Source organism: Leguminivora glycinivorella, chromosome 22, assembly GCF_023078275.1.
Source record: "Leguminivora glycinivorella isolate SPB_JAAS2020 chromosome 22, LegGlyc_1.1, whole genome shotgun sequence".
In the NCBI taxonomy this organism is placed as follows: domain Eukaryota; kingdom Metazoa; phylum Arthropoda; class Insecta; order Lepidoptera; family Tortricidae; genus Leguminivora; species Leguminivora glycinivorella.
In genome coordinates this window covers 13,311,849-13,383,937 of record NC_062992.1, presented here as the reverse complement: position 1 = coordinate 13,383,937, position 72,089 = coordinate 13,311,849, and the positions used below count along the sequence as shown (strand labels likewise).

The window sequence follows — 72,089 nt, the reverse complement described above, 5'->3', positions numbered from 1 at the left end:
AACTGAATAAACGATCCGGGGTTTCCGATAGGCTTAATTTAGAAGTGGTTATTAAAATACCAACGATATGGGTAGGTAACCTTTTGTAAGCGTAACTGCTAGATTTGGTAACCGTTTCAGATAAAGTTTCCTTCCAGTCATTTGAGTTTTTTACTCTATCCAAAAGTATTCAACAGTTGTAATTCTAAATTCAACTTATTATTGAATAACCACCAGCTGTTAGCATTGTCTCTACGCTACAACCGACGCTTCGAATCCAAATTCAGAAAATGCTTATACTTTCACTAAAATATTACTTTTATGTTAAGGCACTATACCATGACTATACCTTATCCTTTGTTAAGCTTATCTGTTGAGTGGTTGTGGTTGAAAAATACCATGCGTTAACACCGTGATACCTTTGAATCTGCTTATTATGTGTCTGCAGTGTTCGTTGACAAAAACTCTCTAGTTACCCTCTGATTAATAAGATTTAATAGGTAGATAAGGAAATAGGAAGATACACGGTACCATTCAATTATTGATGAACGGAATATGAAATTTGTCAATTTAGTATAAAAATTAAGAATGTAACGATGGGATGACATCCACGGAAACGTAATTTTATCACATACCTAGTTAATAATTATGTTATACATTTTACGCCAACTTAACTGTTATAGCCACCATTTAATTAGGTAATTACGTTATATAGTAATAAGATTGATGGTCGTAAAAAAAGTCTACTTTAAGATTGTTCAAGGCGCAGGATTATCATTTTATTGTTTTAAACTGTTTCAAATTGTTTCAAAAATAATAATTAATATAATAACTAAGCCATTTATTACTGATTGCTTAATAAAGCATTGCTTAATAAAGTGAGCTTCGTTATACTATTTACATGCAATAACTTTAAAATTATTTTTTCATGGTATTTAAACTTAGACCTCTGCTGCTTTCATTTACTTATTATGGATTACACCTATTTAAAAAATTAACTTACTCGTTTGATGTCGTAACAGTAACAGCAGATTTCAAATGAACTGACGTCAAATGCCTCGCGATAGATCCTGTAGTACCATGACGACACGGAAACTCATTGTTTGTCCGATCCTTGCAGAGACTACATAAAGCTGAATCTCCAACTCTGGTGGCATATCTCCACACCAAACCTCTCTTCGTTGTTAAGAGTTTCAAACATTAACAGTAACAATACAAAAACTGAACAAAACAACAACGACAATAACTTTTAAATTCACCGCTAAAGTAAAGTGTCAAGGCCTTCAAGTGTTGGTCAACTGGGATCTTATAAGTGACTAATTGAAATAAACTAAAATTCTAATCAGCCCCATCCAGATTAAATAAAAAAATCCCAAAATGTAAAAATAACACATCGCTCACTTCACTCAGCTTCACGTACAAGAGGCTGCTCGTAAATCTTACTGTCTTTATTACCACGTGGTGGAACTGCACTTATTATTTACAAAATACCACCACAGTAAGATAGCTGAGCTCGTTCGTCAAACAATACAGTGCTTTAAAGGAATATACTATCTAAAAGTATTATTTAATGTACCGTAACTGATAAGAACTGCAGCTGTTATTTTTTTTGTCTTAACTGTGGCCCCGCGCACATGTGTGCATATTTTTTTACCTGGAGTATAATAGTCATCATAGTACGTCTCAAAGATTCACAGAACTTGATCTTTTGTTCATCTACACTGCTGTTTGCCTTGTTTACATTTAAGATTACGTTATATTCTTACATAGTAGCAAGCTTAAATATTAATTAATTAAAGCCACTTGGTAGGTAAATCACTTTTTATAAAAATCTTTTTCATTTTCATACATAATAAATGAAAGAATAAATGTGAAAACCTTAAGAATATCATAATAATGCTTCACCAGAAATATATGGCTAAGCGTCGTGTTGCTGAATTTCATTAGAACTATTGTCCCGGATCCGTAAGTTCACATTTTTGACACATTTGTTTTGATGTATGTTGCGATGTGGCTAAGACGTATCGTTTGCCAAATCTAACGATTAATTTCGAATTGGTTGAATCGATTAGGCCCTACGGACAAGGAGGCGCTTAAACAAATAAACGATTTCTATTATCTTACTGAAATGTCATTTGAATCGTAATTACACTCTGCCACAGCACTAGTTTAAAAATAAAAATTAATGACATAATAAGTAAATCTTGCGTTATAAATTAATATCGTAAAATACTTACTAACGAAAATCCGCAAAAATGTAACATGTTTTAGATTATGTTTAAAGTAAACGAAATATTGTTTTTAAGTACTTGATTTTTTTAACCATTATTACACGATTTTACGTTTTGTGGACGCTGTCATGTGTGAAAAAGAGGTTCTTAAGCTCTGGGACAATATTTACTCCATACTATACTAAACTGTCACCACATACAGTTTTAAGTTAGTGTCGAGTATTTGAGGATTCTGACGGCACATGTCAAAAAATAAACAATATTAGGCCGTAACGTAACACAGCGAATAACGCCATAAATCACTTGATCTTCTCTTATAAAACAAAGTCCCCTGCTGCATCTGTCTGTGTGTTTGTGATAAAGTCAAGAACTACTGAACGGGTTTTCATGCGGTTTTCATTTATGAATAGAGTAATCCTTGAGGAAAGTTTAGGTTTATAATTTGTTAAAGTTTTGTTTGAATTGGTTAAAATATGACGATATTTTCTAATCGAGTTGGACAAAATCCCGCTGGCTGAGAGCTTTAATCGAAAACGCTGCCAAAACCGTTTGAGCTATATCAAAATAATGTATTGGAAAATTGTGTCTCTCTAATAGGTCTACAAAAAAGTCCGCGATGGCATATATCTATCTTTTACGGATATCTTATTATAACAATTTTTATGATAATCCCCGTGCGTAGCCGGGGAGGGCCGCTAGTTATATGTATTGTATAAAAATCGAAGCAAAACATAAATATAAGTTTAATTCATATGTAAAAAAAACTTTCGTCCAGTATTAAGTATAGGTACTAAGTGATAATTCATAGTAGTCATGATTTGGTTTTCTCCCGGGCGTATTGAATCTACAAAACGTACGATAAGTACCCAACGGAACCGCCACCCGAAGCTCTGTACACGAACATAGGTTCGGGCGGCGGCGTGTCACGGACCGCGGCGTGTCACGTGAATCCGGGCGCTAAGGCAAGTACGTACGTACGAGGTACGTACCTTGCCGTGTTCGTGAAATTCGTGATCTTAGTACCGCCGGTGTTAAGGTCACGTAGCTACGGTTCGGCGTGAATCACGTGTATCCAGAGCCCTAGTTATTATGCAGCGTGACGTCAAATTGACGTCATCGGCATGAAAGTTATGGGCCCTGGTTATGACTACCAAAAAATCAGTATTTGACACTAAAATTGTTCAACTTTGATGCCAAAAATCACAGAACCAATGAGCCGTGAAGTAATTATAAGATACTATTTTTGTTTAAAGACGATGCTGTTAACATGATAGGTAACTATCATAATATCAATGGATTCAAATTGAAGGTAACTGGCGCAGGGAAAGCCCTTAAATGCGAGCTAATATTTGGAGTAATGTTATTCTTAAAGTTCGAATCAGTCCGTAAGTAATTAGACGGTGTTCGAATACCTTTTAGCTATTTTAGTTTAAGACCCCGTAGGTTCACTTTCTCGCTAAATTATGTGATCATTTGATATAGGAGGTGTATCTTTGTGGCAGCACAAGCGAGTGTCACCTTGACTAGCCCGGCTGTCCGCGTAACCAACATGACAATCGCTCACGCTCTGTAGCGAATGAAACGTAACTTTCATAAACTCACTAAGGGCTTGCATCAACCACATTTGACAGACAGATCATCGGATCGTCACGCAGCAGCCAGCGTATTATGCTTCCAATTTTATCACTTATCCATGTGGATAAGACATCTGTCACTCTCACACTGACATACTTGCCAAAGCGTGACGGATGCTTTATCCACGTGGATAAGTGATAAAATTGGAATCATAATATGCCGGCAGATGTCTATGGAACTTCCCATGTTCATGCGAACAATAAAAACTCCAAACTTTTAACAATAAGGATTTATTACGTTTGAGGTTAAACACGATAATATGAAAATTTACAAAATATTGCCCCGAGCGGCGTGTACGCGCTTCCGATGTGACTCGCTGACTGATCGGCCGCGGCCGCCCGCGGCCGTGAACTGCCCGGTGTCGCTGCGTCCCGCGCTCCTCGCCCCGTGCGTATGCACAGACTTGAACACCCATACAATCAAAACTTAAGGAACGCTTTAACGGAGACAGAAGGTTTGGTGCAACCGGCCCTTAGAGCCGTTTCTTACTATATCCGATCCAAAATCCGTGAAACTAAGATCCGTCCGATAGTACTTTATTATCATCATCCTCCTTGCGTTATCCCGGCATTTGCCACGGCTCATGGGAGCCTGCGGTCCGCTTTGACAACTAAACCCAAGATTTGGCGTAGGCACTAGTTTTTACGAAAGCGACTGCCATCTGACCTTCCAACCCGAAGGGTAACTACACCTTATTGGAATTAGTCCAGTTTCCTCACGATGTTTTCCTTCACCGAAAAGCGACTCGCAAATATCAAATGACATTTCGCACATAAGTTCCGAAAAACTCATTGGTGCGAGCCGGGGTTCGAACCCGCGACCTCCGGAACGAAAGTCACACGCACTTTATTATATAGTACTCTTTATTATATTATGCCTTAAGGGTAGAAACTTTTTTGTTAATTTCTAATCAAAGTTCTCTTAAATCGAATATTGAATTATTAAACAGTCACAATGGGTAAAGTCTCCAAAGACACGCTTTTTAATTATAAGTTCCAAATTGGATCTTTAATTCATTAGGCAATTTTTAAACCTGGCTTAAATAAATAAGATTTAAAAAGTTATAGATTAATAATATTATAAATACTGTTAGTCCAAACTCGGGGTTTGCCAGAGAGCTATAGAGCGCAGCATATTAGGTGTGAAACTAAGGGATCGAATCCGAAACACCACGCTGCGCTCAAAAACTCGGATAATTGATGTAGCTCGAAAAGCGGCCAAGTTAAAGTGGGACTGGGCTGAACATGTCTGCCGTATGCCGAATGACTTGTGAGCCAAGATAGCCACGGAATGGGAGCCCCATGAGTCGAACAGAGGATCCGGCAGACCTCGCCGGCGATGGCGGGATAACTTGGACTCCTTTTTGACAGACTGGCCAGTTTTAGCTCAAGATCGAGAAGAATGGAGAAAGAAGGGGGAGGCCTTTGCCCAGCAGTGGGACACAATAGGCTCATAATAATAATTTGCCGACGCTGCCATGCTGCTTCAGAGACTATAAACACCGACATGACCAGGTTGCATCCATTATTCACCAATACCTTGCACTTAAACATCATCTTATAGAAAACCGCACCCCGTACTACAAATATACACCACAAGTTATCTTAGAGTCGACTGAATTTAAGCTTTACTGGGACAGGACAATTATTACTGACAAAACCGTACACTATAACAGACCTGACATAACGCTGCACGATAAAGCTGCAAAAACCGTGTACCTCATAGATATAGCTATACCAAATACCCATAATCTTGTATCAACTCACACCGAAAAGTTAAGTAAGTACACAGATCTCTCCATTGAAATAAAAAACCAGTGGCGAGTGAGTACCGTGAGGACCGTACCGATCGTAATTTCGTCCACGGGTGTCATTCCCCGCACTCTACACACCAGCCTTAAAACACTGGACATTCAACCACTCACATACATACTTCTGCAAAAAGCTGCGATCATGAATACATGCCGCATAGTACGTAAGTTTCTTACCCTAGAGCAGTAGGGCCTTACATTATATAACCCACGTCCTTCTATGCTCGTTTGGCCAAAAGCCCGCGAGTTTAGAAGTAAAGCAACCTCCTAAAGGAGAGAAAATAAAATTTTAAACATAAATAATAATAATAAATACTGTTCTGTGTGCGTAGCCGAATGCACAAACGCTTACGAAACGCTCACGATAATATCTCTTTCGTAGCTATCTCTATCGCTCTTTGCGTAGTGGCGCGACAGAGCCAGACTACATTTCTACGGCATTTGACGGTGTTTCGTTTCGCAGAAATGCCATTCGGCTACGGAGTTGGAATCTTGAGCGAGGCGAGGATTTCAAGGCACGTAGGTTAAACAAATTTTGCCACCGAGTGAAACACAACATTTTTTACCACACTAGGCTTGTGTCGTTCACGAACTATGAACTGTTAGGAATAAAATCCCATCAATGACCGAAATGAACTGAATCTTTCCGTGCTCTGAGAATCGGTCTTTGCTCATTTAGTTCAGTATAGGATCGGCGAGCGCGAGCGGTTTGGATCGAGAACGAATGTGTGACTGCGCCGACCGAGAGCGAGAGCTATTTAGCAGAGCAACAAAAAAAATCAAGTTTTCATATTAAACTTCGGTTACTTACAACCTTTCGGCCCGAAATGTTACTATCTGTGGACTATTCGTATCATTTTGACACTATTCGGTCCCATTCGTTCTGATCTTTCCGACCGCAGTGGTCGCTGGTCTGGCTGAACTAAATGAGCAAAAGACCTAAAAGAGCGAACTAGTTCGTGGGAGCGATTGAACGAGATCGGAGCGCTCCGATCAACGAACGAAACGGCACAAGCCTATACCACACCAACAGGAGGAAACTATTAACTGCACTAAATCATCAGACTAAAGAAAATCCATCAATTTATTCAATATCTACTACTTATGATTCAAAATATTCATTGGTTGGTGATTGGAGATTTGTACCAGCCAACTTAAGACATTCGGTTAAAATGTATAAGTAAGTAGGTACTTTGCTATAAATGGTAAAATGTAATTTTGCTATCCATTTTCGAAGGATCAAGAATGGTGAAAAAATAACATTTCACCGGCGAGACTACCAAAATCGTTGCCAAGTTTATTTGATTTGATATAATAATACTTATACATGTTGAATTAATTTTCATTTCCGGCGATGCAATTATGTTTTAAAATACTGTTTAATTCTTTTTTAGTTTAACTTATTTTTAACTCATGCACATGAGTATTTTTAATTTAAAAATAAAACAAGCGCTAAGACAAAAGCGACACCTATCGCCCCTATCGGGAAAAACAATGAAACTTTATCTCCCCCAGGGGTGGCTAAAAAGCATCTCCGATTAGATCTTCGGATCGCCATCGAGCCAGTGTCAATTCGATTTACCTGACAATGCTTTTAAAGCTTAGAGTAATACCCCAGTCAAAAAGGACTACGATCACTGATTTAAGAGGATACGATACCGAATCACGAATTCAAATTTGAGATTTTTAGGTCTTTATCGCCGTCGCGCTGACGGGGGCGGCACCCACAGAGAGGCCCTGTGTGCGTGCGCGTGGCACACGCACACACCCGCGTCCACCGCCGCGCGCCGGCACAAGTGTTTACGCATAATGTTTTGGACTCCGTGAAGATATTAAGTGTACTGATTTGACTAAAATGCAAATTTGTAATGTTTTAAGGAATGGTAGATACAATTCCTTATCTTATACATAATGTGATTATCTTAAAAGATGATTTCTTTTAAGAGTCACATTGTTAGCGAAATAAAGTTATTCGGTATGTAAAAAGCTAAAACCTTTTCGATTTCAAAGAGAAGCCATATTATAGGAGTAGGTACGTACAATCAACCAATTAATCTGAATCCTAGGTCATTGGCCAATCTAGACCCTTTCACAGTAAAAGTAAAACTGACTTCTGTAGCAAATAAATGACGGTGTCAATACGACAGGGTTCTAGAGTGGCCTAGGATTCTACATAATTGGTTGACAGTATCTACCTACCAAAAATGTATGTGAATCTTATTCTTTTTTTTGCACATGTTTGACAGAAGTGACAGCGTAGGAAAATTTAACTAGGTAACAATTTGGTACCTATTATATTACCAGACACCGGATTATGTTCCAAGGTAATTAGAACTTTTTAGCAGAATTCTAACAAAAAATCTGCCAAACAAAATCTTATTGCATATGAAGCATAAGGACCTTTTTCAGATGGAAAGCTACATATGCATCTTATATTTCTAATTTTCTAGGGTTGTGTATACATATTACCTACCTAGCATTAGAAATACAAGGCTTAGCACAGAACAAGACCAACCATAAAAATGCTTAACTAATTTGCCAGCTAAATTTAAACCTAGGTATCGGTACTTAAACGTATAGATACTTTTGATATTTTTATTATTTAAAACTTATTTATACTTACATATCAGCATTTCTGTTACCATAGAATTAAAACGTATATAACACTCATTTCATCTACCAACTAAGGGCATCTGTAATCTACATACAAATAAGGCCCGGTTAAAAGTCTCGAAATGTTATGTACATTTTATAATTAGATAAGTGTAAATGGGTCAAAAATTGGGTCCATGTGCAATTGTGCATTAAGTAGGTGCACTTTTCCCAAATTGCTGCATGTATGAAATAAGGCCCATCAGTAACTTAACAAAAAATAAGGTATTTCTTACATACCGAATTAAGCGTAATTGTGTCGCTTAACTTCAAACCTGGATAAATCCATTCTGCTACAAGGTTAATATATATTTTTAATATATTCAATCTTAAAGCAGAATGGATTTAAGTACCCAAGTTTGAAACTAAGCGACACAATTGATAGTATGTATCTAGGAGATATTTTCTTTACAAAATCGTATTATTCAAGAGCGCTATGATAAACGCACGTCGAAATAAAGTAAAATTGTCAATATTTACCGATGAGATTGTGCTCTGTGTGTAATGGTAAACATTAATAATATGAAAAGTAATTGTATGTTTTCTATTAGTAAGGCGGCGGAATTGAAAAAAGTCGTCTAGTTTTGAAGTTGATGTGACTGGAGAGTATACTACTGACAAGTGGTATCGTTGTGATCGGTAGACTTTACTGAGTACGAAATAATGACTTGTCGCATTCTCAGACTGTGGGGGGGTTAACTATGACGTCACAAAGATCGCGGTCCCGGGTTTCAATTTTTTGCCAATTTGTCTAGAACCCCTTATCCAATTTTGAAAAATGAGGTGTCGATTGAAAGCGTATAACATGCTGATTAAGATTTCTTATATGTGAAAAGTATAGTTTTGTTAGTTATTTTTTAATTAACAATAATGCAAAAAAAACTTTTTTTTTACTCTCGTTTTTGATTTTTGTGACTCAAAAAGGCAATGAAAACGGCCACTTAGCTAAAAAATATGTTATATAAATCATTTAACTACATTATTAAGCTATCTGTTGCTTTTTAAATTTCTACGATCGGATAATAAATAAGCAAACTACAACCACATACCTGTAGGCGGAGAGTACCGCTTGACACGCGTTCCCATACATTCGGCGTCTATCAAATTACACCTCGCGCAAAATTCGTTTCAAGCAGATATACCTCTAATCTTATTCATCGTAACCTATCAATATTGGTATCATTTGAAAGTACAATTAAAGTACTTTAAGAAACAATGTCAATCATTTTCTTAAAATCAATAATCGCCAGTCTGCGGTGGTTACAAAGGAAAAAAGTGGGTATGCAATTTGACTGGTTTCCTAGGTTTGATACCCTAGACGAGTTTAAAAGGGGAGGTAAAGGTGACATATGGGTTGTTCTCTGGCCTAAAAGCTATACAGAGGGTCAGGGAGAAAAAACTAGGGTTTAAGTTTAGTTTTAAGTTATTTTTTCTTTTATTTGTTGATTTTATTGTGTTTAATTTTTTTGTAATTTTATCAAGGATACACGTTGGTTTCTTTTGCTGAAAATTCCCTTTTTTATGAGAAATGCGATATTTCCGATAGAGACTAAAATTAACTTTCAAATAAGGCCACATAGTCATACTGATACATAGTCATACCCTTAATATTATATAAGTAAAAGTATGACTATGTGGCCTACTGATACATAGCCATACCCTTAATATTATATAAGTAAAAGTATGACTATTTGGCCTTATTTGAAAGTTAATTTTAGTCTCTATCGGAAAATGCCATAAAATTCATAACATTTCTCATAAAAAAGGGAACTTTTAGCAAAAGAAACCAACGTGTATCCTTGATAAAATTACAAAAAAATTAAACACAATAAAATCAACAAATAAAGGAAAAAATAACTTAAAACTAAACTTAAACCCTAGTTTTTTTCTCCCCTGACCCTCTGTGTAGCTTTTAGGCCAGAGAAAAACCCATATGTCACCTTTACCTCCCCTTTTAAACTCGTCTAGGGTATCAAACCTAGGAAACCAATCAAATTGCATACCCACTTTTTCCTTTGTAACCACCGCAGACTGGCGATTATTGATTTTAAGAAAATGATTGACATTGTTTCTTAAAGTTTTTAATTGTCCTTTCAAATGATACCAATATTGGTAGGTTACGATGAATAAGATTAGAGGTATATCTGCTTGAAACGAATTTTGCGCGAGGTGTAATTTGATAGACGCCGAATGTATGGGAACGCGTGTCAAGCGGTACTGAAACCCCGCCTACAGGTATGTGGTTGTAGTTTGCTTATTTATTATCCGATCGTAGAAATTTAAAAAGCAACAGATAGTTTAATAATGTAGTTAAATGATTTATATAACATATTTTTTAGCTAAGTGGCCGTTTTCATTGCCTTTTTGAGTCACAAAAATCAAAAAAGAGAGTAAAAAAAAAAAGTATTTTTTGCATTATTGTTAATTAAAAAATAACTAACAAAACTATACTTTTCACATATAAGAAATCTTAATCAGCATGTTATACGCTTTCAATTGACACCTCATTTTTCAAAATTGGATAAGGGGTTCTAGACAAATTGGCAAAAAAATGAAACCCGGGACCGCGATCTTTGTGACGTCATAGTTAACCCCCCACAGTCTGAGAATGCGACAAGTCATTATTTCGTACTCAGTAAAGTCTACCGATCAGAACGATACCACTTGTCAGCAGTATACTCTCCAGTCACATCAACTTTTTCCGAGACCCTCTCGCCGCTCTACTATTGCGCTCGCGATGGTGTCCTGCGCTATATCGTCGCCTAGCACCCATAGTACAAGTACAAGAGGCGGAAGTGAAATACCTTCTCCCCTGTTGTGGTGCAATGGGGTTTAAATATCAAAAAAATATGTAAAAGAAGAAACTGACTGACTGACTGACTGACATATCAACGCACAGCCGAAACTGCTGGTCCTAGAGATTTCAAATTTGGCACATATGTTCCTCATATAGTGTAGAGGAGCATTAAGAAAGGATTTTTCAAAATTCCTCTCCTAAGGGGGTGAAATGGGGGTTCAAATTTTGTATGTGGAAACAAGATTAGTTTGATTATTTATTATTATTATTATTTCCTTTATTTATCTTCTTTCTTAAGTTAGGTTTTGTACAATATGAGTATAAAAGTAAAATAAAAATAACACTTACAAAACAATATAAAACATATAAACACATTATAAAAAACCTAACCTAGGGTGCCGCCAGCAGCGGGGCAGGGCCCAAGCTGCCGGTGGTTAGGGCTGCAGAGAGAGGAACCGTCGGACTATCCGCGCCGTGTCCAAGATCACCGCCTTCTGCATCTGGCCCTTGATCCATCCACCTAGCGAGAGTCTCTTAAGATGGTGGTCGAGACTCTTCGCTATGAGACCGTTCGCTGAAACGACTATCGGAACAATGATCGTTGAATCAACATCCCACATGGCGGTTATCTCGTGAGCCAAGTCTAGGTACTTACTGGACTTGTCCTTCTCGGCTTTCACGAGATTCTCATCATGGGGGATGGTGATGTCAACGAGCACGGTCCGGCGTTGCAGTCGATCTATTATCACAATGTCAGGCTTATTGGCTACAATAGTCCTGTCAGTGATAATAGATCGATCCCAATAGAGCGTGGCACGACCATTTTCGAGAACTGGCGCAGGTAAGTACTTGTAATACGGTACTTCGCGGTCCACAAGCTGTATTGAAGAGCAAGTTGCTGGTGAATAATCCTGGCTACGAGATTATGTCTGTGCAAGTACTCGCCGTTAGCTAGATGAGAACAACCGGAAATGATATGCCTGAGTGACTCTCCGGGACGGCGGCATGCCCGACAAATGTCGACCGTACCGTCCTTCAGGATATATTTCCGGTAGTTGTTCGTCATCATAACTTCGTCCGCAATTGCACAGGCAAAACCCTCGGTTTCTCCGAAGAGGTCCCCAAATCGTAACCAGTTCACCGATGCGAGCAGATCTACATCGGGTCCCGTGAGGGCCTTGTAGAACCGCCCGTGTAGCTGCTTGCTCTCCCATACCGCCTTGCGGTCCGCAGTACTTAGTACCACAGGTTTGCGCCAGTTCTGTTTCGCCAAGGAGAGCGGCGTGAGGTTTCCGTCCACTGCCACCACATCACGATGCATCCCACACTCGTTGTTAAGGAAGTAATTCCTGAGATTGTACACCTCACGGTTGTGGAGATTTTTGGCGTTTAGGAAGCCTCGACCTCCGCACTTCCGTGGGATGTACAATCTCATAACAGACGAACGCGGGTGTAACATACGGTGTGTGGTAAGCAGTGACCGGACCCTCCGATCCAGGGCGTCCAGCTCGGTCTGGGTCCACCTTAGTATGCCAAAGGAGTATGTGAGTAGAGGCATTACCCAGGCGTTAAAGGCGCGCACTTTATTGCCTCCTGACAAAAGACTGTTAAGGACTTTTGTGAGCCGACTGAAAAAGCGCTCCTTCACCGACCGTCTAATGCCAACATCCTCAATACCCAACGACTGTGACATACCAAGGTACTTATAGGTTTCTGATTCAGAGATAGATCTGAACGACATCGTCTCAGAAAGTTGTAAATTTTCTGAATTTACGACCTCCCCCCGCTGAACATGCATAACCGCACACTTATCGACACCAAACTCCATTCTGATGGCGGTACTGAAAACTTCTGTGGTTTTCAATAGCACCATCAGGTCTTGGGTGTTCGGTGCAAATAGTTTGAGATCGTCCATGTACAGAAGGTGAGAGATGACTTCACCCTCTCTCCGAAGCCGGCAACCTAGCCCAGAATCCTTCAGCAGGGTGCTGAGGGGATTCAGAGCTAGGCAGAACCATAATGGACTCAGACTGTCACCCTGGAATATTCCTCGCTCAATCCTTATGAAGTCCTGCGGGCCAGTGGGGTCATCCCTGCCTCCTGGTTGACGAAGGACTGTGGTCCACTGCCTCATACATGCAGTCAGGAAGGATATTAAAGCTGCATCAAGTTTATACAGCTCCAATACCCTTCTCAGCCATGAATGAGGCACCGAATCATAGGCCTTCTTATAGTCAATCCAAGCGGCCGAGATGGCCCCCTTTTTCCGCCGAACTTGTTGGCAAATGGTCATGTCTATGAGGAGGAGCTCTTTAGTACCACGGGACCCAACCCTACATCCATTTTGAGCGGGGGCCAGAATGTTGTTAGCGACAATATGCGCGTTAATTTTTGCTCTCAAAATGGATGTAAGGAGCTTGTAGAGTGTAGGCAAGCACGTGATGGGTCTGTAGTTTTTTGCTTCCGTGGTACTACCGGACTTGTAGAGCAGGAAAGTAACACCAGTTGTTAGGGAAGGTGGGAGAGAACCAAGATCGAGGGCTTGTTGAAATTGCGTTGCCAAACGCGAGTGCGAGCATCGAAACCATTTTAGCCAGAAGTTGTGCAATCCGTCCGGTCCAGGACTTTTCCAGTTCTGGGCCGTACGGGTAGCACAACTTACGTCGTCGGGGCTGATGGTGATAGCCCCCATAGGTTCGATGTTCTCGCACTCGCGTTCGACAACGGTCATCCACTCACCCTCCGTGTGTTCGACGGGCACCGACCAGATGCTACGCCAGAAATCAGACATGGCAGTAGCATCCGGCAGCCGCACGTCAGACACACGAGGGTCGGTTTCCTCCCACCTCCGGTATACTTTCCTTTGCTCGCTTTGAAAAAGACGATTCTGCTGGAATCGGTCCACACGCTTTCTGTAGCGGCGAATACGGCTTGCCCATGCATAGACTTTCTGCTTCAGGAAGTCGATGCGCTCTGTGACATTGGCCAAATAGTCGCGGGGCCTGATGTCCGTCCCCGCGAACGCCTGGTTCACAAAGCGCATTACTCGGGGGCGATTATTACCCCTCTGAAGCAGATCAGCTTTGCAATGAGAGTCCTAAACGAGTTGATACGACGCTCGATCCGTACTTGCCATGCAGGGACACCTCCGACGGTCCTAGTTGCACGGTCAGCGTCCGGAAACTTGACTCGAGCAACACGGCACGCCGCGATGGCTCCGCAGTACATGATCGAGTGTGTATCATCTAGATCTTTACTAGTCCGTATAAATGGCTCTAGTAAAGCGTTTAAGGCTCCCATTAACGCTAGATTGCGTCTATTCATAGGCAGACGTGGTAATCGTGGCCTAGGATTGTTTGTGGAGCGATACTGCGTAATCGCCTCTTCCAAGGACCTCCTCAGTTGCTCATTGGCAGGCTCACTCTCGCTCTGACTCGCGAAGTCCCCGCCGTCGTTACCGGAATCAACCCGCGGCGTCTCCGGTGCCAGGTCAGGTTCGGGCACCGGGTCCGGCGACATGGCGGGCAAATCCCGCCCCGAGGCGGGGTCCGCGCGAGTAACGAGAGCCTCCTGGCGGAGCCGATCAAGTGTGGCGTCATCCAACCGCTTTGACCGCTGAATGACGCGCACCTGATCCGATAGCCGCTGCTCCGACACGGTGATGGATGGCTCGAGTGCCTGGAACAGAGGTAGCATTCTTGAACGGTACGCGGATAGCCGGGTTCCCCCCTCTGTGGCCCCGTAATAGGCGCGCATGACATTCTCGTTTATTTGTCGAGTCCATGTCATGCGACGCACTACACCACCGGCAGCGGGAGCCGTGGGCGGGGCAGGATGTCCCGCAGGCCCCAAGCGTGCCGGCAGCGGTGGCCGCCCTCGTCGCGCAGGTGGTGGCGGCGGCGGCGGCGGCGGCCCGCTCTCGTCGCTGGACCCGTCGGTGTCGGGCGCCGTGGCGAACTCGTCGCCCGACGAGGATGCGGACGGGGAGCTGGACGAGGCGGGCGGGGATGGTGGGCGTGCGTTTCTTTGTGCCGCTCTGGTGCGTGACCTTGTTAACATTTTCACAATGCACTTATCGCCGTTTGACAGTTCATGTTGATAACCGTGTATTTAGATTGTAGATAGTTCGTTGCATGTTCGTTATTATACATGATTTAATGTAGCGTAAGAAATACACAAAAACTGAACCAGAAAAACCAGAACGGCGATAAAAATACTATAAAAATAAATAAAATTGTGAAAATTTATCCAAAGACACGTCCGTCAGTGTCAGCGGTTTTTTTTTTTTTTTTTTTTTTTTTTTTTTTTTTAAATTATTATTATACTCTTTATTTATTTTCTTTCTTAGGCTAGGCTGTTTATAATATGAATATAAAAGTAAAATACAAAAACACATACAAAACAATATAAAACACATATAAACACATTATAAAAAACCTAACCTAGGGTGCCGCCAGCAGCAGGGCAGGGCCCAAGCTGCCGGTGGTTAGGGCTGCAGAGAGAGGAACCGTCGAACTATCCGTGCTGTGTCCAAGATCACCGCCTTCTGCATCTGGCCCTTGATCCAGCCACCTAGCGAGAGTCTCTTAAGATGTTGGTCGAGACTCTTCGCTATGAGACCGTTCGCTGAAACGACTATCGGAACAATGATCGTTGATTCAACAACAATAATAATTATTATTATTATTATTTGTAAAGCAGGCAGGCAGTTGTAGTAACTGATAAAGCCTGTATCCAGTTGTCGGTAGAGGTTTCAGGTGTTATGTGGAATTAGCACTGTGCTTGTCTAACTTATTCTTGAATTCGTTTACATTTTGGGCCGATATTACATCCTCCGGGAGCTGATTCCAAGCTTTTACCACTCTATTACTAAAGAAATGTCTATGAGGATTGTTGTATGACCTGCGAGAGACCAGTTTATACTGATGACCTCTCAGACGGGACGGGACGGGGATTTTATTCGAAACTTCACAGGAAGATTCCCAAAGACATAGATTAAATACATGTTTCAGGATTATTGAAAGTTTAAACCCTAAAAGGGTGAAAAGGGGGTGATAAAGTCAAAAAAAACAATATGGGTATCGTTTTTATGATTAATCGGGTCGCTGATCACGATAAATACAACGCTTTTAAAATCTAACGAGGCGGAAGTGAAATACCTTCTCCCCTGTTGTAGTGCAATGGGGTTTAAATATCAAAAAATATATAAAAGAAGAAACTGACTGACTGACTAACTGACATATCAACACACAGCCGAAACCGCTGGTCCTAGAGATTTCAAATTTGGCACATAGGTTCCTTATATGGCGTAGAGGAGCACTAAGAAAGGATTTTTCAAAATTCTCCTCTTAAAAGGGTGAAATGGGGGTTCAAAGTTTGTATCGGGAAACAAGTTTAGTTTGACTATTTTATTAGAAACTTCACAGGAGGATTCCTAAAGACATGTTTCAGGTTTTTTGAAAATTTGACCCCTAAAGGGGTGCAAAGGGGTAAAGTCAAAAACACAATATGGGTATCGTTTTTATGGTTTATCGGGTCGCTGATCACGATAAATATTTAAAATCGAATGAGGTGGAAAAGAAATTTTCTCCCCTGTTGTTGTGCAATGGGGTTAAAATATCCAAAATAGCCATAAGTATAGGTTTAGTTTTTATCTTTACTTCTGGTTCAAGAGATTTCAAATTGACACGGAAGTTCCTTAGAGGAGCACTAAGAAAGGATTTTTCAAAGTTCACCTCCTAGCATGATAATTTGACAGGGGCAAGGACAGGGACAGGGACAGGGACAGGTACAGGGACAGGGTCAGGGACAGGAACGGGATAGGGTTAGGGTTAGGGATAGGGAAGGGATAGGGGTAGGGGTAGGGGGTAGGGGGTAGGGGTAGGGAAGGGGTAGGGGTAGGGGATTGACACCAACTTTCCTTCAGCTCCTTTCTTAATATGAACAATTTTAAATCTGGGTTTTTCTGGTTGGTTTTAGAACAAGTTGGTATAAAGCATGTTTTGGGATCCTTATATCGTGTTTATGTACTTGTATTCATTATAACAAATAGTGTCCGGAACTTAAAAGCGATGATCGTCCTTATATCAAGCAAAATCAGAAGTCAGGGAGGCAAAACGGATCGTAAACAGTTCAGCAGGATCAGGTCCAGTGTTTAAAAGCAAACGTCTTCGTTAATGCAAGCAGAATCAGGTCTAGAGGTTAATATCAAAGGTCGTCGTTTTAAGCCAGTAAAATCAACGTCCGGGGTTCGAGAGCGAAGGTAGTCGTAGAAGGAGGCAAAATCAGAGGCCAGGGAGAGAAAATGAGTCGAAAACAGTAATAAATAGTTCACCAGATATGGTTATGAATTCTCCGAGAAAAATGTCAAGCTGACAATCAACTGTCAGTGTCTATGGCCAGCACAGATTCAAAATGGAATTTTTTTAAAGACTAAGACAAATCTCATAACTGCCGAAGTGGGTCGTACGCGCAGTCGAGCAACACGTTTTTATTTTTATAAAATGTATGGTGCTACCCAAAAATCTGTAACTTTTTTCTGTAAATAGAAATGCTTATTCCTATCACCAGAAAAAATATCAGGCGATTTTAAAATTTTCAGACATCCCCCATTTAACCCAATATTATGTCTGTTATAATTAATATTATGTCTGTTTTTATTGTGTGTAAATAAGTACATATAATATGACTAATATAACTACTTACCTAATTGGTGTTCGGCAGAATAGTAATAAATAAACAATGATGACCGAATACCAAATTTTCGGCAAAATGGCTGAAAAGACCGAATACCAAATAGTTGCCTAATATTCGTGGAATCTATCGTAAAATACAGCATAACTTTATAATTGTTACTAGTAAACCAATGACGAGAAAAGTTATGCATGTATAAAATAAACCTATACCTGTATGCAATTGTTACGTACCTATACTTATAAAAATATGGACTTAGTATTTCCACAGAATATATAATACAGATTCAAACTTTCACGATTTTTACACATATTTAAAATTGCAAACGGGACTTAATCGCGTATTTACTATGTTTTAAACACTAACCTCCGACGTTTCAAGGACGGCATTGTCCCCGTGGTCTCGGAGCAGACTGGTCTTTTTTGGACCACCAATTTTAAATATGAACATATAATAAGTACGTATTTCTAACTAAAAAGTTCGTCAAACACGGTATGTCGATATTTCGACGTAGTATATCGATAACTTTTCACATCACTAGATTATCGACATTAGATGTCGAGTATTTCCCATCACTTTATTTTAGTGTACGTATATAAAAACTTAGCCCCGCCCCTAAATTTGGTGCGATAGGGACAACTGCAGCTCAGGCGCGAAATCCCGCGTAAAAACTGCAAAAATCGAGGTTCCGCTCTCGACTGTTTCCTCCTCCAAAACTTAACCAATCGTTACGAAATTTGGAAATCAGAATGACAAGGAAATTATCTGTGTCGGACCGTTTCGTTTTTTTGGATAATTGATCTCAGTTTTGAATACCACGCCTTTCTTTCTGGCAAATTCAATTAAGCCGTTTTGGCCAACTTTGAGAGGCTCTAATTCCTTTTAAAACAAAAATATCAAAAAAAGCAAAACGGTCCGACACAGATATTGATAATAAAAGTCTGTGTTGAAAAAACCATTGATCTAGCTTCAAAAACCAGAGAGGAAACAGGCGAGAGCGTTTGTATGGAGAAATGAGGGGTATCGTAGCGTCTTAAACTTTCACGATTTTTACACATACATACATACATACAATCACGCCTGTATCCCATAAAGGGGTAAGCAGAGCACACGAAACTACCAAAGCTTCAGTGCCACTCCTGGCAAATAAGGGGTTGAAAGAAAACAAACCGTTTACATTGCAGTGACAGGTTGCCAGCCTCTCACCTACGCCACAATTTAACGCATATCCCATAATCGCCTTCTACGACACCCACGGGAAGAAAGGGGGTGGTGAAATTCTTAACCCGTCACCACACAGGCTACACATACACATACTTAATATTATAAACGGGACTTAATCTTGAATATAACTCCCTTTTTAAAGAAATATATAACTATATTTTTTTCATACTATACTGAACTGTCACCGCGTCCTCTTGACAATTGTTATAAATTTCTTGTCAGTCTCTAACGTGTGAGACGTTTCAAGGACGGCGCTGTCCCCGTGATCTGGGAGTAAAGATGAAATAAACGTCGGAGGATATTGAAAAACTTGGATATACACGCTTTAGTCTCGTTGAGAATCGTTGTGTTATTATTATTACGTATCGTGTTTGACGACCGGTCTGGCTCAGTCGGTAGTGATCCTGCCTGCTAAACTGCGGTCCTAGGTTCGAATCCCGGTAAGGGCATTTATTTGTGTGATGAGCAAATATTTGTTGCTGAGTCATGGATGTTTTCTATGTATTATAAGCATGTATTTAACTACTTAAGTATGTATATCGTCGCTTAGCACCCATAGTACAAGCTTTGAGCTTTGCTTAGTTTGGGGCTATGTTGATCTGTGTAAGATGTCCCCAATATTTATTTAATTATTTATTTTATTTTATTTGACGTTATTGCAATGTGAAAAAATATGTGCGGTAAATATCTAGAAGAAAAATGTATCCAGTATCACTCAAAATGTCTCCTCATTGATTAAGTTAATCTCAAATGTCTATCCTATCAAATTCCAGTGATGTTGTCACGGCAGTGCAGGCTGGCACTGTCTTCCCGTGTTTCATCAATATTTTTTGTTTCTGCTCCATAATTCTTGATAGGTATATCATTTTAGGGTTCCATGGCCGACATAGAAAAATATGCCTTATCAAAAACCCACATTTTTTTATATTATTATAAATGGGCTTACTCTTGGCCACAGACTAGCCAAAGGCAAAGACGTGGCCTACGACGGAGTGAGCTCGCCCAGATAAATACTTAACCCATTTTTTTGACGACCGGTCTGGCGCAGTCGGTAGTGACCCTGCCTGTTGCGCCGCGGTCCCGGGTTCGAATCCCGGTAAGGGCATTTATTTGTGTGATGAGCACAGATATTTGTTCCTGAGTCATGGATGTGTTCTATGTATATAAGTATTTATATATTATATATATCGTAGTCTGAGTAGTAGTAGTAGTACAACACAAGCCTTCTTGAGCTTACCGTGGGCCTCAGTCAATCTGTGTAAGAATTTCCTATAATATTTATATTTATATATATATTGTTTGGCTCTGGAAGTTGGTAAGCGGAAGCAAAAACTTTTTCGTGTAATAAGACTACAAACACATATTTAACTAAATTTGTTTTTTATCATGCAGAAACGTCTACGAGCGATATTACATATGTTAAGATCTATTCTTACGGGTAGATGTTTGCTATAACGCCACCCTAAGGCGGTTGAGAATTGAGGGAAGGCATGGATAAATTCGCACGCATCCAGCAGGCCTCCGCCGTGGCGCAGTTGGAAAGCGCGATGGCCCCGGCAAGGCCAAAGGTCGCAGGTTCGAGTCCTGCCGGAGGTGTGAATTTTTCCATTTTTGATTTAATTTAAAATATGTAATATCGCTCGCAGACGTTTCTGCATGATAAAAAACAAATTTACTATGGGTTAGCACATTGTTACTGGCGAATTCTCAATGTAAATTGAGACTCCAGTGCCTGTTATTTATTAAACGTCCTAAAAGAACGAACTAGTACACTTCGGAGATCGTACTAGTTGGGAGCGATCTTTTCAGTGAACGAGCAGGCACAACTCTACTAAGCCTTATTGGAATGATATTATCCAACTTATTGAATAGAAATTAGAAGTAAAAAATAACTACTGTCCACGTTTTCTTATAATTATCTAATGTTTTATTTCGTGCATACTTAAAATCTTTATTTCAAAAATCAACATTGAATTTATCTTGACTAAGTTTCTGACCACGGATAATTAAAGCGCAGAACGCCTGACATAAAAACCTAATAAAACCTAGAAAAAATACAGGCAAATATTTCCAAACACTAGATCAGACAGTCCGTTTCCATCGCAAAAACTAATACATGTCATTGCGAAAATAGACAATTTGGAGGCCGGTTCTGTATTTTTTTTTATTTTTACAAGCTTTTTATTATTCAACTTGCCTTGTTAGTAGTTATGTTAGTTTGGGTCAAAACGTAGAAGCTGAATTTGATCCACTTCTCGGTTTCCGATTGAGCTGAAATTTTGCTCACATATGTAAATCACGTGACGATGCAATATTATGGTATCATGGAGCTGATCTGATGATGGAGCAGAAAGGTGGTCACAGGAACACTGTTATGAAACGTCGTATCCCCATCGAGTAAGCGGTTTTTAGAAACGTCTCGGAGAGCAGTAGATGGCTGTTGAAAGGTACAGTCGGTGATAAAAGCTTGTGCCAAAAATGTTTTTTTTGCAAAAAACTTATTATTGCAAATGGGCTAACTCTTGGCCAAAGACCAGTTACATTTGCCCCCCAGTCGAAATTTGCCCTGTTGTACCTTACCTACATTTCAGTGACAGGTTGCTAGCCCAATACAATACCCACACCACAATAGAACCCATATCCCATGGTTCACTTCTGCGATATCCAGGGGCGGGAAGGGGTTGGTGAAATTCTTACCTTTTTATCAGACTGGAGAATAGTTTTATTTGTTATACAAGGGGGCAAAGTTGTATTTACCGCCGAGTGTGGAATTGAAAAACGAGCAAGTGAAACGATTCTATAGTTGGTTCGAGAATAGAATCCTGAACTTGCGAGTTTTTTAACACACGAGATGTAAAATACATTTGCACCCGAGTGTAACACAAAACTTTTCCCCTCACTATAGCGAGGAAACTAAAACGCAAAAAATGCGTTTATCATTGCTTCCAGTAGTTCCACAGGTGGTAAATCATCTTTATTACTAGATTCACCTACTTTTATCAATATCAAATCAGTTAATTTTATTTTATTCAAGGTCAAATTACTTTACCCACTAGTGGATAAAATGCGTTTTTACCCGCTGGTATTAAAGGACAAAACACGTGTTTCCGAGCTAGTGAGGGGAAAATTTAATTGGTACGGTTAAGGTGGAAGAACGTGCTGAATGGAGAGCTTTGGTGCGCAAAATAACGAACTCATGTGGTCCCGACCCTCAGCCATCAGGAACCGAGGAAGAAGAAGAATAGGCTAGTTTCTTATACTTAAAATAAATTATTTTATACAGTGCATGAAATAAAGCACCACATAATTAGAAGAAAAATATGGACAGTAGTTATGTTTAAACATAATCTTATACTTTTAAACGAGCAATTCTTGTATATTTATTTATTTATTTATTTATATATATATTTATTTACACTGACGATCTCGGAAACCGCTCTAACGATTTCGCAGAAATTTGTTATGTGGGGGTTTTTGGGGGTGAAAAATCGGTCTAACTTATCCTTAGGTCCCGGAAAACGCGAATTTTCGAGTTTTCATGCGTTTTTCTTCGCGCGCCATCTCGTGTGCAGTAGTTGTACTGTTAAGACAGAATTCTTTCGGTCGATGTAAGTACTATTTATTGCAAACACTAGATGGCGACACAGGTCAAGGCTAAAACGAATAGAAAATACACTATTTGAGTTTTTGTGGCGAAATGCGCGCCATCTCGTGTGGAGTAGTTGTGTTGTTAAGGCTGAGAATTCTTTCGCTCGATGTAGGTACTATTCATTTTTGAACTAGATGGCGACACATGTCAAGGATATGAAACAGAACCGAGCGAAGCTCGGTTGCCCAGATATTTTATATTTAATAAGTCAAAGAGAAAGGTATAATAGTTACTTCCAGTAGTTCCACAGGTAAATCACCTTTATTACTAGATTCGCCTACTTTTATCAATTTTAAAACAGTTAATTTGACTTAATTCACGGTCAAATTACTTTACCCACTAGTGGATAAAATGCGTTTTTACCCGCTGGTATTAAAGGACAAAACACGTGTTTCCGAGCTAGTGAGGGGAAAAGTAAATTAATTGACCGTGACGTCGCTCCTCAGTATTTCATAGTGATTCCATATTAGCAAATCGTTTTGACAGTTCTTAAAAAGGAGCTGATTTGACTAGTAGGCCTATTGCTAAGGTTAGCATTGAAACTTAAACAGTTTCATGTGTTCTGTCTATCTCTTGTGAGAATAAAGGCGCTTTATACCGGGTGCCCGGTAATTAATGGACAACCTTTTAACCACCAAGAGGGCACCTTATACTGGTCCAGAAAATCGACATTAAGGTTTAGTAAAAGTCGCCAGGTTTTCGAGATTTTCACACTTTTTAAAATTTTAGGTAGTATTAAAAGTCGATTTTCTGGACCAGGTGCCCTCTTGATGGTGAAAAGGTTGTCCATTACTTACTGGGCCCTGTATATGTAGAAACTTATTAAAAAAAAAGGAAAGCATTTTTGAACAAGTTTTGAACGGCGAATCGGCCTTTATTATCAAAAATCGCATTTTTCCTCTCCTCAGTACTGGCGCGGACGCGACGCGGCGCACACGCACCTAAAATAACTCGTGACCGTCACGCTGTGGGAATTAGAACAAGTGTTTACCTTATTTTTGTGCAAATTCAGTTTATTTTTGTTTTCGCAGGCAAGTACTCGTCACGCCCCGTGGCCGAATGGCATTTCTACGACTCGAAACGAAAACGAAACGCCGCTAAAGGTAGTCTGGCTCTGTCGCGCCAATACGCAAGAGCGATAGAGATAGATATCTACCAGCGCTTCGTTTCGTGAGCGTTTGTGCATTCGGCTACGCAGTACTCCTTAAACTCCCCCGCCGTGTGTTGTTCGTTGTTTCACAGACAGACGGACGGACAACAGAGTGATCCTAAAAAGATTCCGTGTTTTCCTTTCGAGATACGCAACCTTAAAAATCACAAATGTGATATACATAGGTATTACAACTTTAAAACGGGACTTTAATTGCGTACTTACTTTTTTCATTAAAGACTAACCTCCAACGTTTCAGGGACGGCGTTGTCCTCGTGGTCTTGGAGAAGTCTGAAAAAAAAGTTGAAAGTTAATATGTAATTAATAATCGTAAAAGTTTAAACCAATGTGATATATTATTGGCTGTAAGAACAGTCAACCAATTATGTCATAGCAAAGACATATATAACTCCGTATAGACAGATAGTTTAAGAAAAAAACGTACCTCAGTACTATACAAAAAAAGGTACGGTGGCCTAGATGGCATTACACCTTTGGGGAACGTTCAGCTAGATGGCGCTAACATTAATATTTGACATTTTTAAAACATATCTAGCTAAGACCATGGGCCAAATTGACAAAACTGAGGTTCAAAAGTTTTAAGCCTGTGTCGAGAGATGGCAGTCTATGCACTGTGATTACCCATTTTACTTACTTCGACAGTATTAACTCTCTATAATACCACAGGGGCGGCTCACTCCGCGATTCTGTCGCCGCGCTACAAGTACATGTTGGCGGCCGCGAGTTCGCGGCCTAATTAGGGGTGGCCCGCGTTTTCACGGAACGCACGTTCGCATTTTCTATTGTTACTTTACGTCGCGAGCTTTTTTTAAGGTTCATATGCGATGTCCGCGTGTGAATGGCTAATAATGCTTAGTTAAATAAACATCATGAATAAAATAGGACAATATTACATAGATCTACTATTGATAAGTCCCACAGATGAATCTTCAATAAGGCTTGTGATGTTGGGACTTGACGGAGGGGTACGAGAAATGAAGGCCGCCTCGTGCATGACAGTACCTATTCCAAGAACTTCATATAGCAGACAGTGTTTTGCAATGTGCATTAAACTGTATAACAAGTTACCAAAAAGCATGAACGAGTTACATGTAAATAAGTTTTAAAAAGTTTTTGTTGGTTATTTATTATATAAAAATTATTATTGCCACGATGATTTTCTCAAAAGAAACATGCAGGAGCAAATTATTTATTAATTAAAAATAGTTATTAAATATTTTGTAAAATTTTGCATGCTAGTATTTTTAAATACATATAGCAGAATAAGCAACAAATTGTCAAAATAACACCTGTAGACACAAACCATGTAATACTTATTTTATGCAAATAAAGCTATTCTATTTTTTTTTTCTATTTTAAGGATTGTTGTATGATCTGCGAGAATCCAGATGATGATGATGATGATGAGATGATAGTTAGTGTTGTTATCTTTTGTCTTAATGAATAATTTATAATTCGTATAACACATACTAGAAGGTTACAATTATTAATAATCTTATATTTTATTTAACATCAAATATTCAACTAAATAAATCTAAAGTTATACTAAAATTAAACTTAAAATAAAAATTAAACTAAATAAATCTAAAATTAAACTAAAATAAATCTAAAAACGGCCCTTGTGGCATGGTACCGAAGACGCTGGCAGCATTTCCTCGCTGGATTGTCAAGCTAATGCGCTGAGCGAGGAAGCTGCCAGCTCTTCGGTCTCCGGTGGCGTCTCTCAGTCTCTTCGACAGGTCCTTGAAGAGACTTAGAGCGCCAGGGCCCCACGGGCCAAGGGTCTCGACGCCGAATGGGATAAAAATATATTCGGCGCCGAGACCGCTGTACTTTCCTACCTTTAGTTTCTCGGCCGCCTCTGCTGCTGATGCTGCCCTCACGAGGATGCAGAAGAGGATGGAGGCACAGATGTCATATATACCATGTCATATGTATCTACTTAGCGTGTCAAATAAACTCAGTAAAATCCACTGAGTTGTCCGTCTTTAAACGCAGCTTACAGCTTTCGGGCGTCAATTTTTGTAAGTTGAAGTCAACAAAAACATTAAAAATGTCTCGTTACGTGATATTTAATTGCAACAACACAAAAATTATGAAGGGCCTGATACGTATTTAAAATTTAAAATCACAGACAAGTAACAACTTCAGTGCAAAATCTGACACGCTCGGCCGCCATACAAAAAGATGAACTTGTTTCTTCTAATATGTTGACGAAATGAAATATTTCTAAAACAAACAATAGCTTACGTTTTATTCTTTTCAAAAGTTAAACTTAATTACATTCTTGAACTATAAAAACATTAATCATTCAAATCAAATTGTACGGCTTTGAAAATAGAATTTTGATTTTAGGCTGATTACTGGTGCCTTTACCCCACGTCTTTGGTTCTAGCATTTATTTTCGAACACATTCGCAGCCATTTTTGCAAATTAACCTAATTCCAAGTGCGACAGATGCAGATTCGTCGCCAGCACGGAATGCCAATGTCAGTCACGAGTCAGATAAACTAAATGCAACTTTGTTGTTATTTTAATGTTTTTTCATATGTTTTTACAAATAGTACATAGAAAAATGAAAATAGGTGACTTTTACAAAGAAATGAAATTGAAATTGTATCTATACAAAATGATTCGGGCCACAATAACTTAAAAACACCTCTAAATTAATAGTTATTTGTTTTACAAGGGGGCAAAGTTGTTGTTTAACCGCACGTGCCAATATTGATACCCGAGCAAACGAAAGATTCCAATATTGAACCGCGAGCGTAGCGATTGGTCCAAAAAGTGGAATCTTGAGCGTTGCGAGGGTTTCAAGGCACGCAGGTTAAACAAACTTTGCCACCGAGTGAAACGCAAAATTTTTCACCACACCACCACGAACAAAATAGGTAATACTGACTATAAAACATCAAACTAAAAAATCCAATCCAGCAATCTATATTTATGATTCAAAATAATTATTTGTAGGTAAATTCTACCAGTCGCATCAAACAGCTCAAGGTATCTGTTAGAACCTACGTAAGTTTATTAACTATGAAGTTCGTATGTGCACCATTATAAACTCTACTGGTTGAATAGAATCGTCTTCTAGACAATGTCACATTATGTAAACATGTCAGTTTGGTTCAGTTCGTTTGCCTGTGCGGTCGGCCGGCCGCACAAATATACATTGGAAAACTATCTAGTATTTTATTTACTGTGTCCACGGATATTTCCAACTTGGTAGCAGATCATGCAGTAAATTTGCTACGATAGTAATAATTTTCCGAAGTGTTCGCGTGAAATTTCATCAAATTATTTTCAAAATTTTCGCAACAAAAACAAAAGATGGCATCTGCCAGTCAGAATGGTTTCATCGAAAAACTGTCTGGAATACAGAATTATTCATCTTGGAAGTTTATGATGCGGATGGTGCTTATCCACGATGATCTGTGGGAATGTATAAGCACGCCTGAAAATAAAAATGAAGACGCGAAGAAGCAGGAGAAGGCGCTCTCTAAAATCGCCTTAAACGTACAGCCTTGTGTGTTTCCACAAATTAGAAATGCCAAGACGGCTCGCGAAGCGTGGAGCAACCTGCAAAAGGCATACGAGGACCGAGGCTTGTCACGACGGCTCGGACTGCTACGCACATTGTTCGCCATCAAACTGAGCGAATGTGGTAGCATGGAGGTTTACGTCAACAAGGTCATGGATATATCGCAACAGCTGAGCGACATCGGGAAGGCATTGGAAGATGACTTCGTGGCCGTGATTTTACTCAGTGGCTTGACAAGCGATTACGACCCGTTGATAATGGCTCTAGAAAATTCGAACACGTCACTGTCAAGTGAAAATGTCAAAGCCAAATTGCTTCTAGAAAATTCAAGACGCAATGAGAAAAGTGAAGATGCTACGGCTTTTGCAACTCGAAAAGCACGCAACCCAATTAAATGCTTCAGGTGCAAAAAGAGTGGACACACCAAGAAGGATTGTCCAGAAAACTCTGACGGCAAGAAGAGTGGCATGAAAAGCCAGACGATGCTTACTGCATTGGCCGCAGGAGCCAACCGTGACGTTTGGTACGTCGACAGTGGTGCGGCACAGCATTTCTGCAACGATCGCAGCTTTTTATCAGATTTTACTACTGATAAACCAAAGAAGGTATACATCGCGAATGGTGAAGCCTTATTGACAGCTGGGAAAGGAACTGCTCAAGCTTTGTTAAAGGACAATAGTGTGAGATCTATAAGTAATGTATACTTAGTACCTAAATTGTCTGCAAATTTATTATCTGTTAGTGCTATGGATAGGAAAGGTTACGAAATTGTGTTTCGTTCTGGCGTGTGTAAAGTTTTTGACAAAGGGCAGGTTTTAGCTACAGCTACCCTAAGAGATGGTATTTATCAACTCGATGCCATCGAAACTCTTTCTGCTTTGTGTAGCGAGCCATCTTCGCAGGCTATGCCTTTGTCTTTAGGTACAGGTGACAGCGTAGCGGTGCCGGCACGTTCTGTTGCTGAGAGCGTGAAGCAAGCGCCACAGTTCCCTGCTACTGGAAGCCAGTCAACGCAACAAGTTTGGCATCGACGTCTATCTCATCTGAACGCCCGCAGTATGGAGTTACTGAGAAAAGGTATGGTCACTGGTATTTCTTATGACAACAATAATTTTGAGTCGTGTGTTTCCTGTATTTTAGGTAAACAGACTAAGTTGCCATTTCCGAAGAAATCTGAGACCAGGGCTAAGGAAATCCTTGGGTTAGTTCATAGTGACGTCATGGGACCACTACCGTGTCCGTCCATAGGTGGGAAAAGATATTTCCTGTTGTTCATTGATGACTTGTCAAGAAAAACATTTGTTTATTTTCTTAGGCGGAAGGATGAGGTTTTTGAGATGTTTAAAGAATTCAAAGCTCTCGTGGAAAACCAAACCAATAAGAAAATAAAAGTTCTTCGTAGTGACAATGGTGGTGAATATGTCAATTCTAAATTTCAGAAGTTCCTGAAGGCGCATGGAATTCGACATCAGACCACGGTTCCAAGGTCATCAGCTCAGAACGGAGTCGCGGAGCGCGCGATAAGAAGCGTTACGGAGAAAGCCAGGTGCATGCTTCAGGAAGCAGGCTTGAAGAAGGAATTCTGGGCAGAAGCGGTTAACACCGCCGTCTACCTTAAGAATCGCTCTCCGACTAAGGCTGTGATGGGCAGTACACCAGAAGAAAAGTGGACAGGTAAAAAGGAGAATCTTAGCTACCTGCGCATTTTTGGCTGTCAAGCTTATGCCCTTCAGCACAAACGGGACAAACTGGATCCCAAAAGTAAGAAGTATATTTTTGCCGGATACTGTGACGACACAAAAGGTTACAGACTGATAGATCCGGAGAACCCGAAGACTGTCATAAAAGCTAGAAACGTGATTTTTCTAGAACATGCTTTTTGGAATGACATTTCATCGGATGAGTATGACAGTTCACGTTACACTCAGATTAGTTTGACGAACAATGTAACTGTCGCTGATAATACTCAGGTGCAACCCGCTTTACCCGTTTTACCCCAAGAGCCCGCAGAAATATCTGATGAAAGCGCTCAAGATAACAGCGTCATTACAACAGATGATTCTGAGAGCAGCAGTGAGACCCCAGATGACCCTGCGGATGAGACGTATGTCCCAGGAGATTCAACACTGGAAGACTTTGAAAACTCTACGGATGGAACGAGTGAGTTTGAGTCTGCTAATATAGCAAACACTGTTTGCAGTGACACAGGGGACCCTCAAACAGTTCGCGAGGCGCTGAGTGGCCCGGATGCGAGTAAGTGGAAAGCCGCGATGGCAGAAGAGTATAAATCCTTCATCGATAACAAGTGTTGGACTCTGACTGACCGCGATGCGAAGCAACGGCCTGTCAAATGCAAGTGGATCTTTAAAAGAAAGCTTGGCCTCGATGGGGAAATACTGAGATACAAAGCGCGCCTTGTTGCAAAAGGTTATACCCAGAAATACGGTATTGATTACGAGGAAACGTTTTCTCCTGTAGTAAGATATTCCACTATACGTACGTTACTAGCTTTAGCAACGGAGCATAACATGAATATCGAGCATCTTGATGTAAAAACGGCGTTTTTGAATGGAGATTTAAAAGAAACCGTTTTTATGGAGCAGCCAGAAGGCTATAAGATTAAGGGCCAAGAAGATAAAGTTTACAAGTTGAATAAGGCCATATACGGACTGAAGCAAGCTTCGAAGTCTTGGTATGAGAAAATAAATGGCGTTTTGACAAACAAAATGAAGTTCAAACGTTTATCTTCCGAACCTTGTGTTTATGTCAAGTCGAGCGGGAAATCCATAATTATAATTGCGCTCTATGTTGATGACATAATGTTGTTTTCTTCAGCTGATTGCCGAGAAACGGCTGAAATCAAAGAAGAATTAAAGAAAGCCTTTGAAATCAAAGACTTAGGGCCAGCTCATCACATTCTTGGAATGAGGCTTTGCAGACAGAATGACGAGATTACTCTAGACCAGTCAAGCTATATTAAGAAGGTGCTAGAACGATTTCATATGTCGGACTGCAAACCTGCACGAACACCTATGGAAACAGGTCTGAAGCTCGTGAAATCTACAAAGAGAGATTGTACGCACGACTACAGAGGCCTGATAGGATGTCTAATGTACATAGCGGTATGTACGCGACCAGATATTGCGCATGCTGTCAGCTCACTCAGCCAGTTCAACGACACGTACGACGAGACTCACTGGAAGGCGGCGAAACGCGTTCTTCGCTATCTGAAAGGTACGCTTAATCATTGTTTAACTTTTCAGAAGTCAGGTTTAGACATCGTCGCATATGCTGATGCTGATTTTGCGTCAAATGAGGTCGATCGCCGATCTTATACCGGTTTTGTGTTCAAAATCGGAAATTCTACTATCTCATGGGAGAGTAAGAGACAAAAGACAGTCGCTCTTTCAAGCACGGAGAGTGAGTACATGTGTCTGTCAGATGCTTGTAAAGAGGCTCTCTTTCTACGCAAGTTTCTGTTCGAAATTTACGGGGTACAGTATAGGATTACTTTGTTTAATGACAATCAGTCTGCACTGAAATTGTGTGCTAATTCTATGTACCACGCCAGAACGAAGCACATCGATGTACGGCATCACTTCATCAGGGAAATCGTTGAGGAAGGTACTGTCGTTTTAAAATACCTATCAACTGATGAAATGGTGGCCGATGTTTTAACGAAACCGTTAGCAAAAGAAAAACATGATAAGTTTGTTAGTCATTTATTTGTATCATTAAATAAGTGACTTGGCTCTAAGCAATATACTATATACTTGTGAAGGTATAGTTTGTTTTAGATCCGTTTCATGTATGTTTTGACTATTTGTAGTTTTATATGTTACGGATACTTTACGAAATTTACTGATACCTTTGCTATGCCTATTTTTGTGTTGTAGGTAATGTTTTGTTTTTAGACAGCGGATGTGTCTAATGTATTTGCTTAGATTACTATGTGTTTAATGTATGTGATGTACATGAGTTTATATTGGTTCAAGGGCCAATGTTAGAACCTACGTAAGTTTATTAACTATGAAGTTCGTATGTGCACCATTATAAACTCTACTGGTTGAATAGAATCGTCTTCTAGACAATGTCACATTATGTAAACATGTCAGTTTGGTTCAGTTCGTTTGCCTGTGCGGTCGGCCGGCCGCACAAATATACATTGGAAAACTATCTAGTATTTTATTTACTGTGTCCACGGATATTTCCAACTGTATCAAGTTAAAATTTGTATGAAATTACTTTGCACTCTTGTGGATAAAGTGCAATTTTGCTATCCGTTTTCGAATATCAAAATTGATCTTTACCAGTTGGTGTGGTGAAATATTTACTTGTTATACATGGGGGCAAAGTTGTATTTTAACGCCGAGTGTGGAATTGAAAAACGAGCAAGTGAAAGGATTCTATAGTTGAACCACGAGCGAAGCGAGTGGTTCGAGAATAGAGTCCTGAACTTAGCGAGTTTTTTAACACACGAGAAGTAAAATACATTTGCACCCGTGTGTAACACAAAACTTTTCCCCTCACTGTAGCGAGGAAACTACAACGCAATAATTTTTAAGAAAAAAAAACCGCCTTCCTTTGGGGTTCTGGTGATAAATACTTTGAAATGTTGAATTAAGTTATCAATTCGTCAGGTATATTTTTAATGTTTGTTATTCGATATCTCCGTCATTTCTGAACCAATTTTGAAATTTGGATGATTCTGAAGTACTTACAGATGAGAATGATTTTCAGAACGGAACTCTAACCAGGAGCGGCTCACTCTTCATCAGCAGTTCCACTGCACCAAATGTCACTGTTCTGGACGTAAGTGCATGCTGTTCTTATAAAAATACCAAAGTCACTATAAGTGTGCCGTTCAGATTTGAGGAGTTCCATTCTGACCATCATCAGGAGTTCCACTGCACCAAATGTCACTGTTCCGTACGTAAATGCATGCTGTTCCTTTAAAAACACAAAAATCACCATATGTATGCCTTTCAGATTTGAGGAGTTCCCTCGATTTCTCCAGGATCCCATCATCAGAACTGGGTTCTGAGAAAAATGGGACCAATCTGTATGCATGTACATTCAATCAAAAAAAAAATTTTAAATCGGTCCAGTAACGACGGAGATATCGAGGAACATTAAAAAAAAAAACAGACGAATTGAGAAGTTGAGAACCCCTTCCTTTGAGATTTGGAAGGTGGTTAAAAAATGCGTTTATCACTGCTTCCAGTAGTTCCACAGATGGTAAATCATCTTCATTACTAGATTCACCTACTTTTATCAATTTTAAAGCAGTTAATTTGACTATATTCAAGGTTAAATTACTCTACCCACTAGTGGATAAAATGCGTTTTTACCCGCTGGCATTAAAGGATAAAACACGTGTTTCCGTGCTAGTGAGGGGAAAAAATCTTTGTCTGGTATAATTTGTCGCCCGTATAAAGTTTCCACACTGTATATAGGGTAATTTCGAAAGGGGGATTTTGATATGATGGAAATAATATTGATTTTTATGTGACTTTAAATTAGACGACTTTCGAAATTATCCCAATGCAGCCTACTGCATACATATATATGTATATGCAAAGACCTATATAACTCTATCTAGACGGATAAAGTCTAAGAAAAAAACGTACCTCAGTACCATATAGATAAAGCAGTGGTGACCTAGATGGCGTTACACCTTTGGGGTAGGCTCAGCTAGATGGCGCTAATATTAAAATTTGACATTTTAAAACATATCAAGCTCAGAATATGGGCCAAATTGTCAAAACTGAGGTTCAAAAGTTTTAAGCCTGTGTGGAGAGATGGCAGTCTATGCACTGTGATTACACATTTTGCTTTGACAGTAACGCTCTTTAATACTCGATCCTCTTTGGTATATGTAAACATTAAGACTTAATGAAGAGTATCTCTCCGCAGAGTAGCCTGTGTGGTGACGGGTTAAGAATGTCACCACCCCCTTTCTTCCCGTGGGTGTCGTAGAAGGCGACTGTGGGATATGGGTTAAATTGTGGCGTAGGCGAGAGGCTGGCAACCTGTCACTGCAATGTCACAGTTTCGTTTTCTTTCAACCCCTTATTTGCCAAGAGTGGCACTGAAGCTTTAGTAGTTTCATGTGTTCTGCCTACCCCTTTATGTATCTCTCCTTAGTGAAATCTTTAAAAACCTCATTAAATTTTTTCTTAGTCTACATTTACTACACCTACTTACAAGGTTAAATTTATTATTCTCCATTACCTAGGTTGTCTGGAAGAGATCGCTCTTTAGCGATAAGACCGCCTCTTGTTTTACCTCTTAAGTTGTTGTTTATACTTGCTATGTTGTTTCGTGTATTGAGGTGTGCAATAAAGAGTATTTGTATTGTATTGTATTGTAAATTTTCAATCATGACGTGGCATTGATAATAACCTTCACAGTAAACTATAAGAGTAGATATTAACAGTCACCTGATGACTAGACGGTCCGGCATTCGATTTGGACCGCAGCCAACTGACTGCCGTATTCAAACAAAAACTTATGAGATGGGAATAGGATATCACTGCGATATTATACAGACCTGGGTGCGTAGCCGAATGGCACAAACGCTCACGAAACGCTCACGAAACGAAACGCTAGTAGATGAGCATTTCTTTTTTTTGCCACTTTTATGAAGTGTGATATTTTTGAAAAAAAAAATGATATTCCTACTCAATCCTAGTAGTTAAAAAAAATGTCCCATACGATTTTTTCTTATTTTGTTACCATTTTCCGTACATGTTGTATGGGGTAACAAAAGAGGAAAGTAAAAAAAATGTATGGAAATTTTGGGACACTTTTTGTCTCCCAGTGAGATTGAAAGTACTCGTGATTCTGAGTACAATTGACCCGAAATTCCCTAAAACAATCAAATTTTTTTTATTGGCAAAAAAAAAGAAATGCTCAGATATCTATCTCTATCGCTCGTGCGTATTGGCGCGACAGAGCAGACTAGTTTTCTCGGCGTTTCGTTTTCGTTTCGCGAAGAAATGCCATTCGGCTACGGGGCCTGCCGCCCTAGCCGAACGACAATCGTTGACGCTAGATGCCGATCGAAAAGCACTCTAGCTCTGTCGCGCCAATACGATACAGTAGCCAATCGCTATTGGCTACGTGCCCTGTCAGTTTGAAACTTGACGTTTCTACAATATCCGACTTATCGAATCCATACCGTATACACGGTGCTCGTTAGCATTGCGAGAGATTTTAACCACGCCTTTCTGAGGCTAAAGAAAAGATTTTTTTTTTAATTCACATGAGGAAATTTTGCCAATTTTTTTTTACTGTTTTCGAATGTATTTTTACATAAAAAGTAAGTGTTACTCATAAAACTAGCACTTCAAATGAATGTTGACGTTTTTTTTTTCTGAAAACCACATTTTTGAAAGCTTTTATTTCGTACTTTTGGACATCTATCAATGAGGATAGTGAGACTAATTCTCCTAAATGGCATCAACATCGTTAAAAAAGCCTTTTGTACTGAGTAACAATAAGAAAAAATTTTTTTTTCAATTGATCATATCTCTGAAACTAGGCGAAATCTAGAAAAGTGTATATGACATTTCAGTCTTAAAATGGGATCAGGAATATGCTCTTAAAGTCTCTCGAAATGCTCACGAGCACCGTGTATATATCTAATTTTCCATGTATATTAAATTTGAATCGGGCTATACGACCATGTGGTCACTGGGATTTACCTATACTGAAAACTTTTATTCTTATGTAAATAAAATATACTCGTAATTCTTCTTAAATTGTGTTTTCGTAGCCCCAATATCTACTAAAAAGACAGCTTGGTCAATTTTCACTTAATCATACTGTTTTTACAAGCTTTTATTTTCTAGATGAGATTTAAGTTTACATTTCTTTTTTTTTGTTCTAGATTTCAACAACCAGCCAAACTAAATTAGATAAATTCATCAAAGAAACAATAAGAACTAAATAATTATCTTGAAAATATCAAATATAAATATATGAAAGATTGAATGAGTATTTAAATTCTAACGTCGATTATGTAAACTGAGAAAACAATAAAAGGGATATAGCTAAACGAGCAATGACACCGTTGGCTTTGACATTTCTGGCTCTTGGTAAGTCATAATTTTCAGTTGGGACACTTCTGGATGAGATTAGCCTAGGACCGGGATAAGTGGCGTACACGAAGGGAGGCCCATGCTCAGCAGTGGGCGATTAATGGCTGAAATGATGATGATCCTGATGATGATGATGAGCCTGTGTGGTGACGGGTTAAGAATTTCACCACCCCCTTTCTTCCCGTGGGTGTCGTAGAAGGCGACTATGGGATACGGGTTAAATTGTGGCGTAGGCGAGAGGCTGGCAACCTGTCACTGCAATGTCACAGTTTCGATTTCTTTCAACCCCTTATTTGCCAAGAGTGGCACTGCAGCTTTAGTAGTTTCATATGTTCTGCCTACCCCTTTATGGGATACAGGCGTGATTGTATGTATGTGTGTGTATGTATGATGATGATGATGAATTTTCAGTTGTGTCACGAGGGAGCAAATGACATATTTATGACGAAGGAAACTATAATTATATAAATCGCTAGATTAGCGAAGAACATAAAAAGGAAATCCGCACGAAGCGCTTTGCTTCTTCTTTTCTTATGCGCACTGCCAAGGAGTGGAATTCCTTGCCGGCGGCTATATTTCCGAGCTCATATAACCCGGCAACCTTCAAATCAAGAGTGAACAGGCATCTTCTGGGCGAGCTCACTCCATCGTAGGCCACGTCTTTGCCTTTGGCTAGTCTGTGGTCAAGAGTAAGCCCATTTATAATAAAAAAAAAAAAGGAAAAGGACAGTTTTTTAATCGGCCCCGATTTGGATAGGTATTTGACCCGTTTTATCAAAAATAATTGTTTCAGCCATTTTCGAAATAGATATTTCAACTTATTGTTGCTTCAATTGTTAAAAAAATAATATAGAACCAGGAGACTGTGTCTAATCATTATCAACTTTAAAAAGTACTTGTTAATAAATAAGTTTTATCATAATTATATTTTTTTCAATAATGAACACATTTTATTTTATTCCAGTTTGTTCCATTTTTGGGACCACATCCGAAAAAGTTAAACATGACCAGAATATTAATGCGTATGGGATCAATCCTAAGTTACCACATGTCTATAATAACTTTAAAAATGTTGTTAATGGTATAACAACTTTTACTTTAGATAGTAAAGATATCCAACATCAACCAAAAAATTGGAGACATTTTAATGTAAATGCTAGAAATAAGAAAATAAACAAGATTGATCATAATCTAGTCCCAGATGAATTGTACGAAGCTCAAGTACAAGTAAAACAAAAACTATCAAATGAATACAAAAATAAAAATGATGTCAATAAAGACAAAACTGAAAATACATCAAGAAAGAGACAGTACCATATTAAAGACAGAAGAAAAAGAGAGACAGATGAAGATCCTCGATGCAAACCGTTCAAGTTGACACGAGAAAATGATAAGATAGTCGTGAAGCATCCGAAGAGTGAGAAAGAACAGGAGAATGCGAAACCTGGAGAAGGCACGTACACAAGCAATACCTCGTGCTTTACGACTATAGAAGGTAAATATCAAAGAAAAAAAAATAACTTTTTCCCCTCACTAGCTCGGAAACACGTGTTTTGTCCTTTAATACCAGCGGGTAAAAACGCATTTTATCCACTAGTGGGTAAAGTAATTTGACCTTGAATAAAGTCAAATTAACTGCTTTAAAATTGATAAAAGTAGGTGAATCTAGTAATAAAGATGATTTACCACCTGTGGAACTACTGGAAGCAGTGATAAACGCATTTTTTGCGTTGTAGTTTCCTCGCTATAGTGAGGGGAAAAGTTTTGTGTTACACTCGGGTGCAATAGTACATTACATCAGAGGCCGGGAAAATGAGGATTTCCGGCCAAGTGGGTATATACGGCCGAGCGAGCGTGCGAGCGAGGCCGGATAGGGATACGAGGCCGGGAATCCGTTTTCACGCCGAGGCATGTATAGTGCTTTTCTCAAACATACAATGAAATAAAAAAAAAATGCTCTAAAGGACAATATTTTATAAAAAAAGTTACTTTGCAGGCCTAGGCCTAAAAAATAGTATGAAATCCCTTTACATTCCTTTCGAGTTGTTGCGCCCAAAAAGCGATACTTCCCAGCCCATTTTAAGGAACGTAAAGACAATATTTCATTGCATGTTTGAGAAAATGTATTTTACTTCTCGTGTGTTAAAAAACTCGCAAGTTCAGGATTCTATTCTCGAACCACTCGCTTCGCTCGTGGTTCAACTATAGCATCCTTTCACTTGCTCGTTTTTCAATTCCACACTCGGCGTTAAAATACATCTTTGCCCCCTTGTATAACAAATAACTATACTTATTTAACTAAGACTAAACTTAAAAGCTAGCTAAAACACGGTGAAATAAAAACGACCATTCAACTTAGCATAGTGACTTTTGAGGTCATAATGAACAAGATTTGCTATGGGACTAATGCTGAAAACGCAAAAAAAATTTGGCCGTTTCATACATTTCGACTGTCATGACACCGCTCATTTCTGAGCATTTCTTTTTTTTTGCCACTTTTATGAATATGTGATATTTTTGAAAAAAAAATGTGCTATTTCTACTCAGAATTACTAGCTTTTTCAATCCTAGTAGTTAAAAAAGTTGTCCCATACGATTTTTTCTTATTATGTTACCATTTTCCGTACATGTTGTATTGGGTAACAAAAGAGGAAAGTAACAAAAATGTATGGAAATTCTGGGACACTTTTTGTCTCCCAGTGAGATTGAAAGTACTCGTGATTCTGAGTACAATTGACCTAAAATTCCCTAAAACAATCAATTTTTTTTTTTTATTGGCAAAAAAAAAGAAATTAATTGCTCTTCTATGGAACAGCCAATTTTTTTTCGCGTTTCAGAATTGGTCCCATAGTAAAAGTTGTTCATAGTGACTTCAAAAGTCACTGTGTAAAGTTTGAACGGTCCTTTTTAGGGTTCCGTAGTCAACTATGAACCCTTATAGTTTCGCCATGTCTGTCTGTCCGTCCGTCCGTCCGTCCGCGGATAATCTCAGTCACCATTAGCACTAGAAAGCTGAAATTTGGTACCAATATGTATATCAATCACGCCAACAAAGTGCAAAAATAAAAAGTGGATAAACATGTTTTATTAGGGTACCCCCCCTACATGTAAAGTGGGGGCTGATTTTTTTTTTCATTCCAATCCCAACGTGTGATATATCGTTGGATAGGTATTTAAAAATTAATAAGGGTTTACTAAGACCGTTTTTTGATAATATTAATATTTTCGGAAATAATCGCTCCAAAAGGAAAAAAAAGTGCGTCCCCCCCCTCTAACTTTTGAACCATATGTTTAAAAAATATGAAAAAAATCACAAAAGTAGAACTTTATAAGTACTTTCTAGGAAAATTGTTTTAAACTTGATAGGTTCAGTAGTTTTTGAGAAAACTACGGAACTCTTCACTGAGCGTGGCCCGACACGCTCTTGGCCGGTTTTTAAAGGACTAGAAAGGAAGGAGGAGTTTCTTGAGGACCCAGGATGCTGGTGACATTTCCTCGCTGTATCGCTATGCTGATACGTTGTGCGAGGAAGTCGCCAGCTCTTCGGTCACCAGTTACATCACAACCAGACGCTTCGGGAAAAACTTGTTCGCACAGGGACCCCATAGACCTAAACGTTTCAACGCCAAAAAGTACAAAATGATACTCGTTGCCAAGGCTCTTGTATTAAATTTATTAAGACAAAAATTGTATCTATGTAGAGGTAGAAGATAATAGTTATTTGTTTTACAAGGGGGCAAAGTTGTTGTTTAACCGTACGTGCCAATATTGATACCCGAGCAAGCGAAAGTAGTTAGTTATTATTAAATAGTCAATCTGTATAAAATGTCCTACTTAAAACATTTATTTACCTCCGCCACACATAAAGCGTTTTGATAGCGTAGCGTTAGCGGAGCGCAATGATAGCGGTGCGCCGGCGGAACGCTGGCGTTCCGCTCGCAATCCGCGCGCATTCCGCTCGCAATCCGCGCTCGTTAGTTCCCGCCGGCGTCCGCTACCGCTACCGCTCCGCCTACGCTATCAAAACGCGCATGTGTGGCCGAGCTTTAACTATTTATAGAAGTAGATGTAACGATTGTTTTTCAAACGTCTTATTTTATTTCAGCTGTCGAGGGCCAGGTGATAGAGCTGACGTTTATAGACGTCTTTGAGATAGAGTACAGCCCTGAATGTAGAAATGATTATTTAGAGGTAAGCTTTAATTACGTATCTCCTCACAGATATAAATGTTGTCCTATTTTGTATTGCAAGAAGAAGAAATATCTAATTCTGTAATTAAATTACTTTAAGAATGGTTTGAACCCGAAAACTACCTAAAAACACACTTCTTTTGATGATGCCAATCAAAAGAATGACCAAAAAAACTATTCTTACGTTGACCACGAACGCTGTAAAGAGTTCGAAACGTCGGGATGTATTTTAAATTCATTATACGCGATTTAATCCGTTTTCATAGTTTTATTTCATGAGTAACTATCGCGGTAAGCCGGTAACCGAAGACAATATTATATTCTTATGTTACATAGTATTTTAAAAGAAAGGAACAGAACCATACGAGGTGCGGTTTGAGGATTTACAGTATGGAGTTCTTCAAAAAAGGAGTGTATAGATTTCTAAAGAGAGAAGATATGAAAAAAAAAATTAAAATATTTTTCTTGTAGATCCGTGACGGTAAATTTGGCTACGCAAGGCCGGAGTACAGATACTGCGGGAAAGGCTTTCCCCCCCAAATCACCTCCACTGGCCCCTACCTGTGGCTCAGGTTCAGGTCCGATGAGATTATCGAGTATGCTGGCTTCACCATCGAGGTCAACTTTCTCCCTAGGAACAGTCGTGAGTAAAGTTGGCATTGGGGTAATTTCGGAGCACAGAAATGCTCGGGTAATTTCGAAAGGGGAATTTTGATATGATGGAAATAATGGTCTGTCTGTGGCATCGTAGCTCCCGAACGAATGAACCGCTTTGGATTTAGTTTTTTTTGTCAGAAAGCTGAGTTAGTCGGGAGTGTTCTTAGCCATGTTTCATGAAAATCGCTCAACTATGTTATTATAATAATTTTTATTTTGTGGTTAGATTATAACAATAACTTAAAACTACCCCTACATTATACATTTATATTAATCTAGGTTACTCATCATGTTGACAGCGCCATCTATGATTACTTTTACATACTAATCCGAATCCTAGATGGCTTACCTCAAGGATTGCAGTTCCCAGTCGATATTCATTAAGAGGGTTATGTAGTTCCCAATACCGCCGATAGGTGGCGGTATTATCAATAGTAATAAAGTCATGCTAATCCCTTATTATAAGTGCGTAACTAGAATAAATACTTCCACTTTTGAAATAGATCTGAATCAAGCAAAGTCGGTTTTTCTCTCCTATACCTGGCCAAGACACTCGACCCACAGACACGTGGCAACACCCCCAAAGTCGACTTCTACGACACCCACGGGAGGAAACAGTATGGTGAAATTTTCTTTCACCACACGATTGGTGATATTATAGTTACATGCATAACTGCATACTCACACCTGTTTCCGAGAGAGGTACGCAGAGATCACGGACACTCGGACTCCCATTTACAAAGTCATTGTGACATTGTTGCATTAATTCAATAGGCTAATTTCCTACTAGTCAAATCAGCTTCTTTTTAAGAACTGTCAAAACGATTTGCTAAATATAGAATTACTATGAAATACTGAGGAGTGACGTCACGGTCAATTCATTTACTTTACATCTTTATTTTCGACTTATTAAATATAAATTATGTTTAAACATAACTACTGTCCATATTTTTCTACTAATTATGTGGTGCTTTATTTCGTGCACTGCATTAAATTATTTTATTTAAAGTATAGGAAACTAGCCTATTATTTTATTTTAATTCTCCAACAGGACCAATAGATGACTCCTGTTACTTAACTAAACACCAATCGAGCGACATCATCGATGGCACCAGCACCAGCTCAGACCTCGAGAAATGTCGAGGAGCCACCCCAGGTTCTATGCCTCTAGATGTGCAGTGGAAGATAGAAACTGAACCAGGGAGTCAGGTATCTAAAGTAGGAATGACGACACCAGCATCAGTTCAGACTTGGAGACATGCCCAGGAGCGATCCCAGGGTCTATGCCTCTAGATGTGCAGTGGAAGATAGAAACTGAACCAGGGAGTCAGGTATCTAAAGTAGGAATGACGACACCAGCATCAGTTCAGACTTGGAGACATGCCCAGGAGCGATCCCAGGGTCTATGCCTCTAGATGTGCAGTGGAAGATAGAAACTGAACCAGGGAGTCAGGTATCTAAAGTAGGAATGACGACACCAGCATCAGTCCAGACTTGGAGACATGCCCAGGAGCGATCCCAGGGTATATGCCTCTAGATGTGCAGTGGAAAATAGAAACTGAACCAGGGAGTCAGGTAAGTGGGTACCTACCTATAGAGTAGGACTTAGGAGTGATGGCACCAGCACCAGCTCAGACCTCGAGAAATGCCGAGCAGCTACCCCAGGGTCTATGCCTCTAGATGTGCAGTGGAAGATAGAAACTGAACCAGGGAGTCAGGTAAGTAGGTACCTACCTATAGAGTAGGAGTGATGATACCAGCACCAGTTCAGACCTCGAGAAATGCCGAGGAGTTACCCCAGGGTTATGACTCTAGATTTTGAGTGGAAGATATAAAGTGAACCAGGAACTCAGGTATTTAAATAATATATCTTTCGATTTCGACATATCCATACTTTAATATTATAAATGGGAAAGTGTGTGTGTCAGTTTGTTTGTTTGTCTTTCACGGCAAAACGGAGCGACGAGTTGAGGTATTTTTTTAAGTGGTGATAGTTGAAGGGATGGAGAGTGACATAGGCTACTTTTTGTCTTTTTCTAGCCTCGCACTTCCCTAAAATGGGGGGTGGAAATGTGTATGGAGCATTCCGCAATTTTCTATTTTAACGCGAGCGAAGCCGCGGGCAAAAGCTAGTATTTATATATTTATTAATTATTTTTGTGTTTTCACTTTTTGTTTATTTTCAGATATATCTGAACATAACGATGTTCCAGTTAGCTAATCCGAACAATTGCTCCAAAAACACGGTGCAAATATTTGGCGCTAAACCAGATTTTGACCATTTGTAAGTAATATAAATAAACAATAAGATGATTTATTCGTTTTTATTTTTATTTTTAAGGTTTTATTACATACTTACACTTACAAGAGTTTACATGGGGGATAATAATACGTATTTATCTAATTAGTAAAAAACTCAAAGATACAGAACATCAAAGTTCCGGGGTGGGGGATTGTGACGACACTTTTAAGTAAAAATTGTACCTAGGCGTGACGTCACGCGAATCTTGGCCAAGATGGGATACGCTGACAACACTGATTGTCGCACGTGTGGCGAAGAGGAAGAGACCGTCAGACATCTAATGTGTAAATGTCACGCCCTCGCCAGACAAAGAATGAAGAACTTTGGAGCAGGCTACCTAGTACCAAAGGACTTCAGAGAGCTACCCATGAGCCTCATCATCCGATACGTGGTGATGGTCGAGAAGCTCCTGAATAGCTGAAGGATCTTAGGATCGTAGGGGGTAATTGCACAAAAGATCCCGATGGGTCGAAGGGCCCCGCAGATTTAAGATAAGATAAGACGTCACGCGAAACTTCAACGGACTGTACCGTCGTCATTTTTCGTTTACGAGAAAAAGGAAAAAATATGTCTAATTTTTTTTTTGATAATCTAACTGACGGACTAATGTCCACTTGCACCAACCACTTAACACTTTCATTGTTAAGAAAAGAACTCCACCGTGGAGTTCTCTTAAACTATGTCCACATGCGACACGACTCCCGAGAGGAGTTCGTACTATATAATTATAGATGACTAAACGCCATGCTATCCGACTCCTCTAGCGAGTTCTTACGAAACTTACGATATTTCAGGGCTGTCACTTTACCTCGTTTTTTAGGATTAGAAAAATCGTGCTTTTTTTTAAGAAAAACAATTTAAAAGTAACTTTATGAAACGGATGGATGTTTATACGTATTATATACATCGCCGCCTGGTACCCATAACACAAGCCTTATTTTCCTTACCGTGGGATTTTATTTTTTATGATCACTTTGCAAACTAAATGCATGCATGGCGAATTTTGTCCTTTGTGACAGCCCTGGACTCCCTAGAGGAGTCGCTAGCATACGGCATAGAAATAAATGAACTCCACAGCGGAGTACTCAGCGTGCGGCGTTGTTTATTCATTGAGTTCGTTGAGTGTGTGCGATTGGACTCCACGGGGGAGTCTTATATATATGTTTGTATTTACGCCAGCATTCAGCGAAGGACTTTGATTTTGGCCTAGCAATGAAAGTGTTAACTCAGGGTTAGTGGGCTGTCAACTGTCAAATTCCATATAAAATGGTGGGTTAATCTCCATTTTTGTTAGTGCACTAGTTTTTGTAGTCGTCTCGCTGCGATTTTGCTTTCTTGTGACACATAATTTCGACACCAACAGGTTAGGAGAGTACTGCAGCTCCGTAGCCAAGCCTCTCTGGACGGAAGAAGGCAAGAAGATAAACCCCGGCCCGGCCAACATCATGTACATCCGGCTGTTCAGCGTGGACCGGAAGTCCAACTTCAGCGCCGTGTACACTAAATTCCGCACCACCGGTAACTTACCATCAACATCATCGTCATCCTCTTTGCGTAATCCCGGTATTTACCTGACTGGAACGCCGTTGCCTCTCGGTTACCTCACAGTTACCGCCTGTCAAAAACACGAACAGTCGACCTGTCATATTTCACTCATACAAGCATAGTACGCGTTCACCTACACGAGCTAATACTGTGCAAGGAATGCGCCTCTTTCGATATATTTGATCGCCAGTGTCCGAGGTGTGACAAGGCGCTTGACGGGTTAAACACCGTTCCATACAATACTTTTTCTACGACCAACGCTTACTTTTAAGGTTTTTTTTTTATGGGATAGGAGGAAAATGAGCAGACAGGTCGCTTGATGGTAAGCGATCACTGCCGCCCATGGACACCCGAAACACCAGAAGTGTTGGAGGTACGTTGCCGGCCTTTAAGATGGGTGTACGCTCTTTTCTTGAAGGTTTGAAGTTCGTATCGGTCCGGAAATACCACTGGCGACAATTCATAGTTATTCATTTTTAATAGTTTTCGTGAAATACACACCTGGATTTTGACACAAAACTTGACGGCTTGAAAAAACATGTAGGGAGGTATATGGTTCACGTGTCTTTTTTTTCTGGGTTGTTAAGTTGGTAGCAATGTAACGCAGTGCTTTAACACCCTTAAACATACTGCCATTAACCTTAAGAGCAATGTGTTCTTGGGAAATAGACTATTAAGTAGACTTATCTTGTCATCTAGCGGTAAGAGCGTGCGACTTTCGATCCGGTGGTCGCGGGTTCAAACCCCGGCTCGTACCAATGAGTTTTTCGGAACTTATGTGCGAAATGTCATTTGATATTTGCCAGTCGCTTTTCGGTGAAGGAAAACATCGTGAGGAAACCGGACTAATTCCAATAAGGCCTAGTTACCCTTCGGGTTGGAAGGTCAGATGGCAGTCGCTTTCGTAAAACTAATGCCTACGCCAAATCTTGGAATTAGTTGTCAGAGCGGACCCCAGGCTCCCATGAGCCGTGGCAAATGCCGGGATAACGCAAGGAGGATGATGATCTTGTCATCTTTTATGTAGGATTTTAAAAATCTATGGACGACCCTGTAAATGACGAATAACAGTAGAAAAAAATACCTAAAGATACAAACGACGACCGGTCTGGCTCAGTCGGTACTGACCCTGCCTGCTGAGCCGCGGTCCTGGGTTCGAATCCCGAAAAGGGCATCTATTTGTGTGATATTTTGTTCCTGAGTCATGGATGTTTTCTATGTATTTAAGTATGTATAATCGTCGCTTAGCAGTTTTAGCACCCATAGTACAAGCTTTGCTTAGTTTGGGCACAGTATAATAAAAAGTACTATCGTACAGTATGGCCACTCCCTCTCCCCGCTCAAAGTGCCACTCACCCCCTCTCGGTTACCTCACAGTTACCGCCTGTCAAAAACGCGAACAGTCGACCTGTCATATCTCACTCATACAAGCATGCTTCGCGTTCTCCTACACGAGCTTAGACTGTGTGCTAGGAACGCGCCTCTTTCATATATTTGATCGCCAGTGTCCGAGATGTGGTTTGGGGCTAAGTGGATCTGTGTAAGGTGTCCCCAATATTTATTTATTATTATATCCATACTAATCCATACTAATATTATAAATGGGAAAGTGTGTGTGTCTGTTTGTTTGTCCGTCTTTCACCGCAAAACAGAGCGATGAATTGACGTGATTTTTTAAGTGGAGATAGTTGAAGGGATGGAGAGTGACATAGACTACTTTTTGTCTCTTTTTAACGCGAGCGAAGCCGCGGGCAAAAGCTAGTACATACTATATATTCTGTGGTTTGGGGCTAAGTTGATCTGTGTAAGGTGTCCCCAATATTTATTTATTAAATAAATATTGGGGACACCTTACACAGATCGACTTAGCCCCAAACTAAGCAAAGCTTGTAATATGGGTGCTAAATAGATAAATACATACATAGAAAACATCCATGACTCAGGAACAAATATCTGTGCTCATCAAACAAATAAATGCCCTTACCGGGATTCGAACCCAGGACCGCGGCTTAGCAGGCAGGGTCACTACCGACTGAGCCAGACCGGTATATAATAATAGTATTATAAGTATTATTGTATAAACTACAGTATTGGTCGACAGATTCGTGCGAGAAGGATGAGTTCAACTGCAAGGACGGCACGTGCATCTCAAGCGCGCTGCGGTGCGACGAAATCGCACACTGCAGGCTTAAGGCGGACGAGGATCCTGTGGAGTGCAAGGTTCAGTTCATTCAACTCACTACCACCAGTAGGCCTAGCACATGATGGCCGCGAGAGTATGTCGCCGCGAGATAGATCACACGTCTTCTTCTAACTGTATTAATGACATAAGGACGGGTAGTCTATCTCGCGGCGACATACTCCCGCGGCAATCATGTGCTAACCCTGCAGGGGCGACTCACTCCGCGATGGTGTGTCTTCATTCGACACCCCTGCTGGGGTGTGAGTGGCCCCTTCCGCGCTAGGCGCTGTGGGGGCTGGCACTCCACGATTCTATCGCCGCGCTACAAGTACATGACGGCGGCCGACAGTTCGCGGCCCATTCAGTGGTGACGACCTTCGCTCGGCCACATAATATATAATAGTACAAGAACAGAAGTCCCACTGCTTTGAAGTTCACAAAATGCCGCCTTTTTAAATACCTAGAAAATGATTACAAAGAAACGAGCCGCACGTGCGCAGCGTCGGACGCTAGGGTTGCCTATGGATTAAAAAAAAATAATACTCAGATAAAATGTTATGCTATTATATTCAAGTCTTGGGTATTTTCTAGGTACGTACATACAGTATTTATATATTTTTATTTAAGTCCCAACGTTACAAGCCTGATTGAACGTTTCCGTGGGCCATAAATGACATAATCGATAGTAGATCTGTGTAAGATTGTCCTATTTTATTCATAATGTTTGTTTAACTAAGCGTTATTAGCCATTCCACACGCGGATATCGCATAATATGAACCTTTAAAAAAACTCGCGACGTATAGTAACAATAGGATTTTTCAGAAAAAAGTTACGAATTAAAAAACTAACTATGCTATTCTGTTTCCTATAATGAACCTAACTATATGCCGAAGTTAACGGAATTCAATAAGAACACGGTGTATAGAAACAAATACAAAATAAAGAAGTCTAAAAGATATTGGATGTCGGAAGGATTTCAAAGGTAAAAATCAAAGATGGCGGCTTAAATGTATGGGATATCGGTCCTACATCCGATATCTGATCGGATAATGTGAAAACGCACTAACTTGTCATAATGTGCAGGGCGAGGCGCAATCCCTGGTGCGAGACAAGGACACCCGCACCATCCTCATCGTGTTCTCACTTATCCTCTCGGGGATGGTCTCCGTTTTCCTCTTCAAGTGCATCCGGAAACTGTACAACGACCAGAAGCTCATCAATGTGAGTGCTCTTAAGAGTATATTTTTAAAAGCGCCTGAGCCCGTCAAAATTTTTGAAAAACGGCCTAATTCATTTAGGTATGCCGTAAAAAAGGTGTGACATTAATAGTATTTTATGCAACTGGTGGTTAAAAGAGGTCAAAAAAGGTGAGTGGCGTGGGTAACAATTTGAGGCGAAGCCGAAAATTGTTAATAAAGACGCCACGAGCATTTTTTGACTCAGTTAAACACCGTTGCATACAATACTTTTTCTACGACCAAGCACTTATTTTGAAAGAAAATTATAAATCAACAAATACCTACTTTCAGTCATCTTAGTTATCTAGTGGACCGCCTACCATTTTGAATAATTATGCAGTTTGAGTGCAAATATGAAAATAAAACTGTCTATGGTATGGTTCTTTGAAGCCTGGCCACTAAGACGAATCGAGCCGAGTTGAATCGAGTTCTCATACATTTGAATGCGATTCGACGCGTCGCCAATGAACGCAGCAGAAAACGAAGGAGTCTCGACTCTGCGAATTGGTTTGTTAAGTTGGTAGCAATGTATTTACTGAATTGTAACAGCTATATCGTGCTACTTCTACTAAATGTTTTCAGGGTATAGACTAGATAGACTTGTCCTAACATCTTTTATGTAGGGTTTTTAAGTTCTATGCACGACCTTGTAACTCACGAATAACAGTACGGGAGTAGAAAAAAATTTATAACAATTAGTCAAAAAAACTAAACAGTCCTACTCAAATTATTCAGAATCTGAAATCTCAGATTCTGAAATCGTTCTGACTAGTCATTTTTTGGAGGAGGAAACAGTCAGAGCGGCACCTCGATTTAAATTGCTCGACTTCGCGGGGGCTGTCGTGCCATGCCCCCAGAATTCAATTGAAAATAAACTTCGACACCTCTATATTATTATGTACTGTCACGGACATTAATTTTATTGTTGATACACTTCTAGCTCATTTTATACTGGACACGACATAGTTTAACTATGACATGACAAAATTATTGTAACCTCTGAATGGCTCAACAATTTAAGTCCGTGAGTGTAGGTACCTATAAAAATTTGCCGTTTGATAAACTGTCACTTATTTGTGAAGTTATACGGACGCAAACATAATGATAAAGGCTGACCTCTTTCACCGATTTACACTTTTCTATCAGGAGTACAAGGCGCAGTTCCATGATGACCTGAACAAGGCCGCCAGCCAGCTAACCCTCGATCCGATGAGAGGCTGTAAGGACAGCCTCGGCCTCGAAAATGAGCACTTCACCAACGAGATGAACAGACAAATGCACCGACGAAGAGTATGTACCTAATTAAAAGTATTTCATGCACCAGGAGGCGTTTAAAGGAGATCAGAAAAGTCGAGTGGTGTGGGTAGCAATTTGAATCTAAGCCGAAAATTGTTTATAAAGACGCCACGAGTATTTTTTTACTCAGTTAAACACCGTTGCATACAATACTTTTTCTACGATCATGCACTTAGTTTTTAATAGTTTTCTACAATACCTTTCGTGAAATTCACACTATTTCCTGTATTTTGCACTGCCCAAACTGCCCAAAGCCATCCGCCGCCGTCTTACAGCGCACGCGCGCAGTATCGTTATAACAATGCGTTGCCATGGTTACAGAGCCAAACAATGCGTTTTCAAACTTTTCGGTACTGCGCGCGTGCGCGGGAAGCCGGTGGGCGCTGGCTATGGGGAATAACTTTTATGTAGGGTTTTAAAGATCTGTAAAAGACGAATTATAGTTCGGGAGCAGAAAAATACCCATTTTTGTACGTTTCAACATTTTTTAAATCTTTTTCATGCAAAGAGAGTATAATTATAATGATACTCATTGCACAAGTTATGTTATGAGCAGACATCGTAACTTTTCCAGCAATTTCGGTGCAGTGTGGTAGAAATAAAGGAATCCACACATGTGTTTTCTAAGTAGATGATCAATTAAGGTTCATTTTACTGTTATTAATCCTAATTGACGACCGGTCTGGCTCAATTGGTAGTGACTCTGCCTGCTAAGCCGCGGTCCTGGGTTCGAATCCCGGTAAGGGCATTTATTTGTGTGATGAGCACAGATATTTGTTCCTGAGTCATGGATGTTTTCTATGTATATAAGTATGTATTCATCTATTTAAGTACGTATATCGTCGCTTAGCACCCATAGTACAAGCTTTTCTTAGTTTGGAGCTAAGTTGATATGGGTAAGGTGTCCCCAATATTTATTTATTTATTTATTTATTTAATTAACTATTCCAGCTGGCTTCGGACATATATATATATGTATATTCCTTTAACGCGACAATGCTGCACCAAAATTGCTGAAAAGGTTACTATCTCTGCACCGATAGCATGGTCGCGCGATAAATTATAAAACACTAGCTTTTACCCGCGGCTTCGCCCGCGTAATAAAAGTATTCATTAAGATTTTCATTTGGATCCTTAGGTTTCTCTGTAGGTATATTTATCTGCGATTATTTCGATTGCACATAATACTTTTGCTTGCAATGATTGTAGAAATATTACACATCGACCACAGCGTAGGTAATTCTATATACGCTGGGGAAACCTTTATAAACATCCCACATAGCCCGTATTTCGACACTATGATCGGTGGGTAAAAAGTACTTTTTTCTATTCTCCCTTACAATTTTTTACATTTTGCTTATACTTATCGCAAACGTAATCAATCTTCAAGCAAGCAAACAACGATCGTCTTAGAGCACATTGATTGTAAGAGACCGCCGACCGATTATCCGTATCCCTCTAACGATACCCATATTATCCGTATCCGTATCCCTATCCCTATCGCTATCGCTATCGCTATCGCTATCGCTATCGCTATCGCTATCGCTATCGCTATCGGTATCGCTATCCCTATCGCTATCCCTATCGCTATCCCTATCCCTATCCCTTATCAAGATGTTTAATGATATAACACTTTAAGTTCTCGCGCTTTGTACACATATTTAAAGTCACATACAGGTCGAACGCGATTAATTAACATTATTTTTACCTTTTTTCCCAACGTTTCGGCCAGGTTGCACTGGCCGTGGTCGCGGAAGACTGACGTCCCAGCAAAATGTCACCGGAGATGTAAACAACACAAAACTACCCGATATTAATTTATATAAATGTTCGGGGTAGACAAATAAATATAATCTACCCGCTTTTAGTTAATGTTTATTTCCCACCATGTTTATTTTAAAGGTAAAAATAATGCGTTCGACCTGTATGTGACTTTAAATATAATGTTTAATGATTTCTTATCAAGTGCTAAAATATAAAGTTTCATGGTTTTATCTTTTAAAATTAAGAAACCCCATACAAACTTTCAACCTCTTTTTCAACCCCTTCATCCCTTTTTTTCGAAATAAAAAGTAGCCTATGTTTTGTCTCAGGGTCTAAAGATTGTCTGTTCCAAATTTCATCAAAATCGGCTGCGTGGTTTAAGCGGGAAAGCGTAACAGACAGACAGACAGACAGACAGACAGACAGACAGAGTTACTTTCGCATTTATAATATTAGTATGGATATGGATTAAACCCACTATTGCACTTACAAATAGTGCCTGTAGGGTTAGCACATGATGGCCGCGAGAGTATGTCACCGCGAGATAGACTACCCGTCCTCATGTCATTAATACAGTTAGAAGAAGACGAGTCATCTATCTCGCGGCGACAAACTCTCGCGGCCATCATGTGCTAGGCCTACTGATGTTTTATCGTTTATCGCGCGACCATCATGCTTGCCTGTCTGGCCCCGTAGCCGAATGGCATTTCTCCGACGCCAAACGAAAGCGATACGCCGCTGGCTCTGTCGCGCCAATACGCAAGCGCGATAGAGATAGATATCTACTAGCGCTTCGTTTCGTGAGCGTTTCGTGAGCGATTGTGCCATTCGGCTAGCCACCCTGGTTATGAGACGTTGTCGTAAGATACCTGCTCGTATATGTTTGCGGGTCACAACTGGATGAGATTAACACAGGACCGGGAGAAGTGGCGTACTAGAAGAGAGGCCTATGCTCAGCAGTGGGCGACAAAGGGCTGATATGATGATTTAGATTTAGATTATTTATTTCATAATACAAACTACAGTATAAATTGCATGTCAATCTACAAGAATTCATATTATGATCGTCAAATACAATAATATAAATAATTTCATAATGCCTAGTTCTAAAAATAAACGATTAAACAATAGGTATCTAATTACTGTTAAAGTATTATATCCTGTAACGGATCGTCAAATTACACAAATATAAGTCAAATTACAAGAAATTCAATAACATAAATCAATTATAATAATGCATTTCTAATAATAACCTACATAATTTAGAACATGGTATTCAAAATGTATTAATGTCAATAATTATATTATCTCCTGTAATGGATCGTCAAAATAACCATTCATATATTCATTAACAGAATAAAACGTAAACGGTCTATCCAACAAAAAATCTCTCAATAGGCGTTTGAATGTTTGGTCGCACAGTTCATTTTTACGGTGGCTGGAAGTCGTTCATAATATCGTCACTACTTTTAAAAAATCTCGTACCCCACGCTGCTCCTCAAAGTTAAAACGCAGTAAGTCTATATGTATTTCATACATACTTACAACAATTTTCTTTTCATTGACAGACGAAAATACAAGTTTTTTTAAAAAGTAGTGACGATATGTTGGTCCTACACTGAGAGAAAATACAACCAGTTTTCATGTTCGTTCAACAAGTTTTTTGGTTAAAATAGCGCCTACATGCTCTTTGGTTCAAACAACAAGCTACTTGTCATTTGAATCGGCAATATATTTGAATCAACAAGTCGATTTTATAAAAACAACCTGACACATATTGTTTTAAACATACGTTTGGCTGATTCAAACGGATAAACCGCAACAAGTCGAACTTGTTAAATTCACAATGCAAATTTCTCTCAGTGTATGACGCGAGGGTTTTTTGGGCTAAGGCCATGCGCCGGGGAACTGTTCTTAACTTGATGGTGATGATGATATGCTTGCACCTGTTTCAGTCAAGCAGTGTTAGTATGGAGTCGGATCTGCTACACTCGCGCGCCGACGACGTCTGGCCTGACAGTGAGCCTTTTGTGTCAGGCAGCAAGGTCAGGGGAAGAAAGACGGACTACAGCAGGGGACAAGACTCATCAAGGTAAGAGTCAAGTCATCTAGAGAGTCAGCTGGAAAGCTGGTCCCGTGGCCGAATGGCATTTCTGCGACGCGAAATGCCACCGAAACGCCGCAGAAAGGTAGTCTGGCTCTGTCGCGCCAATACTAGCAATAGAGATAGATAGCTACGAAAGAGACATTATCGTGAGCGTTTCGTGAGCGTTTGTGAATTCGGCTACGCACACTGGTATTAATATTAGCGCATAATAGCGCAACGTCATAGTAGCGCGTAATACAAGCGCATAATAGTTATTTGTTATACAAGGGGGCAAAGTTGTATTATAACGCCGAGTGTGGAATTGAAAAACGAGCAAGTGAAAGGATTCTATAGTTGAACCACGAACGAAGCGAGTGGTTCGAGAATAGAATCCTGAACTTGCGAGTTTTTTAACACACGGGAAGTAAAATACATTTGCACCCGAGTGTAACACTAGTTATTTGTTATACAAGGGGGCAAAGTTGTATTTTAACGCCGAGTGTGGAATTGAAAAACGAGCAAGTGAAAGGATTCTATAGTTGAACCACGAGCGAAGCGAGTGGTTCGAGAATATAATCCTGAACTTGCGAGTTTTCTAACACACGAGAAGTAAAATACATTTGCACCCGAGTGTAACACAAAACTTTTCCCCTCACTATAGCGAGGAAACTACAACGCAAAAAAATGCGTTTATCACTGCTTCCAGTAGTTCCACAGGTGGTAAATCATCTTAATTACTAGATTCACCTACTTTTATCAATTTTGAAGCAGTTAATTTGACTTTATTCAAGGTCAAATTACTTTACCCACTAGTGGATAAAATGCGTTTTTACCCGCTGGTATTAAAGGACAAAATGCGTGTTTCCGAGCTAGTGAGGGGAAAAAAACTTTTCCCCTCACTATAGCGAGGAAACTATAACGCAAAAAATGCGTTTATCACTGCTTCCAGTAGTTCCACAGGTGGCAAATCATCTTTATTACTAGATTCACCTACTTTTATCAATTTTAAAGCAGTTAATTTGACTTTATTCAAGGTCAAATTACTTTACCCACTAGTGGATAAAATACGTTTTTACCCGCTGGTATTAAAGGACAAAACACGTGTTTCTGAGCTAGTGAGGGGAAAACAACATTTTCGCTCCCTTGTTGTTTTCCAGCAAATATTGTTTACTTTCCACTCTAGGTAGTCAGTCGTACACAAAACATATCATTAAAATCTTAAACAAATTATTAACAATTTGTAATTTAAAAAAACAATCAGTTATCCGAACATTAACCCGATTATCTCTTTTTAGGGAAGAGGAAAGAGACCTACCCACTACAGTCCAGGAGATCCAAGACATTGGGTGTCAGACGAGGGACAGTCTGTTCCAGACGGCTCCTATACTTCCTGCGACTAATGGTGAGTTCCAAATGCTTAGGGGAAAAGGGAAGAGGGAAAAGGAGATCTCCCAGCAACAGAACAAGAGATGTCAAAGAAGTGACAGTGTTTTCTAGACTGCTCCTACAATTTTACAACTAATGGTGACTTCCAAATGTTTAGGGCGGAAAAGAGATAGGAAATAATTTTTAAGAAAAAAAACCGCCTTCCTTTGGGGTTCTGGTGGTCAATACTTTCAAATGTTGGATTAAGTTATCAATTCGTCTGTATATTTTTAATGTTTGTTATTCGATATCTCCGTCATTTCTGAACCAATTTTGAAATTTGGATGATTCTGAAGTACTTACAGATGAGAATGATTTTCAGAACGGAACTCTAACCAGGTGCGGCTCACTCTTCATCAGCAATTCCACAGCACCAAATGTCACTGTTCTGGACGTAAGTGCATGCTGTCTTATAAAAATACCAAAGTCACTATAAGTGTGCCGTTCAGATTTGAGGAGTTCCGTTCTGACCATCATGAGCAGTTCCACTGCACCAAATGTCACTGTTCCGTACGTAAATGCATGCTGTTCCTTTTAAAACACAAAAATCACCATATGTATGCCTTTCAGATTTGAGGAGTTCCCTCGATTTCTCCAGGATCCCATCATCAGAACTGGATTCTGAGAAAAATGGGACCAATCTGTATGCATATACATTCAATCAAATAAAAAAATTTCTAAATCGGTCCAGTAACGACGGAGATATCGAGGAACAAACATTATTTTTACGGTACATTCTTAACGGCACGTTTGCGCACTTTATAACACTTTATAACACAAGTATTACTTACACATTTTCTATATTCTTGTTGATCATTAATTGTATATGTATGTATTATTTCCACTTTAATTTGTATTTCATTTCACAGCAATGTATATAATTATATTTATAATCATAAATTGTTTTCTCACCTTACTTTAAAATTACCTTAACCTATTTCTTCATTTATACACATTTCTTTATTTATTTAACTGTAACGTGATCTGGGTGCCGGCAGAATATCAGTGCCTCACTCGAAAGGGTGAAGCGTATAGCTGAGTCGGAACCCTTTTGTTTTTGCTGCAATGCACACAGTGTTGGTAAGCATTTTTTTAATGTTGTGTACGTAATTTTAAGTCAATTGTATGTTTTTTTCTTCTTCTCTTTTTGTTGTTCTGTGTTGCATTTGTAATTGTGTGTTATTGCAGCATTCAAATAAAGCTTTTATCTATCTATCTATCTATCTAAACATTAAAAAAAAAAAAAAAATACAGACGAATTGAGAACCCCTTCCTTTGAGATTTGGAAGGCGGTTAAAAAAAGAGAACTGGCACTACAATACAAGGGTCACCGGGTGTCAAACACGAGAGTCTGTTTCAGACAGCTCCTATACTTCCTTCAGCTAATGGCGAGTTCCAAATGGTTAGAAGAAAAGTGAACAGCAGCCAATAGCAGTCCAGGATATTCAAGATACCGAGTGATTACCAGGGACAATCTGTCCCAGACACAGACAAATAGACACACTTTCGCATTTATACCCACCTGATTATAACCACCTGTTCCTGAAAGATCGATTAGATATGTATCTAACAAATCCTGTTTTCTCTACAGGTTCCAAGTCGGGTTCCAACAGCCGCGCTGTGTCTGGCGTGGCTCCCCGCTCCCCCACCCCTCACCTCACCGTGGAACTACTGCGCCAGGCTACAGCACAAGACATTAGCACTGCTCGTAAGACTATAAGCCACGTTTACAATTTCGCGCGACAGTTACAGCTGGCTTGGAGAAGAAGGTTGATGGATGGAGAGGGAGGGGTAAACCCAAACAACAATGGATGGATTGTGTGAAAGAGGATATGAGAAAGAAAGATGTGAGTGTTGAGATGACGAAAGATAGAGGAGAATGGAAGAGGAAGACGTGTTGTACCGACCCCACATAACGTGGGATAAGGGTAGGAGGAAGAAGAGTTACAGGATCCAAGCTCCAACGATCATGCAGCTTCAGGGAGAAACTTCAGAAACTGTGTGGCTATTGATCCTGGAGCTGAGACTAGACCGTAGAATTGGCTTGTAAATTGAGGGGATGTCTTATGTTGTAGCCTGACGGTATTCCACCTGTTGTAGCTCCACCGTGTAACAGTAATTATGACAGGTCTAGTCTCTGCTCCAGGATCAATAGCCACACAGTTTCTGAATTTTCTCCCCGCTTCCTCGCTCCATGGTTCACTGTGTAACTACTGCGCCAGGTTACGGCACAAGATACTAGTACTTCTTGTAAGCTAAGTTTAGTATCTCGATAGTTACAGGGTCAAAGTCAGGCTCCAATAGCCATACAGTTTCTTGCGTAGCTCCTCTTATCCCCACTTCACGGCCCACCATAGAAAGATCCAGGCTCTATTTAGGTATGTAACATTGTATATTTCTTGTCAGCAGAACCCGATGGCCGCCCTTTGAGCACCGAAACCACTAAGTCAGCTCCCGACGTCATACAGATCTACTGAAACGTAGCTTACCTTCTGTATAAAAACTTAGTTCCTATTTCCTCACAGGATATTGCTTTCTTGTTATCCATGCTAATATTTTATATGGGAAAGTGTTTGTGTCTGTTTGTTTGTCCGTCTTTCACGGCAAAACGGAGCGACGAATTGACGTGATTTTTTAAGTGGAGATAGTTGAAGGGATGGAGAGTGACATAGACTACTTTTTGTCTCTTTCTAACGCGTGCGAAGCCGCGGCCATAAAGCTAGTTTTACATAATTTAATGTATAATTAGGAGTGAAAGCAGATTTCGTAGAAAATCTAAATCTATAGTTTAAACAATCGAAAAAATTCAACTTGGAGAACTGTGGTTAAAGTAGCATAAGTAATACGTGCCTATGTGCGATTTCGTGCTCAATGTTTTAATAGTAGATATGGCGTTGGACAATTAGTAATGTCAATTGTACATATTTTAAATAAAAAGCCCTTGGCGGCAACCCGCACTCAGGCGACGTAAGTTCGGCGTCGTAAGGCACGGAACTGACGTCAGCGCCGCGCCGCCGGAGTGTAATTTAAAAAACGTCTCCTCAATACATTTTGTATAGGAAGGACGTAAGACGTGCCCCAAGCGACGCGGCGCGCGCCTCAAGCGACGCGTCGCTTGAGGCGTCGAGTGTGGATAGTCCCTTATAATTATTGTAAGCTTGATTTTAAAGGTTCGTGTTATTTTGTTTTATGAAATAAATACCATTTATTAATTAATAAGAATGAAAGCATTTCATTTACTTCTTGCCATCCTCCTTCCTGCCTTCCTCCTTAAAAGTTGAAGGTAAATGAAAAGATGATACGACCAAATTAGGAAGTTAAGTAAAAAGAGACCGCTCAGGGACAGATCCACTTGGTTTTGTATTTTTAAAATAAATAAAATAAATAAATATTTGGGGACACCTTACACAGATCAACCTAGCCCCAAACTAAGCAAAGCTTGTACTATGGATGCTAAGCAACGATGTACATACTTATATAGATAAATACATATATAAGGTCCTAATTTATTAGTTGCAGATATTTTAACACATGATACTTTACATTAAAATAATTAACTTTAAATATAAATTAAGAAATCTTTTCATGTAACTTTTTTGATTTCATTTTCCTAACAAAAAATTAATTATAATTTCGTCTAAAAAAAATCATCATGTGCATTATCACATGTCACAATAACACTGTCTGTCATGTCAACAATTGTTTGTTGTAAATGTCGTAAAGGTTCGGCGGGAAAACTGCACATGTCATTGAAGTGGCCAGTTACAGTTAAGTGGTACGTAAAAGAGGTACTAGAATCTGTTCAATGAGTTTTCATTTAATAATCACATAAACAGGGTGTTTTTACGTAGCAAATTTGTTTTTCCGTTTTCTCCAAAAAAACATCGTAAAAGCTATAATGTTTCACGGTTTAATATACTCCAGAGACCGAGTACTATCAGCTGTAAAAATATCTGCATCTAACATTGAGGTATAATGTACTAGAGAGGACACGGCGAACAAAAAGTTTGCGCCACAAACATAAGTCCAGTGGACTTATGTTGCCTCAGTCAGTCTCTGCGCGTGGTGGGAGGAGGTTGTCTCTGACTGCACACAAATAAAATGAAAAAATGCCTTCCTGTGCTATAAGATACTGTTGAAGTCATACGAGAAAATCTAATAAAAGTGACGGTGTCACATTTCATCGGTTAGTAGACAAGCTATTTTGATCTAACTTAATTTAAGTAATTATTATAATGAAGGGACGGGCTCCTTAAACGCGATGCTATGGCCGCCATTTTGACAACTGGAATCATAGATGAATCGCGCAGACATGACATGTAGGTAATAAGGTATAATAATTGTGATCATATTCTGTTTTCAATATATAATATAAAAATATTTATTTCAATTTATAGTTTTGAATATTACACGGTTCTAATACGAATTTTAGTCGATAATATTATACAATAAGCATGATTTTGAATTATTTCTGAATTATAATTCTCATTATTGACGAAAAATAGTGACACCAAAACTGAAATAGTATTAAAGTATTTAATGCAACCGGTGTTTAAGGAGGTAAAACAAGGTGAATGGCGCGATTATTATTCTGAGCGACAGAAACTTACAAAACTAATTTTATTCAAAGGAAATTAAAATTTATGAAAAAAACAATTACTTATTTTTATTTCACTGAGTAGAAATTAAATATAACACAATGTACAATAGTGCTAAAAATAAACTACTTAGTATTTCACACACAAAGTATAAAACAAAGGTCTACACTAAAAGTGTCGCGTCTAGGTGGTCAAGTCTTACTCTATGACACGGTTCGCTTCACGCGCATGCGCCTCGCGCTGCCGCCGCTGCCGGTCGGCGCACAGAATATGTTCGAGTTGTCATTTCTAGTACGTAGTACATAGTAGTTCAATGGCATCTAATAAATTAGGACCTGACATATGTCGCAGGGAAATGTCCAAAACAGAGATTTCATCAAATCACTAAGGGATATGATCAAATCACGCAGGATGTCAAAATGGCGAATCCATTTTATCATTTCTCTAGAAAGTTTCAGTTATTTCACTAAATCAAATCCCTGACTCTGTTTAGTGAAATCACAAAATCGACCAATAGACACGCCACGTTTTGTTATTTCACTAGATTTGTTTAGGGATTTGATAAAATCCCTGAACCACGTCAGTAAGTTGACGAAACGAGCTTAAAAAGTTAACTAGTTTTATCATTTCCCTAAACAAGTTCAGTGAAAAGACAAAATGTTTTAATAAATATGAAAATAATTAAAAATGAAACATTTTTAGCTTTGTTTCTTCTCTTATTCTATTTTTTTTTTCTTATTTATAGAAAACCAAATACTCTTAAAAACAGGTTCAATTTTACCATTTCACTAATCTAGTTAAGGATTCAATCAAATCAAGTGACAAAGGCAAGAGTCTAATAAATCTAATTGGATATATTAGATTCTTGGCTGTGTCATTTCACGAAACCAGTTCAGACATTTGATCAAATCACCAGTTGAGAGTTTATTATTTCCCTAAATTTGTTTAGGGAAATGTTAAAACTAGTTGACTTATTGAGTTCCTTTCGTCAACTCACTGTCGCGGTTCAGGGATTTTATAAAATCCCTAAACAAATCTAGTGAAATGACAAAACTTGGCGTGTCTATTGGCCGATTTTGTGATCTCACTAAACAGAGTCAGGGATTTAGTCAAATGACTGAAATTTTCTAGAGAAATGATGAAATGGATTCGCCATTTTGACATCCTGCGTGATTTGATCAAATCCCTTAGAGATTTGATCAAATCTCTGTTTTGGCCATTTCCCTGCGACATATACATAGAAAACATCCATTACTCAGGAACAAATAGCTGTGCTCATCACACAAATAAATGCCCTTACCGGGATTCGAACCCAGGACCGCGGCTTAGCAGGCAGAGTCACTACCAACTACGCCAGACCGGTCGTCGGTTGGTTGGTTAACCAACAAACTGTTGGAACTACCCGAAAATGCCTACAATCTTTTCTGCTTTGCCCGAAGGTTGACTGGTAGAGAACGCCAGCTTTTTTTCTTTTGTGCAAAAAAGTTGAAATAAATTTAAAAAATGTACAAAATTATTTGTACATTTTATATAGTTAAAAGTGTAGACAGGGCAACCTGGGTACCTACGCAGCCGATTGGCATAAACGCTCACGAAACGAAACGGTCGTAGGTATCTATCTCTATCGCTCTTGCGTATTGGCGCGACAGAGCCAGACTACCTTTCGCGGCGTTTCGTTTTCGTTTCGCGTCGCAGAAATGCCATTCAGCTACGACACCAGGCCCCGTAGCCGAATGGCATTTCTCCGACGCCAAACGAAAGCGATACGCCGCTGGCTCTGTCGCGCCAATACGCAAGCGCGATAGAGATAGATATCTACTAGCGCATCGTTTCGTGAGCGTTTCGTGAGCGATTGTGCCATTCGGCTAGCCACCCTGGGCAACTCAACTCAACGTCAATGGTCGTCGCTTAGATGAAATCAAATTACCTACAATAATTATACAATTTATACACTAGCTAGCTCTTATTTTATTTTGAATCTACAAAATCTAGAATATTAAATGACTGTCTGCCACATTGACCTTAAACAATTATTTTATTTAATTACAAAGCACTAACCGGGCAGACACAATGTAATAACCATTAAACCACATCAAAGCCTTAACCCTTAATTTGGCAGACATAGAAATATCAAAAATGCCGTTTTTTTGGGTTGAATACTATTTTTGTGGGTCATAAGGAGCCCCGAAAAAATAATGAAAAAAATCATAATCTTTCAGTTTTTCAGGAAAATTATGTTCGGTGTGGCGAACACTGCCAGCTAATCAAGAATAAAAAGTGCGAAGTAATCTACTATGTAAATTTTAAGAAACATACAAATTTATTCAAAGAAAATGAACATAAAAGTATTGTTTACACTTTGTGTGCCCTTTGTGTACTTTGTGACCCCGAAACTAGACCTCCTTCGTAATGTTGACACCAAATATCCCAGTATACTCTTGGAGACGGTAAGGGAATGTCCTAGAATTTAGGGGCTATGTTATGTCAAATGTGGTTTTATATGCGGAAAATATGCAAAAATTCTTACTGGGGTTCAACTCGACGAGATCATGTTTACCCCACTCGGATACCTGCTCAAGAGAGGCCTCGATTTGAGACACAAGTTGCATTCTGCATTCCGTAACCTGTTCACGATAGGCATTTGCACTACCTATGTACTGGCTATCGCCTGTGCTGTCATCCGCATAATAATAGATATTGCTAGTTACTAGCACATCATTGATATGAAGGATGAACAGGTTCGGTGATAGGATAGATCCTTGGGGTACCCCTCCGTTAATCCGCTGGATTTCTGAGCTTTGATCGTCGATGAAAACTGAAACGCTTCGCCCAGGTAAAAAGCTGGCGACCCACGTGCAAAGCCCTTCTGGGAGCCCGTACGAGGGGAGCTTGGGAAGATGCGTTTTATGTTAAACTCTATCAAAAACCTGGTAGCGATATCCAGGCTAACTAGCCTAGGTTTTTGATCAGTTTTTGGCAGTTGCCAGAGCTTCTCCCTTGTTCTCAATGGCGGTGGCCCAACTATGAGTCAACTATACCAGAAGATCACCAGCGCCACGACTATGGCGGAAGCCGTATTGCTTGTCACTATAAGCTGGTGCTCTTCAGGTACGCTAAGAGCTGGTTATTAACCACTTACTTCATTACCTTGGAGAGAAGAGGGGTTCTCTCATCTGGGCCTCAATGGGCCGATAGTGTGCAGGGTTTGTGCGATCACACCCTTCTTTGCGATTGGATAGACTCAATCAGTCTTCCAGGATGACGGCCATTTACCTGAGCAGTATGAAAGCGAAGATAGGCGCGTTAAAACCAGGTTTAGGTTAGAAGAACAGGTTTTCAGCACAATAGCTGGTATACCACCAGGCCCATTGGACTTGTTGACATTACATATTGTGGGCAAAAAGTGCACGCCACTTTGTGTGAAGCGAACCTTGGGCATGGATGCCTTACAGCGCGGGTTCTGGTGTACGGAGGCCAAGGTATTTTTGGGGAAGTGGGAAGACTCATGAGGAAGAGGGGTCTGAATCCTCGCTGTAGGACCTTCCTGATGCAAAGGTTATCTCATCACGTTTCAACACGGTAACGCGGCAGGAGCACGGGTAGGTACTGCATCGGGATGTGCGTAATTAGGTTAGAGATAACTGTTAATTTAATGTATTTAGATGTAAGAATAATGTAATTTACATTTGTGCTCTTTTGCGAAATAAATATTTTGGTATAAGGTCCACTGAATAGTTGGCAATGTTCGTCACAACGAACATGTAAGACTGGAACTCAAACACTGCGTAGCTGGCGGTGTTCGCCACACCGAACATGCAACAAACCTACTATTTCACTGTGAAGATGGCAGTGTTCGGCACCCCGAACATGAGTTTTTAAGTGTCACTGACGCTAAATTAAGGCTTACACTAAACTAGAAACTCTTTAGTTCGATTCATTACCTCATTGGTAACCCATAAATGTCGTTTTTATTAATGTGACACCATAAAAATCTAATATAATGTCATAAATAACTTGATGATACTTCGCGGTTGCCGTCTTGTCGCGATTTTGCGTGCACTGCTGACATACGAATATTGTGACGGTAATGAATTAATTTTCTACCAATTAAAAACAAACAAAGCTACAATTAGAGTCAAAAGAAAAATTAACAAAGATGAAAATGTGTCCAGTAGATTTTTTGGAAATGTATGTTCGGCACAGCGAACACTGTCCAATTAAGGGTTAATAAAACAAAATTAGAGATTTCGTCAATCATTCGTTATAATTAAAACATGAAAATTCATCACCAGAGACCAGAGACGGACTAATAAATAAATAATAAAAGTAATAAACTTGAGCCACGAAAACAAAACAATTTCGTTATTTATTTAAAAATCAGAGTGAATTCGTTTGATACTGAGCTCACGAGTGACAGAGACAGGTAAAGGAATATGGACTGCTAGTTTTGTGCTTTCACTACTCATTTCTCTTTTTTTTGCCACTTTTTTGAAGTGTGATATTTTTGAAAAAAAATATGCTATTTCTTTCTACTCAGAATTACTAGATTTTTCTATCCTAGTAGTTAAAAAATTGTCCCATACGATTTTTTTCTTATTTTGTTACCATTTTCCGTACATGTTGTATGGGGTTACAAAATAGGGAAGTAACAAAAATGTATGGAAATTCTGGGACACTTTTTGTCTCCCAGTGAGATTGAAAGTACTCGTGATTCTGAGTACACTTGACCTAAAATTCCTTAAAACAGTCAAAAATTTTTTATTGGCAAAAAAAAAGACATGCTCTCAAAGTCATCACACGTACGATAAAAAATAAGTCAATTTAAATCAGCGTTGCTGCACCTATAGTCTACAAAACCTACTTTTACTTATAAAGATTCCACGAAGGAAGGAGGTTGAAAAACTTGTTGATGTGATTATGGAGAATAGTCTACTATCCTCATTGATAGATATCAAAAAGTGAGAAGTAATTTTTTTCAAAAATGAGGTTTTTAGAATATCATCATCATCATCATATCAGCCTTTACCGCCCACTATAGAAAAAAAAATCGTTAAAACGGATTTTAAGTGCCATTTTTAGGGTTCTGTACCAAAAAGGTAAAAAAAAGGAACCCGGTGCCGCTCTGTCCGTCTGTCTGTCTGTCTGTCTGTCTGTCTGTCACTAAATATCTCGAGAACTACTTATGCGATCGCTTTGAAATTTGGAATGTTTATGAACATCGTGAACCTGTACAAATTGAAAGTATTATTTTTTAATTTTTATTAATTTAATTTTTTTCTGAAAATACATCCAAAATTATTTTTTTGACTTTTCTAATTTTTATATATATTTTTTTCTTTGTTTTGATCTTAGAAATGCGTACTTAGTTTAAATTATTCGGGTTCCTCATTAGCACCGAGTATACGTTCTCTTTATTTTTCCCCGTCTCGCGTACAGCAGTGATTACAAATTCATTGCGTTTTCCAATCAGAGGCAGATCGTTAAAAAGTTATAAAGCAAACGTATCCTTTTCCAATGTTTTCTGGTGTTAGGTGATAAAAAACCGTGGAAAATAAACTCGCTTCAAAACGTTGAATATTTCTGCAGCGCAAATATGAAAAGTAAATGATATTTTACAAAGGTTCGCTTGCTTTGAGAAATGGTGGGTAAAGTTTTATTAGACCAAATACTGGAACAAAACAACTGTGTGTATAACTGTATACCTACCAAGTTTCATTGCAGAATCATTTGGTTTTTTTTCCTGTTATTATTTCTTCATTTCAATTTTATTGAACCGTTGAATATTTAGATACGGGGGTATGTATCTACATTGCTCATCAAACATAACTTAACCCCATGGCGTTTAGTGGGGGACTTTAAAAAAAATCATGCATGACGGGGCTCAGGCTATGATCCCCGCGCAAGCCCAATGCGGATTGGGGACTTCACATACGTAGGTACACCATTGCCTTTTGAATTCCTTGACAGGTGCAAGTTTCCTCACATTGTTTTCTTCACCGAAAAGCTAGTGGTAAATATAAAATGATATTTCGTACGTAAGTTCCGAACACTCATTGATACGAGCCAGGATTGGAACCCGCGATCTCCGGAGTAAAAGTCGGGCGTTATACCCACTCGACTACCAGCACTTTTCAAATTCTTTGAAAAGAAATTGCTTCCCCAGATATTTAAAACATCAGTAGTTTCTTTATGACACCACTGTAACCCTTAAATGCATGACCTTGACAAATATTTCTATTCAAACTTGAATTTTGACACGCTGTCAATAGAGTCCAAAATGCATGATGCATAATATATACATCGCTATGCATTTAAGGCTTAATAGTGTACTACGTAAGTAAGCCCACGGGCTGATAATATTTTGACAGACATGTCTGCCCGCTTTATCCATACCTACTAATATTATACTTAAACTAGTTTTTTCCCACGGCTTCGCTCGCGTTAAATTCGGCATACTCCATACAAAATTCCAACCCCCATTTTAGGTAAGTGGGGTGTCAGAAAGAGACAGAAAGTAGCCTATGTCACTCCAGCCCTTCAACTATCTCCACTTAAAAAATCACGACAAACAAACACACACACTTTCCCATTTATAATATTAGTATGGATGAGAAAGCAGACAAGGTGTGTGTGTCTGTCTTTCACGGCAAATCGGAGCGACGAATTGGCGTGATTTTTTTAGTGGAGATAGTTGAAGGGATGGAGAGTGACGCAGGCTACTTTCTGTCTCTTTCTAACCCTCCATTTCCCTAAAATGGGGGGTGGAAGTTTGTATAGAGCAATCCGCGATTATCGAATTTAACGCGAGCGAAGCCGCAGGCACAAGCTAGTTATATATAAAATGTTTCGTATAAAATACCAACTTAGATACCTAGACGCTCTGAAATTGAGAAAAATGAGCTTCGTCTTGCCAACAAAGTGCTTTTCTAGTTTGAAGGGAAATTTTAAATTGGAAATATAGTATCTTCGTAGATCCGCTACTAACCAATATTATCCAACTCTCTTAGAAACAATAGTTATTTGTTATACAAGGGGGCAAAGTTGTATTTTAACGCCGAATGTGGAATTAAAAAACGAGCAAGTGAAAGGATTCTATAGTTGAATTCGAGAATAGAATCCTGAACTTGCGAGTTTTTTAACACACGAGAAGTAAAATACATTTGCACCCGAGTGTAACACAAAACTTTTCCCCTCACTATAGCGAGGAAACTACAACGCAAAAAATGCGTTTATCACTGCTTCCAGTAGTTCCACAGGTGGTAAATCATCTTTATTACTGGATTCATCTACTTTTATCAATTTTAAAGCAGTTAATTTGACTTTATTCAAGGTCAAATTACTTTACCCACTTAGTGGATAAAATGCGTTTTTACCCGCTGGTATTAAAGGACAAAACACGTGTTTCCGAGCTAGTGAGGGGAAAAGGTTATTTGGACACGATTTTGGCTGGAAACGCCAGTGTGACTTTATGTATGTGTATTTTAAACCTTTTTCTTACGGAACCCATTACTAAAATAAAGTCAAGCTTGGCAACGCCATAAATCCGTCCGTGACCGTCAAAAATCGTAGTAAGGTACCGCTCTTTACCGCTGTTTGCTTAGTATGTTCATTTCATATTTTAGACGGAGAGACAATCTTGATGAAGGATTATAAAGACGTCATTTAAGGGAAACGAATCAAATCCGAAAAATTCTGTAAATACAATTTTCACCACACGAACTGGTAAAGTCTTTCTTGATTCTTCGAAACCGGATAGTTAAATGGCATATAAAATGCAAGGGACTAGGTACAGTCGACTACAAAGAGATGTATCCACTTTTTCGCTTTATTGCATTGTACGATAATAAGTGGATACATCTCTTTGTAGTCGACTGTACTTACTAGAAACGAAAATTTCAATTAAAGTTTTCTGTGACGTTAAGTCCGTTTTCACATTATCCGATCTATAAAAAAATCCAAGATGGCGCCTGTAATGTATGGTATATCAGTCCGACATCCGATATCGGATCGGATATAATGTGAGAACGCACTGACGCTACCGAGTAACGTACTTATTCTAAAACTTCAAAAACTTACGTCCCGCTTATTGTAGCGTAAGTGGAAAAGTCGCGGGACGCTAGACTAACTTCACCAGACTTCGCAAAGCAAAAAATTACAGTAAGGTAACGGACCCAATCATGGACAGTTTAAGAAAAATTTTCGCCTCTTTTTGATATTTCACTCATAAATGTAAAAATTCTACCGCTAAGCGTGTTAAATCTTGAATGTCCAATCCTTCTTTTACATTTCAAGCGTATTGCAGTATGGATACTCCTATTGGTTTCTTCATAGTTAACAAATTAAAAATAGGTGTTTTTTCTCCAATTATGGACGGCAGTTCTCCAGTAATGGATCCCCCATTATGGACAGTGAAATAAGTTTAAAATTTTACTTTTAAAGCCAACTGATACTCAATGAGTCAATATTACATACCATAAATGCAATTAGTTTGAGTTATTTTAACATAGGATTGTTTCTTGTAAATTTTGGTTTTGTAAATTGTTCCTTGTCCATCATAGGAGGTAGGCAGTTTTTCGGTTCCAGTAATGGACACTCGCAAAATAACGCCATTTCTTTATATCTTTGGAGCAACAAACTAGTATGTTTTATACCTTATCTCATGCCTAATGCAGTAAGTAAAACGCATTCAAGTTTACACCGAGTATTATTTTTTTATTATTTTTTACATGAACTCAACTCTCTTAGCAACATTACTAAGAATTCGTCTTGATATTTTTTTCAGTAAACTGATGAATTTTATCTTGTCGCCAAATCCTTCAGAAATAACCGAATTAATTGAAACTTCAAAATGAAACAGCTCTACAACTCTAGTTTATGGTACATAGCCGTCAGTTTTTAGAAACTAATTTTAGATACTTATTTTTAAGGATTTGTGTTTTTTTGTCCATAATGGCATCACCGTCCATTATGGGGTATTTCACCTTAGGTATCTTATTACAACATGCAAATTTCGTTTCAACAAACAAATTTAAATTTAAAATCTCATTACAGATGGAGCTTCAAATTTTACTGTTATATCTCGTCGTCCCAGCATCGGCTTTGTGTCCCATCGGCTACCAATACAATATGAAAGACGGAAAATGTCAGGAAACCATACTAACACCTTTAATAAGTAGTCTGACTAGACGTCAGTTCGTCAATCAGCGTAAACCAAGTTCTGTCTCAACTTTCATATCCCAATTTCAATTTGCCGCCAAAAATTTCGTGGACAGCGAAGGCATGATAGATACTTACCTGTGCCCTACTCAGTGGACCTATGATTTTGAGAAAAAACAGTGCATTCAACCAACGCCCAAACGAAGATACATGGAGCTACAACCGGTGAAGTGTCCGTATTGTAATTTGATAGAGATAAAGGTGAGAAAGAAGAAAAAGCCTAGAAAAGTACAGAACGTGGATCTGTTTCAAGTGCCTATGTATATTGCGAGGAGCGAGAAGGTAAATAAGCGTGCGCTGGCAGATGTTATTGAAAAAGTAATGAAAATATATCGATATAAATAAGATTCATTAAGTCTGTTATTTCAATAAACATTTTTCACCACACCCACCGGTAAAGGCTTACTTTGCTATTCGAAAACAGGTAGCAAAATTGGATTTTATCCTTAGTGCAAAGTAATTTCATACAATTTTTAACTTGAAATCTTGAGCTGGCTGGTAAAAATTACCTGTAAGTACATGTTTTTGAATCATAAATATTGAATAGTTAAATCGATTGATTTGTTTTAGTTTGATGTTTCATAGTCTGTATTTTGTTCGTGTTGGTGTAGTGAAAATTTTTGTGTTTCACTCGGCGACAAACTTTTGTGCCTTGAAACCCTCGCAACGCTCAAAATTCCACTTTTTGAACCGCGAGCGCAGCGAGAATATTGGAATCTTCCGCTAGCTTGGGTTTCAACTTTGACACGTGCGGTTAAACAACAACTTTGCCCTCTTGTAAAACAAATAACTAATGTGACGTTGTCCGGCTGAAACCTGCATTTTTCAATTACTGGTAAATTGAAAAATATTTAGGTACACATATTTAAAGTCACACACAGGTCGAACGCGATTAATTAACATTATTTTTACCTTTTTTAGGGTTCCGTAGTCAACTAGGAACCCTTATAGTTTCGCCATGTCTGTCTGTCCGTCCGTCCGTCCGTCCGTCCGCGGATAATCTCAGTAACCGTTAGCACTAGAAAGCTGAAATTTGGTACCAATATGTATATCAATCACGCCAACAAAGTGCAAAAATAAAAAATGGAAAAAAATGTTTTATTAGGGTACCCCCCCTACATGTAAAGTGGGGGCTGATATTTTTTTTCATTCCAACCCCAACGTGTGATATATTGTTGGATAGGTATTCAAAAATGAATAAGGGTTTACTAAGATCGTTTTTTGATAATATTAACATTTTCGGAAATAATCGCCCCTAAAGGAAAAAAAAGTGCGTCCCCCCCCTCTAACTTTTGAACCATATGTTTAAAAAATATGAAAAAAATCACAAAAGTAGAACTTTGTAAATACTTTCTAGGAAAATTGTTTTGAACTTGATAGGTTCAGTAGTTTTTGAGAAAAATACGGAAAACTACGGAACCCTACACTGAGCGTGGCCCGACACGCTCTTGGCCGGTTTTTTTGTTAATTAATCGCGTTCGACCTGTGTGTGACTTTAAATATGTGTACAAAGCGCGAGAACTTAAAGTGTTATATTTAGGTACAGTCAACCAAAAAAGCGGTTTACCACTTTTCGTCCTTATGTGTTTAACATAGAGTCGAAAAGTGGTAAACCACTTTCTTGGCTGACTGTACACCTAATCAAACACGGATTGCAAATTTTAATACTTATTTTTTTAAAGATGTTAGCCGCGTAAGCTGAAGACCCGGGTTCGATTCCGCACTTAGACGCACGGCCGGTTACCATCCTTACTTTGGTATAGATATTCCGCGAATTCGCACGAAGCGCTTTGCTTCTTCTTTTCTTGCGTATTGCCGAGGAGTGGAATTCCTTGCCGGCGGCTATATTTCCGAGCTCATATAACCCGGCAACCTTCAAATCAAGAGTGAACAGGCATCTTCTGGGCGAGCTCACTCCATCGTAGGCCACGTCTTTGTTTTGGCTAGTCTGTGGCCAAGAGTAAGCCCATTTATAATAATAATAAAAAAGTAAGTATTTAAAATCAGCTGCCCAGCTTGAAAATCAACCCTCTTTGCAATCACTAGACTGGATGATACTTTCAAAATTATATTGCATTCCGGATGTTCTCTTCAAAATGATATTGTATTGCCATTTCCGATAGATGGTGCTTGTAAAAGCCCTCATGCTCGCTTAATTGAACTTTCATCCTTTGTCACGCAATATCGAGCCACGACGAATAACAGCCGGCCTAGCCAAAATGACAAACGTTGACGCTACCACAGAATATATAATAGTACAAGTACAGAAGGCCCACTGCTTTGATGTTCACGAAATGCTGCCTTTTTAAATGCCTACAATTTTTTTACAAAGAAACCAGCCGCACGTGCGACCCGTCGGACTATAGAGTTGCCTATGGATTAAAACGAATTAGTACTCAGATATACTTTCAATGTATAATACAGTATTTACATAATATTTTTGTTTAAGTCCCAATCCCAACACACAAGCCTTATTGAACTTTTCTGTGGGGCTTAATAAATAGTAATTAGATCTCTGTACTCGTAAGATTGTGCTATTTTATTCATAATGTCTATCTGAACACGCGCGTCACCCCTGATTAGGCCGCGAACTCGCGGCCGCCAGCATGTACTTGATAAGATAAATCGTTTATTTGCAAGAATACTTATTTCTAGAATACACAGATGTTATTATGTAGGATGGTGTACAGTATTCAGTCGCACAAAACGACATGCAAAATATTTCACATAAAAATACTATATTATACCTATACTAAATATAGCTATAATTTAAAAATCAAATTCATTTTAACAACATAATTCATAATAAAAAAAATTCACAACGTAATACATGCTTAATATTTTTATTTTAATTATTCTAATTCTATCAACTATCATATTCTAAATATTCTTTCACGCTGTAAAAACAGTGTTCTAGAAGAAAACTGGTGACTTTCTTCTTATACTCTAGAGCATTTAGTGTCTTAATAGTATCGGGAAGACTATTATAAATAACTATGCACATGTTGTACGCATTCTTCTTATATATATATCCAGGTTGCACCGAGGTTGGTATAGAAGGTATTGGGTTCTTTGGCTTGAGAAATACTCCGATCTCATATGGAATAAGTCTGGACGGCTTTTTACAAGCAACAGTGCTTTTTAGGGTTCCGTAGTCAACTAGGAACCCTTATAGTTTCGCCATGTCTGTCTGTCCGTCCGTCCGTCCGTCCGTCCGTCCGTCCGTCCGTCCGTCCGCGGATAATCTCAGTAACCGTTAGCACTAGAAAGCTGAAATTTGGTACCAATATGTATATCAATCACGCCAACAAAGTGCAAAAATAAAAAATGGAAAAAAATGTTTAATTAGGGTACCCCCCCTACATGTAAAGTGGGGGCTGATATTTTTTTTCAGTCCAACTCCAACGTGTCATATATTGTTGGATAGGTATTTAAAAATGAATAAGGGTTTACTAAGATCGTTTTTTGATGATACTAATATTTTCGGAAATAATTGCTCCTAAAGGAAAAAAAAAACCGGCCAAGTGCGAGTCGGGCTCGCGCACAAAGGGTTCCGTAGCAGCAAATATAATAAACTTATTATGTCAATTTATACACCTGCCAAAATTACAGTTAAATCAACCTATCTCAAAAACTATAAGAGATACTTTGATCAAACCAAAAATCGTTGAAAGAGTTAATTAGCATGCATCACCTCTATTTTTTTTAGAATTTTATACCCCGTAGTTATAAAAATAGAGGGGGGGGGGGGACATACTTTTTACGACTTTGAGAGCTGATATCTCAAAAACCGTTCACTTTAAGAAAAATGTTTTTTAGAAAACTTTATATCATTTTAAAAGACCTTTCCATTGATACCCCACACGGGTATGTACATCGAAAAAAAAAATTTTCATCCCTCAGTTACATGTATGGGGGCCCCACCCCCAATTCTTTTTTTTTACTATTTAGTGTCATAATTTTGTAGCGGTTCATACAACACATATTCCCATCAAATTTCATCACTGTAGTACTTATAGTTTCCGAGTAAATCGGCTGTGACAGACGGACAGACGGACAGACGGACAGACGGACAGACGGACATGACGAAACTATAAGGGTT

General features: G+C 39.2%; 1 protein-coding gene and 1 long non-coding RNA gene across 6 annotated transcripts; both read left to right on the top strand.

Annotated features, from left to right (window-relative positions):
• The first annotated feature begins 35,280 nt into the window (after positions 1-35,280).
• LOC125237842 (neuropilin and tolloid-like protein 2) lies at positions 35,281-56,947 on the top strand. 5 transcript variants are annotated; one of them, XM_048145061.1, is made up of 14 exons: positions 35,281-35,484; positions 36,452-36,982; positions 39,593-39,678; positions 40,149-40,320; positions 41,386-41,543; positions 42,521-42,618; positions 44,000-44,154; positions 46,283-46,401; positions 47,448-47,585; positions 48,749-48,892; positions 52,618-52,754; positions 54,050-54,150; positions 55,765-55,881; positions 56,580-56,947. In XM_048145061.1, exons 1-14 carry the CDS (start codon positions 35,451-35,453, stop codon positions 56,648-56,650), a joined length of 2,061 nt encoding a protein of 686 aa, XP_048001018.1. In that variant the 5' UTR covers positions 35,281-35,450; the 3' UTR covers positions 56,651-56,947. The 5 variants fall into 5 exon arrangements, with proteins under 5 accessions (XP_048001018.1, XP_048001020.1, XP_048001019.1 ...); XM_048145063.1 differs by having other exon boundaries at positions 54,044-54,150; positions 55,777-55,881; positions 56,583-56,947; XM_048145062.1 differs by having other exon boundaries at positions 54,044-54,150; positions 55,777-55,881.
• Positions 56,948-64,209: 7,262 nt separating this feature from the next.
• On the top strand, positions 64,210-66,439 carry LOC125237952. The gene is made up of 2 exons (XR_007178396.1): positions 64,210-64,412; positions 66,394-66,439. It is a non-coding gene; the product is annotated as an uncharacterized LOC125237952 (long non-coding RNA).
• Positions 66,440-72,089: the final 5,650 nt, after the last annotated feature.

Excerpts from the sequence above, each read along its gene's own strand:
- LOC125237842 (XM_048145059.1), top strand. The coding sequence starts at position 35,451 with ATGACACCGTTGGCTTTGACATTTCTGGCTCTTG. Across the intron at positions 39,679-40,148 it reads GTAGAAATGATTATTTAGAG|ATCCGTGACGGTAAATTTGG; the intron begins GTAAGCTTTAAT and ends TTTTTCTTGTAG. Across the intron at positions 54,151-55,764 it reads TATACTTCCTGCGACTAATG|GTTCCAAGTCGGGTTCCAAC; the intron begins GTGAGTTCCAAA and ends TTTTCTCTACAG.